Source organism: Medicago truncatula, chromosome 8 (assembly GCF_003473485.1).
Source record: "Medicago truncatula cultivar Jemalong A17 chromosome 8, MtrunA17r5.0-ANR, whole genome shotgun sequence".
Classification (NCBI taxonomy): Eukaryota; Viridiplantae; Streptophyta; class Magnoliopsida; order Fabales; family Fabaceae; genus Medicago; species Medicago truncatula.
The window spans coordinates 46,323,766-46,394,352 of record NC_053049.1 but is presented as its reverse complement, the minus strand read 5'-3'; the positions used below and the strand labels follow the sequence as shown (position 1 = coordinate 46,394,352).

Below are 70,587 nucleotides of genomic sequence, written 5' to 3'. Positions count from 1 at the left end.
AGCTAATATTTCAACCTCAATCAAATAAATACCACACTAAGACGGAAAATAAAAAACGTTCCGCACAAAGACGAAAAATCAAAATAAACAAAGTCGTGCTAGACGATGAAATCACCAAAACAAACGAAAGAAAATCAAAAATATGTGAAAATCACTTATTTTGCTAATAGAGAAATAAAAACAATCTCGAGGGGTAATTTTGGGTCAAAGTTTACCTAAATCACCAATTTTTGGTAGATCAAGAAGAAGAAAAGTTGTGACGACTCTAGTTTGGGAAAGAGGAAACTAAGAGAGGAAATATATTAATGTAGTGTTTTTATTAACTATTTTTTATTTTATATGTAAGTAAGTGAGATTAAGAGAGACTAGATAAACTTTCTTTCCTATATCTTTGACATAAGAGAAGAGAAAAATCTTTCCTATATCCACGACATAAAGAGAAACTGATTTCCTATATTTATGTCATAACAAACTGATTTTTTTTTTCTTTGCAAAATAATTATTAGGCATATAAAAATCAAGAAGATTATGAGTTCAACTAAGGTTAATTATAAAATTTTGTTGGAGATTGATTTTCTTAAAATAGTTGTAGTTTTGTGTAAAAAAAATATTAGTGTATTCACGGTGTATAATTTTTTTGTAGTAAAGTTAATTCATAGTATATTATAGATTTAATTGTACTTTTGACCCCTATCTTTTTAAAAGTTACGATTTTACCTCCATAATTAATTAAAATACAAAACAACCCCCTATGTATTGGATCTTTAACAGTTTTGGCCCCCAATGCCACTTTTGACTTAGTCTTCGCTGATGTGGCACCCACAATGGTCGACACGTGGTACCTCACTAGGTGCCAAGTCAGCGAAGACTAAGTCAAAAATGGTCTTGGGGGCCAAAACTGCCAAAGATCCAATACATAGGGAGCTGTTTTATATTTTAATTAGTTAGGAGGCAAAAATCGTAACTTTTAAAAAATAGGAGGGCAAAAATGCAATTAAACTATGTCATATCATATCATCTCCTTCTCCTTAAAAATAAAAAGCATATCTTGTCATATGACCATATATTTGCACCCCATTCATATGAATCCGCTGCTTGAAAAGCACGCGCAGAAAATGTGGCGTGCACTTTACAGAAGAGAGAAAAAACAACTGGGCTTAGGCCCTATTTAATTAAATTTAATGAAAAACAATTCAAAATGAAAATAAAGCCGTTGATGAGATAATCATAGGGCGGAGATTAACAATATTTGAATGAACGGTAGAGATTGATCCGTGTCGCTACGTGTGTTAGTGGTAGAAGCGAATATAAAAAAGGGGAAAAGAGAAACAAAAATTTAACATTGGCTTCTCTGCTTTTTCCCACACTCTCTCCCTTGCTAGGGTTTCAGAGTAGCCGCGCTTCACTCACTTTTCATTCCTTCAAAAACTCGTTCGTTCGCTCGTTCTATCGCCGATTCAACTCGCTTTCTCGCTGTAAGTTTCTATTCCTTTCGTTGATTTTCTCTTATCGCATGCTTTGATTTGCCTCTTTTTTTCTTCATTATTGCTTTGTTCCACCGTTGATCCGAGTTCGTTATTTATCTAGGGTTTGATATTTTTAGTTTCGTAGATTATTTTGATTTGTTTATTTCTGATTACAATTAGATTCAGTTCATTTCGTTAACTATCATTTTTAGGGTTTTTAATTAGTATTTTTTTATTGAATCGGTACTGTTTAGTATTGCTCATTATTGATGCTCGCCGTTTAGTATTTTTTGAGGAATGTTGTGCTCTATTTTGATTTTTTTTATGGGGTAAATATAAAGATTGTTTCGTTTCTGTTTTTTATCTGCAGTTTCTTTCATTTATTATATACTTACGGATCTGTTGTCTTTATATTGTGGTATCGGTTTTATGTCCAGTGTTGGTTAAATTAGGGTTTGAGTGGTTTTGGTCTAATTGGGGTTTATGATTGGTGTTGCTCAAATTGGGGTTTATGAGTGGTATATGTCAAATTATCATTCTTATTGAAATGGCTGTGTGTTTTTAATGTATTGTTGAGATATCATTGATTTTATATTCAAATTGGGGTTTATGATTGATGTTGGTCAAATTGGGGCTTATGAGTGATCTTGGTCAAATTGGGGTTTATGGGTGGTGTTGGTCGAATTGGGGATTTTGAGTGATGTTGGTAAATTTGGGGTTTACTTGTCTTAGTAAAATTATCATTCTTATTGAAATGTCTTTTTTTTTTTTTTTTTTTTTTTTTTTGTAATTATCGTTGAGATATGATTGAGTTTATATTCAAATCACGCAATTTATCTCTCACCTAGAAATCCCTTTGTATTAAACTTTTTGTACAGAATCCTTTGATGTTTTTATCTTGAATCATTTGTGGTTTTAACATTTTATTTTCTATATTTCCCCTGTTCCGTGTCCATGTATTACCCATTACTAGTGCGCGCGTGTATTTTCCCTTTTCCGTGTCCTTGTTTATGAATATGGTTGTTTATCTTCCCCCTTTTTGTTGATTTATTTTTATGTATTGTTATGCGGTTAAGTTGTTGTTTGGGAGTTTGCAGTAACTTTATTATGTACCTAACATGTTTATGTTGCTAGTTTATGACTGTTTTTTTTGTTTTGGGCCCTTTATTTATGCTATCTGTTCTGCATGTTTTAGGTTAAGATGGCCATGGAAGTTACACAGATCCTGTTAAATGCCCAAGCAGTGGATGGAGCTGTAAGGAAACAAGCTGAAGACAACTTGAAGCAGTTCCAGGAGCAGAATCTTCCCAGTTTCTTATTTTCTCTTGCTGGAGAATTGGCAAATGACGAGAAGCCTCCAGAGAGTAGGAGGCTAGCAGGATTAATTCTCAAGAATGCTCTGGATTCAAAAGAACAACACAAAAAGATAGAATTTGTTCAAAGATGGCTAGCTATGGATCAAGCTTATAAAGCGCAAATTAAAGCATTATTGTTGAGGACATTGTCTTCTCCATCTCCTGATGCTCGATCAACCGCATCTCAAGTTGTAGCAAAAGTAGCTGGCATTGAGTTACCACACAAGCAATGGCCTGAGTTGATAGGATCTCTCTTGTCAACCGTTCATCAGCTTCCTGCCCCTACCAGGCAAGCAACTCTCGAGACACTTGGATACATTTGTGAAGAAGTTTCCCCAGATGTGGTAGAACAGGATCATGTAAATAAGATACTCACTGCAGTTGTTCAGGGAATGAATTCTTCAGAAGAAAACAATGATGTTAGGCTTGCTGCCATACAGGCATTGTACAATGCACTGGGGTTTGCTCAGGCAAATTTTTCCAATGATATGGAGCGTGACTACATAATGAGAATTGTTTGTGAAGCCACTCTTTCTCCTGAACTGAAGATCCGTCGTGCAGCTTTTGAATGCTTGGTTGCTATTTCTTCTACATATTATGAAAAGTTGGCTCAATATATGCAAGATATTTTCACCATCACTGCCAAAGCTGTGAGGGAAGATGAAGAGCCTGTTGCACTTCAGGCAATTGAGTTTTGGAGTTCAATCTGTGATGAAGAAATTGATATAATAGAAGAATATGGTGGTGAGTTTAGCGGTGATTCAGATGTTCCGTGCTTTTATTTTATAAAGCAGGCACTTCCATTTCTTGTTCCCATGTTATTGGAGACACTGCTAAAACAAGAAGAAGATCAAGATCAGGACGAAGGGGCTTGGAACATTGCCATGGCTGGAGGTACTTGCCTGGGATTGGTTGCACGAACAGTTGGCGATGATATCGTGCCGCTGGTCATGCCATTTATTGAAGAGAATATAACTAAACAAGATTGGAGGCATAGGGAAGCTGCAACCTACGCATTTGGCTCCATTTTGGAAGGTCCATCCCCTGAGAAACTTGTGCCACTTGTGAATATGGCTTTGAGCTTCATGCTTAATGCACTGACGAAGGACCCAAACAATCATGTGAAGGACACCACTGCATGGACTCTTGGGCGAATGTTTGAGTTTTTGCACGGCTCAACTCTGGACAATCCCATCATCAATCAAGGAAACTGTCAACAGATCATTACTGTGCTCCTTCAGAGTATGAAAGATGTTCCAAATGTTGCTGAGAAGGCCTGTGGTGCTCTTTATTTCCTCGCCCAAGGTTATGAGGATGCTGGATCTGGGTCCTCTCCATTGACTCCCTTCTTTCAGGAAATTGTTCAGTCTCTTCTCACTGTAACTCACAGAGAGGACACCGGAGAGTCCCGCCTCAGAACAGCAGCATATGAAGCTCTGAATGAAGTAGTGAGGTGTTCTAATGATGATACTGCCCCAATGGTTGCTCAACTGGTTACTGTCATCATGATGGAGCTTCACCAGACTCTTGAGAATCAGAAGGTCTCATCTGATGATCGGCAGAATGAGTTACAGGGACTTCTATGCGGTTGCTTGCAAGTCATCATTCAGAAGTTAGGAGCCTCTGAACCAACGAAACATCATTTAATGCAGTATGCTGATCAAATTATGGGTTTGTTCTTGAGAGTATTTGCTTCTCGAAGTGCAACAGCTCATGAAGAGGCAATGCTTGCCATTGGTGCCTTGGCCTATGCGACTGGCACTGAGTTTGTTAAATACATGCAAGAATTTTACAGGTATATGGAGATGGGTCTCCAAAATTTTGAGGACTACCAGGTTTGTGCTATCACGGTGGGTGTTGTAGGTGATGTATGCAGGGCTTTGGAGGAGAAAGTACTGCCTTATTGTGATGGGATAATGACCCAACTCCTTAAGGATTTGTCCAGCAATCAGTTGCATAGGTCTGTAAAGCCCCCAATTTTTTCATGCTTTGGTGACATTGCCTTGGCAATTGGAGAGAACTTTGAAAAGTATTTGTTATATGCTATGCCTATGCTCCAGAGTGCTGCGGAGCTCTCTGCCCATACTAATGGGGCTGACGATGATATGATTGAGTACACAAACACTTTAAGAAATGGAATCCTCGAGGCATACTCAGGTATCTTCCAAGGTTTCAAAGGTTCCCCAAAGACACAGCTCCTGATGGCTTATGCTCCACATGTACTGCAATTCTTGGACAGTTTGTATAATGAGAAGGACATGTAAGTATATTTCTGTATATTCAAATCTTAGTAGCGAGTTTTTCTTCTATGAATTTTTAATTTTGATTTGTTTGCATCAATTGTTTTTTTAGGGATGATGTTGTGACCAAGACAGCGATTGGTGTGCTTGGAGATTTAGCTGATACATTGGGTAGTGCTGCTGGCCCCTTGATTCAGCAATCCATATCTAGCAAAGACTTCCTGAAAGAGTGCTTATCCTCTGATGATCCTTTGATCAAGGAATCTGCAGAATGGGCCAAGTTGACACTCAGTCGAGTACTTTGAGGCTGCCGCTGCCTTTTCATAGGTCCTAGTTCTTGCATACATCTGCATCGTTGCGTCGGGGTCTCAACTGCATACCATGAGTCAGGTCATCACCATTTTTGGGCACAGGTGTTCCGGTCGTTTGGCTGTCTGCATTTCTTGTCAGAAATATGGAGTCTTTTATTTTTCTTTTTTACATTTATTGTTATGCATTGCGATGGAGGAAGTTGGTCGGTGATGACCCATCTTTCTGCTAACTTGGCAGAAAAGATGCGGTTTCTTGCATACAGAAGAAGAAACCGGGTGGAATGGGGGAGAGCAGAAAATGAGATATCCCATGATGCCAATACCGTCAGTATTGAGCTTGCATGAGTTAATATTTGATATATTTGGAGTCTATGGTGGTCTAGAAATGAATGACATTGTCTTTTTTTTTTTTTTTTTTTTTTACTTTTACTATTGGTGTAGAGTGAAACAATCATCTTTAGTCCATCTGTGTGTTTTAAACACAGATAATGCAACATATTTTAGCCGTCTCTTGAAATTGGTCAAATAATTACGTTTCTGGTATAAAATATTTTGCTTTGAATTTTGTATCAAGTGTATGTTATGATAGGTTGGTTTCTGATAGTATATTTATTGGGCAAAAATTACAGGGTTAGCTTCAACGCCTCTTGTGGTGGGAGTTGAGATCCTCTATCATAACCCTAGTGGTGTTATGAGTTTTTACGTTGGTTGTCTATTTGGTCCGTTACATTATTTAAATTTCGTGGCCAAGACTGTAAGCTGAAGGTTCAAATCACGTTAATAACAATTTCAATACTGTTATCCATATATGTTGGGTACACAAGGCTACGTAACTCTTAGTTATTTGCTCTTGAACAACAAAGTAATGTTGGGTACACAAGGCTATGTAACCATTGCGACTCAATTTCTCGGTGGTTATCTATCCTTTTCATTTTTGATTGAAACTTGTAAAATTGAACAATTCAGCCGATCAGTTGTTGGAATCTTTAGGTTGGAGTAAATTTGAAAAGCAAAAAATTTCCAAATGGAGTTATTAATATTAATATAATTGAGACCCGTTATTACTAATGTATATTTTTAACCAAAAGTTATTGTCAAGTCATGTTTGGGTTCGGTTTGCAACATGTTTGACAAAACAGCGGCAAATCAGTATAATTTTGCAAAATCCATTTGTACAATATCCATTGTATATTTATATGTATATAAAAAAATGTAACTTCAAGTTCCACTAAGATATGTTTGGATGAAAGGTTTGGGAGAGTACTTACTTTTACTTTTATATCACGAGCACTCTAAAATGTTTAAAAAAAAATGAAATAACATTTCTCTCAAAAAAAAAAAAATGAAACCCTCTCATCTCTTTCCCTCAAAAATCCCAATACACAATTTAAAAGTAATCGATTCAGCTGATAAATCAATTGTTCTTTTTAAATGTAAATAAATTCAAACGAACATATTATAATTTTTTTTAGATTTTAAATGTAAATAACTTCAAACGAACATATTATATATTTTTTTAGATTTTTAAATGTAAATAACTTCGTTTGAACATATCATTTTTTTTTTTTTAGAAAACACAAATTAAATCATTAGATTATATAACTATAAGTATTTTTTGAAAAGAAAGTATAATTTCTTAAAAAAAGAATATAATTACGAATTTCAAATTTATACAAGATTTTGTGAGTGTGATCATAGGCAGGGTAACTAAACTCGAAATCACTCGATCAACTAAATCTAAGATCATAATATGTGTGGTGTGTTTTGAAATATAAAACGAGTCAATATTTTTATTATTATTTTTAAATTTTTTGGATACAAGCATTGACAAAAAGAAAAATTAGCAGCTAACACTTGTTTTTTATTTTATTTTATTTTTTATATATGTAATAAAGATTAGAAAACTTGGAGTATTTCTTACGGATTGTTTATGGATAAGAAGTCAAAAAGTAGTTTTTGTTTTCATTGAATAAGAAGTAAAAAAAAAGCTTATAATCTCTTCTCCACACACACCCTGTGAACGAGTGCAGTTCCTCACATAACTCTACTCTTCTAATGTAAATCAATTTCATTTCCTTTCCAGTACAAAACTCTCTAATGGCGATCTCATCACAATCCTTCTCACCTTCCTTCATTTCAACCCCCAACGATTTAACTCGTCTCCCTTCCACCTTCACTCACTTCCGCAAAACCCAAACCCGATTCGCAGTTTCTTCCCGTCTCAACTCTTCTAAATCCTCCGATGCCGGTGGTTCAATCTCGCCGGAAAACGGCGGAGAAGTTCCCTATGAGCTTCACCACGATCTTTCTCCACAGCGTCGTAGACTCGGATCGCCGGTATTTGTGACGCTTCCGGTTAAATCTGTTGGTTTAGAGGGGAAGATTTGGAGGCCGAAAGCGATGATGCTGTCGTTGAAAGCGCTTGCTGCTGCTGGTGTAGAAGGTGTTGTGGTGGAGATTTGGTGGGGTGTTGTTGAAAGGAATCAGCCTAGGGTTTATGATTGGCGAGGGTATCGTGAACTTGTTATGATGGCTTGCATGTGTGGACTTAAAGTTCGCGCCGTTCTTGCGTTTCATCAACATGGCACTGATGGTGATGATCCTAATGGGTATGTGCTAATTCAATCTTTTGTTTTGTTTAAGCTTTTAATGTGTTTGGTGATAGGTAGTGTACATTCAAGTGAAATTTTGATGACAGTTTAATTGTATTTTGAATGGAAACATTTTTCTTAATGTTTTTACCCTAAATTTATGAAGTTTAATGTAACATATGTCCAATATAAAAGCTAGGCGAAGTCAATTTTGTCTGAAGTGTATGTTTGGATTGATGATTGTTTGACAAACCACGGTGGCACACAATGATTATGTCAAACTCACCGGCAATCCTTACACTACAATCTCATTTGGCGGAAGCAAAATAAATAAACACACATTAGTTGAGATAGATATAATTAGCTTCTTGTCAATCAGTTGATTCAACCTATGCTGTGGCTTGAAGTTAAGTTTATTATGTCCCTTTGTTAAAAAAATTAAAGAAAATGTAATGCAAGTAGGTAGGTATCTAAGGCTTGTGGTTTTAAAAAGACAAGAGAAGGGTTGTTTACTTTTTGTCGGATGCCAACCAACTGTTCAGATATTGATATCGATTATGATAAGATTTGTTCGTATCTCTTAGGATCATGATACAATTACATTCCTATTTAGATTACATCTCATGTATATAAATATTTGTACTTACCTTTTTATTATTGAGTGAGAAGTATTCATATTTAAGCGTATAAAACACTTTAGCGTCTCTTAGCCCATTGCCATTGTTTGATCCTTGCAGTTCCTTTTACTTGGTGGGATAACGCATGCTTTTTGTTGTTGGTGAGATTGTAATTTAGATGTTTGATGGTTGCTTGTCTTTCACTTAGACAGATATACGGAACATATTTTTCAATAGCGTATGCTGATAGTGTGGAAAAGTGACAAATAGAGCCTTTTAAGTTTTTTTTTCCAACAATGTCTGAACATTCTACCTGGGTAGTCTTGTTCTGAGCATAGTCCATTTGGTTTATTTTGAATAATTACTATTTTTGTAGGTAGCTATTTTTTTTCTTGTCATAAGCCTCAGACTCTAGAAGGTTGTCCCTTCTTGTGTAGGATACCGCTTCCTCTATGGGTGCTTGATGAGATACAGAAAGATCCGGATTTAGCATTTTCTGACAGGTTTGGAAGAAGAAATATTGAATACATTTCCCTCGGGTGTGATATTCTTCCTGTGCTGCGTGGACGTTCTCCCATTCAAGCATATGCAGATTTTATGAGGGATTTTAGGGACACTTTTAGGCCATATCTAGGCTTTATCATCACAGTAAGGTTCTATGGCTTATGATGATTTAAGGATGCTCAGTCCAATGAATATTCAATTTTTGAGATTCTGTAATCAAATGTTTATAGTAGTTTGTGTAACTCTGTTCATTTTTCAGGGAGTGCAGATTGGCATGGGTCCTGGTGGTGAACTAAGATATCCTTCATTGTCTTCCCAAAAGCTAAATATGGCCTGGTCTCGTGAACTTGGAGAGTTTCAGTGCTATGATAAGGTTGGTTGAAAATTTATTGCCGTGTTCTAGGAAACTGGTGATAACCGATTTGCAATATTTATGTTGTTGTATTATTAGCAATAGTATCATATCGAACTTTCCTTTTCTCTTGTTTGGCCACTTCCAGTATATGCTTGCTTCTCTAAACGCCTCTGCAAGAAATATGGGAAAGCGTGAATGGGGAAATGGCGGTCCATTTGGCACTGGAAGTTTGACGAAAAATCCTGAGCGTTCTGAATTCTTTAGAAACGAGGGTGGCTCTTGGAACATGCCATATGGTAAATTTTTCCTTGAATGGTACTCGGATATGTTGCTTCTGCATGGAGAGAGAATTTGTAGAGAAGCTGAAACTATATTTAGGGGTACAGAAGTCCACATATCAGCAAAATTGGCTGCCATTCACTGGCACTATGTCACACAATCCCATCCATCAGAGTTAACAGCCGGCTACTATAATACTTTTAACAGGGATGGATACTTACCAATTCTACGCATCTTTAGTAAATACGGATTCTCGATGTGCTGCTCTTGTTTTGAAATGCAAGATGTAGTTATGAATAAGATCAACCCAGATTGCAGCCCTGAAGGTTTTCTTAGACAACTTTTGCTGGCTGCTAGGCTCTGTGACATATCACTTGAAGGTCAAAATTTTTCAACTGATTTGGATGATGATGGATTCACTCAAGTGCTGAAGATGTCAAAATTTTACTCAGATGGGATTGAGAGACGCCCATTCTCATTCAACTTTGTAAGAATGGACAAAAACATGTTTGAACCACGAAATTGGGACCGGTTTACTCGATTTGTGAGACGAATGTCTGCTGGAAACATGTTTCGAGCCAGATTAAATTCTGTAGGAAACCTACAATTGAAAACTACGGTGGCTGCAGAAGTGGGATTGTTATACCAGCTATACCAGTACTCTTGAGTCTTGAAACTAGTTTTTGCTTCTGTTCTAGAAAGCATATTTTAGTAATATCACCATCGTTTTAGTGTTGTGAAATGTGTAGCATCTGCTGATTCTTATTCTTTTATTGCTTTTGGGCAACTTTTACATCTTCGCAGAATCAATCACTTTACATGGCCTTCCAGAGTTTTTATATGGTTGGCATGTTATCCACTTGTACCTATATTTGAAATAGACTGAGATACACTCTTGGATCCAGATATTGTTGGAATCTTTAGTTCTTCAAGTTCGCCCCTTTTTTATTGTCTGTTCTGTGGAGATGGTGTCTTGACTTTCAGGCCCTGTGTAACTTAGTGATGGATATCTTTAGAGCAGATTGTATGTTTGGATTTCAAATGAGTGTAAATTGCCATCGGTCCATTTATATTCCGTTTTTTGTTTTGTAAGATTGTTTAAATAGAGCCTTTGGCATCTTTACCTTACAGTATGTTGTAAGTATGCTAAGAATTTGAAGAAACTTTCATAACCATTTGTCACACCCTTGATCCCAAGAAATTAGTACTTTTATTTGAAAGTATACGAAACTTCATTAAATAGTTTAGTCCCAGTTTTTGTCTTGAAAAATAGTTAACATCATTACTATTCTTTTAGTAAACTAAATGTATCTATGAGAAGCTTCCCTCCCCACCTTTTTTTTGAGGCAGTTTTCTCCAGTTTAAACACTACTTAGGGTGTCGTATGGAAGAGTAGTTTTGCTAGCGCTGATTAACATTGTTGTTTTCGGATATACTAATCCTCTCTTGTTGCTCAAAAACTTACGTACTATGATTTAATTAACCTTAACATCGTTTTGTCACAATGACTACGGAATGTGTAATGCTTTTTATTTATTGGATTTTTTTTTTGGACTCATTTAATTGTAATTAACTTAATGATTTTCATCAAAAATCACTTCAGCAATGCTTGGTTACAAGGCACAATCCTTTAGTTAGCTTATAATAACCATAACCATGTGGACTTATTGTCATCATAAACGTAACACCAAAGTTGAGTTTAGACTGCAGGATAGATAGCTTTATAATCGATAATGACCCCAAATTCCTATCCATCTGACTTCACCTTGGAGATAATTTGGTTCAAACTCAGCTCAGTGCCCCAGTTCAGTGCAGAAAGAGGACCCCAAGCTCACCTTAACAGACGAAATAGTCTCTCACCATACACAATCTGTTTTGGCTGGGAAAAAATGATCTTAGTTGTTTCTAAGGCAAAATTCATTTACAATCCTTTTATTGAGAAGAACATGAAGCATAAAAATTACATTTAATCAAATCCATTGGTGGTTTGTTCCAGAAGACACGATTAGTTGATGCTCTCTAAAGGAAACATTTCCAGAACAAACATCGTTCATGTTTTGCATTTCTTGCACGAGGACTTTGGCCATCCTCAACAACTGTGCGTTCTAAGACATGGAGAGGTGGTTTTCCGGATATAGGCACTGGATTAATGGCCAATTTCTTAGAAAATAAAATAAACGGTTAAATACGTTTTTGACTTTTATAAAATCTGACAATTTTTTATTTTCACACCCCAAAGTTATTTGGTTACATCCAAATTTAATTACAATTTAATAATAATACTGAAATTGCAATTGTTCATATAAATTTTTTAAAAGTCATTTTTGAGCTCACTCTAAAATCTTCACCTCCTCTTTCTCAAAAACATCCGTGGATTTGTGTCAAGCTGAATGACTAAATATTGAATCACAAAGTCTTTCATATACTAAATATTGCATAGGTTGGTGAATTTATACGTTTTTTCATATATGATTTTATGTGTTTTTGTTTTTTTATGTCTGTGAATCATACGTGAAATCATTTGTCCATTAAAGATCTATACCAACGTTATTGAATTTTACTTACCTTAAAAAATTAAAATTTTATGTAAACTGAGTTTGCGCAAGCTTACATTTTTTTTTGAAAGAAAGATTGAGTAAGCTTACATGATCAGTTTATGAATTGAAATAAAGTATGGTCTATGATATTAAAGTTTACGTATGTTTAAAAATTCAGATTTTATTTAAACCGAGGTTACAAAAGATTAAGTGAATTAAGTTTAGGTAAGATTAAGTGAATTAAGTTTGCATAAGCTTAAGTGAACCGAGGTAACATTCAGTGTGAAAAAAATCGAGAAAATCAAAATTTGCAGAGAAGGGGTAAATACCATTTTCTTACTCAAAATAGAACACATAATCAAATTAATAAAAAAAGAAAGTATAAACCAACCCCTAATATATGTGTGAGCATTATGTGGAACAATCTTGAGAATTTCACTTTCTAAACTTCAAACTTGAACATTTTTAATTATCTTCCTTAATGATAATATATGAATTGTTTCAAACTGTAATCAACTAACCAGTCTTGAACTTGCAGAAATTTAACATAAGCTTAGAAAGGGATTTACATAATTTCAATTTAAAGAGAAACACATCTTTAAAATAATATTTGAGCAAATCCGTGATAGACTAGCTAGCTGTCCTCACAACCCATCGATTTGTTAATCCATCAGTATTGATTTGGAAATATAGCCAACTTGTTTCAACACATTAATTATGATTTTTTTTTGAAGCTATAGGCCCATGATGTTGCATAGCTCTGCATGAAAAAGAAGCATTATCATTTCTGGTAAATTTTCGACCACAGGGAGAACTATCACATGTATAGTCAACTATATACTATTTCTTAGACGTATATATATATGTATCAATTGAATGGATCTAGTCTAGATATATATCTTGAATACACTGGCCAGTGGTTGGTGAAGGACACCGCATTCAATTTTGTATCATCAAATGATTTCTGATATTGACATTAGATCATGCCTACTCACTAAGACACATTTTATTAGTTGATCTAGCAAATAAACACGTCTCTTTACTAGCTTATTTATTTATTTCTTAACCCCTTGTAGTATTAATTTGATGTGAGACAATTCAAATCAAATTAATACCTCTATTATTGTAAGATATAAATATGGTGTGCCCAATTTTGAGAGTTGCTGCACAAATATCCCTGCATATAATTCTAAACATTTTTTGGTGAATTCTTAATTCTAAACTAACACCTAGAAGCCGTATATGTTTCTTGAACTCTTTGAATTCTATTTTGTTGTTCTGTTAAAAAAAAACCCTATAAATTGCCTTTCACGCATAAAATTGAACCGTACATATTATTCATTGAAAACTCTTTGTGGAAAAGCTTTTATCAGTAGCCATACAATGTGGCACTTCTGAAGTTAACACCCAAAAATCATGTGGTGAGTCATGAGTGGAACTTACAATGGTACGTACTATTCAATATAGTTCCATAAAACACTTGATCATTTCGTTGACTATCCTTAAATGGAATGATTTATCAATAACTAAACTACTTCTGATTGAACACCAGTTTAACTTATCCTGAATGTACAAAAAACCGAGAATAACCAAACAGAATAAACTAGCTAGCTAGTGTGAGTGTAACACACAAGTCAAGTGCTAATTTGTGAGTTGCTCTTTGTAAGATTGGTTTTGTTTTGTTTTTGGTTTCTATAGGTTCCAAACTAAAAATTAATTAGTAATATCTGTAGTAGAGTTGACTTTCCACGAGCCGATTACTAACTACCTCCGGTGTCCGGTCTGATATATAGGATTTTTTTTTTTTGAATCAACCAATATTATTCACGACGAGCTGTACAAAAATTGATTTAAAATTTAGATTAAATACATCAGCTTTTATTGATCCAACTTTTTCGAGCAAGTAATATCTAACATTATCTTTATTCACGTATCACAATCATCATTCCGCTTGAATACATCATGATAAGCTACATCCCACATGTTTTCTGAGATAACTTCATCACATTCATTTTTGGGATTTATATAAGTCCAATTTTTTCCCATTTTAAGCCACCTTCCATCACCTAAAAGGAAAAGTAGAAAGAAAAAAAAGGGCTCTTATTCTTAGTTCCATGTCTATATATATACTTACATATTTTAAAAAGCATAATATTATTCCCCTTGCCTCGTTCAAATTGGCTATATTTAACTTTATGGATCCTCAACTAAGAATATCTATTGTGATCTTCTTTTTGCTCTTTGTTGAACTGTATCCAGGTAAGCACGTTCTTGAGATGTATTTTCAATTTAGTTAAAGAAAGCTATCAGAATGACAACTAATTAACCCAATTTCGTTAATTTATGTGTATATCTTGTAGCTAGAGTCAACAGTTTGAGGATAATTAGTGCGGATATAGTAAAACCATCAACTGAGGTAAAGTATTTTCGTTCATTAATTAATTGAAAATGCTTAAATTTATCATGTGCAGCACGCATTTCAATTGATTTTTTATTTTATTTCTACTTTTTTTAAATAATCTTTTCTATATGAAAGTTATCAATTGTTTCTATTAATTAATAATAAATATCCTTAAAATACTTGTTAGCAAAACCCTAACATTAATTAAAATAAATTTGCCATTACTTTGAAGGTCTCTTTTGAGATGAAGGGAAGACTGCTTATGAAAGTTGATACGGATGACTACAAAGAATATGACTCTAACCACAAGAATGATCAAGGGAAAGGGAAGCCCCACGGTTGAACTTAACCTAATGCTAGTTGGGTTGCTAATAATATGTTATACTATATTTTAATGGAATAAATTATAATTCAAGCCAGCACTTACAACTATAAAATGCTGAAGAATCAGAAATATAAGAAAAGCTGGCGGCCAACGATTTCCTTCTGCTACTAGTTTTAATTTTATTTCTGCAATTTTTTATGTTACAACCAAGTGCTTAAGATTTGTCTAACAAGAGCATGAACAAATTTTGTGTTAATAGAATCTTATGAAATAATATATTTCTACTCACTATGTCTCATATTATTTGTTTTTTAATTATCAATGATGCATATTCATTATTTAAGTGAAACTAACATCTAAAAAGAAATGTCACTTGAATTCACCATTTTGCCCCTATAAGGGGTAATTTGATAATCTACTTATTGGTTGAGTTTTTTTTTTTTTAACAATGACCTATGAATTTTCATTTTTACCCCTACCCAATTTTTTTTAATTATTTTCTAATTTTTATATTTTTAATAACTTTTAATTATTTTCCAATTTTTATATTTTTAACTTTTTTAATTTTTTCTCCCAAATTCAGTTGCTTCTACATTGCCGTTGTGGAAGATTAAGGTATCGTTTGACCCGACATTTTTCAAACTTCTCTACATTTTTAAGGAGAAGTTAGGTCAAACTAAATATCAATTAAGTACTTACTAAAAAAAGTACTTTTAGAACAAATAGGTTAAATCTAGGGTTAATATTGCATCACCGCATTTAGAAATAAGAGATGACATTTTGCATAAATTAAATCTAGGGTTAATATAGTAAAGTCACATGAAAAAATTAGGTTAAATCTAGGGCTAATATTGCGTCACGGGCTAACATTTAGAAATAAGAGATGTCATTTTGCATAAATTAAATCTAGGGTTAATATAATTTGTTTAGTAAAATTAAAGAGAAAAATTAGGAGCGATTTGTTTATTTTGATTTCCCTAACAATTAACGTTAACATTTTGATCAAATTAAACAGGGTTAATTAAATAGGGTTAATACAGTAAAATTAAGCAAAGAAGTTAGGTTAATTCTAGGGCAAAATTTTGCGTATGAGTTAACATTAAAAAATAAAATAAAATAGGTTAAGTATAGCAAGACGGGTTAACATTTATAAGTAAGAGATTAAGTTAAGTATAGCGAGACGGGTTAACGGTTATTCCTTTCCAAAAAAACAATATATAATTGGGAAAATACTTTTCTTTTACTTTAGATAAACATTAAATGCAAAAGTGTGGAGGGAAAAATTAGGTTAAAATTAGAGATGACATTTTGCATAAATTAAATCTAGGGTTAATATAGTAAAGTCACCCGGAAAAATAGGTTAAATCTAGGGTTAATATTGCATCACGGGTTAACATTTAGAAATAAGAGATGACATTTTGCATAAATTAAATCTAGGGTTAATATAATTTTTTTAGTAAAATTAAGGAGAAAAATTAGAAGCGATTTGTTTATTTTGATTTCCCTAACAATTAACGTTGACATTTTGATTAAATTAAATAGGGTTAATACAGTAAAATTAAGCAAAGAAGTTAGGTTAAATCTTGGGTAAAATTTTACGTTCCGGTTAACTTTAAGGAATAAGATATTATAATAGTTGTTATGTTATTTTTTATGTAGTGTTTTAGACTCTGTGTTGCAAAATTTTGGTTTACGCAACTTTGATTTTCACATTTATAAAGGACAACAATTTTCCGTAATTTATAAGATTTCTCCTTCGAAACTAAATTTTAAAAAAATACGTTATTCAACCCGTGCGATTCGCACGGGTTTGTAACTAGTGACTATAAGGAAAACCATGCACATAAGTCATCAAGTGAATGCTATGCATAAGAGGGCTTATAATATGGACTCAAATATAAGCAAAAATAATCATTTGTTTGCTTAAAATCTGGGTGTTATATATAATAAGGATAAAAAATCTTTTCTTTTTTAGTAAATCAAACGTATCTTCTGTGCGTGACTATAAAGACTAATCATTTTAAGGTTATTGAGATTTATTTAAAAGGTTGATCTCTTACAACAAATGTTTTTTCATGCACTAACCAATGATCAAATCTTGGACCAAATAATTAAGAGATTCACTTAGCTTAGCACTTGTGCCACATTATATTGGTAATCATAGAGAATCTTAGTTTAGCAAGATAATACTTTGAAGATTTAATTTGCTCAATCAAAGTCTAAGAGATAAAATCAAACATCATTAGTTATATGTAAGTTGTTGAAAATCCCACATTAGATGAGATTAAGTTTGAACATGTATTCATATAAGTTGGAGTCGTTCTAACCTTAAAAAGCCAGTTTTTATAGATTTTGAGTTAGGCTATATAAGTTTTAAGACATAGATCAAAATCCAATTAAGCCTTAATAATTTTGATGCGTTGCAATCCAAAATGAAGCTTAGAATGTGTTGTGTTCGTTAGTTGCTTAAACATGTGAAATATTTGGTAATGAGAATGTGAGATATGGGTACTGTAGTTACTAGATATTTTTGTTGGCAATGGAAGCTAGTGTGGTTTAAGATGCTTATATGAGCAAAACTTGTGTAATCACAAACCACAAATAGAAGAGAAAAAAAAAGTTCGAAATGAATAGTCAAATTTTTTCACTATTGAACTAATTAAATAATGTGTAATTTTACATGTGTGTTTAAATGATTTGAATTTGTGGTTGTAACAGATACATATCAGTAGATCCAAACAGAAATATCAATTCCTGCCTTTTGCCAATTTTGTATGTAACATTAGTTGACAATCCAACCTAAATATTTCATCTGCCATGATATCATTAGTTGAATGACAATAATTGGAGTATAATATACCGTTGATTACTGTATAAGTATAAGGATTGATCGCACTAAATAAAGCAGGACACAAAGTCAAGGTAGATGCTTAACATGTCTGAAGTGAAATAGTACTCCATATGGCACCTACTCTTTGAAGGTGAAATATTCCAAAAAGCATTATATGATTATCAACACAATCCAGCGGTGGCATCTGGCAAGCAATAAATGGAACAATTAATAATTTCACCTCCTTTGCCAGACCATATACTTCTACCAGCTACCTCAATTACGAATGCTGATTCAATATACCAATTTTACCATTTCACCACATTCATATTCTAGGGCAAATTGATGTTCCAATAATTTTTAATTGTAACTGAGGTTTAAAACTTTTTTTTTTTGTGTGTTAACCCTGCTTCCTAGGGTTTTTAAGGGAAGGGGCACAGTACTCTAAAGTTTGATTGAGAGCAATTAAAATCTGAGCAAAATTTGTTCTACTCATAAACAAGTTTTAATATACGAGCCTTATGAGCCTGTATTTTTTTATAAAATCTAACATAAATAAATTTTTATTGGTAAGTTTAAAGTGAAGGTTTTAATAGCCTTACTTTTGGACGAATATGTGGTCATTATAAATATTGTGAAGTGAAAGAGTTAAATTGGACAAATGTGTATGTATGGATTATCTCAGTTAGAATCGGATGGCAAATAAACTCAAATCCACCATATTCATCGTGAATTGGAACTTCCTTCTGTTTTTTAAGTTAATAACTAATTTATAATGTAAATGAAATAGGCAAACCTTCCAATGTTCATCAAATATAAATATATTGCTAGTATTTAAACATCCATCATTTCTATTACAACATGTTCAATGGCAATAATTTGTTATTTGAGTGGGAAAAAAAAATCGAAGATGAGATTCTCTTGTAAAATAAAGCTCTAGACGTCTGCGATGCTTGAATCTGGCCTTTTATTTTTCCCATGGCGTGATTCTTTGTTCCTTTGCTCACATGCTATTCTCTTCTTTTTAAATCCCACAAAAAAAAAAAAAAAAGAATGAACAGGTAATATATCAAATATACTCCTATGAAACTATTATTTACGATAACATAAAATAATAACCCCTAATAACATATAACATATTTCAAAAACTATTTCTTCACCTCTATTTTTTTTTCCTAGACCACTAGCACTAGTTTTTTTTACTGTGATCAGAAGGGTAGCTAGGGTGATCAGAAATGGGCTCTCTACCCAATTCTGGCATGATCCGTGGTGTGGGAATACCCTGCTTAGTGTCAGGTTTAGTCGGCTCTTCCAGCTCTCTCTTCAGAGGGGGGTTTTGTGGGGGATTTAGGGGCGTGGGAGGGTGGTGTTTGGGTGTGGGACCTCAGGTGGAGGAGGCCTTAGTTCGTCTGGGAGACTGTCCTGCTTAATGAGTTACTTGTGCTGGTGTACAGGCATTCTCGTTCAGATAGGGAGGATGGTTGGTCTTGGACTCTTAGTCCGGATGGTCGGTATTCGGTGAAATCAGCTCACTCTCACCTGTTGGCTGGTTTGCAGGGTTCGGGTTCACTGGAAGGTGATACCTTGGTGGCGATGTCCCAGGTTTGGAAGTCTTGTGCTCCGTCGAAAGTGGTTATCTTCTCTTGGCAGCTTATTCTTGATAGGATTCCAACTAGGCTCAACCTTGTTAATCGTGGTGTTCCCCTTCCGGATGGGGGTTTGGGGTGCGCCTTCTGTGGTGCGCCGTTTGAGTCCTCGGTGCACCTATTCCTTACGTGCTCCTCCATCCTTCCTGTGTGGTGGTATCAGGTGTCTAGGTGGTTGGGGTGGGAGTTTGTGTCTCCTATGGGTCTAGCCCAGCAGTTTCCGTCCTTCACGGGATTAGGTGGGGGGAAGAGCGTTAGACTAGGTTTGCTCATTGTTTGACATGCTGTTATTTGAACCATCTGGACATCCAGAAACGACCTTATTTTTCTGGTGGCGCCCTCCGTGAGGAGCCTTTGGTGGATAAAGCGAAACTCTTAGCTTGGAAGTGGTTCCTGGCGAAGCGCTCTACTAGTTCCTGCACTTACCTTGAGTGGGAGGTGCAACCCGTCCTGTGCTGGCATCGATAGGGTTCAGTGGGGGTGGTAATCATGGGGTTGCTAGGGGGGTCGGTGGGGTTCGCATCCTCTTCCTTCTTGGTCTGGCTCCGTGGGCTCTCTTTACACCTTCTTTTTCCTTGCAGGTGTTTCTTTAGTGTGTGGCCTTCGTCATTGGATGGATGCTCCTGGTTGTTGTTTTTTCTATTTTGTTTGTCCTTTTCGGATGTTTGTTTCTTTGGTGTCTTTGGTTTGGTTCTCTTACCCCGGTTGTGGGGCTAGAGTTTCCTCCTTCGGATGTTGGTGTACCTTGTACTTTTCTTATATATATAGTTTGCCATTCAAAAAAAAAAATTAGGTTTTGGTTTCACGTGACACTTTAAAACATATATGTTTTTTCATCCTTTAGGTTGCAGTGAAACACGAAATTTCATCGTCCCTCCTATAGAAAACATTTTCTAAAAACCATGTTTGAAAACCAATCCGTACAACAATTTGATTAAAAAATAAAAATAAGACATTAGTTGATATTCATAATGTTGCAGAATTGGATCCTCGTATGTTTGATTCGAACATAAAAGAGTTATGTTGTTGAATATATCCTTAAAAAATTTCATGGATCTACTTACGTATTGAAGGTCTTGATTACAAATCTAAAACTCGTTAATTTTTTTTTTTTTTTACAAATAGAAAATTGAATACATTAACAACGGCGGTGCTTCCTCTTTGGCACAAGGTGTACTAAAGAGGCCACCCTAAGATACAATCAGTCACAGTAGTATTTATAATAATGAAAGTCAGTCGATACTCAAACAAAGTAACGGGTCCAACCACCATCTTTGAGAGTCATAAACAAAATATGCATGGTTAGCTATCAGCAACCAAAAAGAATTATATTTAACCTTGTCTAGTAGATCTATCATGGAAGTTTGGATGTTATTGAAGATCATGTTGTTACGTTCATTCCAAACTATCCAAACGCCCAAAAGCCAAATAAGTTGCATAAAAGAACGGCAAGTCTGTGACGTTCATACAGAGTTAGTAAACTGAATAAAATGGGCACGAATATTATAAGGATCAACTCCTGAAACAGCAATCCAAGTCCTTATATGCTGCCATAATGAACCAAATATGTCGCAATGTATAAACATATGAGGTGCTGATTCGTCAACCCCACACCCCGCCACACACCTTACGGGCGCGGGTTGTATTATGCCATGCCTTAAAAGATTAATTTTAGTTGGCAACCTATCTCACAACAACCTATCCCACACCCCGCCACACACCTTACTTGCTTGTGCTAAATGAGATCTCCCGTTACATCCACTAAAGGAGCATCCTGAATAGTTAGTTAGAATCTGATATGCGCCACGCACTGAGTAACCCCCCACAATATCATGAAGCCACCGCCACCTATCAGAAACATTCAATTAAATTTAAAATAGAAATTTTATATTAAGAAAAATATTTTTTAAACTATTAAAAAAATTGATTATACTGTTTTTTAATATAATTTTCTATACTTCCTTAAAAAAAAAAATATATACATATATAATTTTCTAACCTAAACACAAGTGCATTTATTTTCCTAAAAAAACAACGTAAGTGAATTCATTCTATAAACAAAAAAACATAAGAGCGTTGATTACCATTTTTGTTAGAAGTAAAATTATTAGAAAGAGGAAAGAAAAGACATTATTTGAGTTAACTAATCTGAAGCTTAACTGAAGAAGAAGAAGAAGAAGAGGAGGAGAAAGCAGTGTAATGACAAAAGTAACCTGAGTGACAGATAGACTCAGTGAGAGAGAGAGAGAGAGACGTTGAAGAAGAAGCAACCAACAACACAAAGTGACAGTGAAAACACCATAACAGCTTACACTTTCATATCAATAATCAATCACACAACTGACATCTTAACTCACAAACTCCATTACCACATTTCCATTTGTTTTGGTTGAGATCGTTCCTCAGTTCTTATCCCTCTTCTATCTTTCTCCTTTACATACAAATTTCCTCCACACAATCCTAATTCAATTCACCATGCCTGGTCTTGTATCCCCAGGTGGACCTCCGCCCCGAATCACCTTACCCGAAACCCCCACTCAAAGATCCGAATCCTCCAAAACACCAACCCAATCACCACTCCCTAACAAAAAACCACCCTCTCCCTCCCCTTCTTCACGCTCCAAGAAAAAAACATCCGAAACCCCCACCACCAACTCTCTCCTCTCCGAAGCCTCACTCGATAACCCAGATCTAGGCCCATTCCTTCTCAAAGTAGCCCGCGACACTATCGCTTCCGGCGATGGGCCCGCCAAAGCACTCGACTATGCCATCCGCGCTTCCAAATCCTTCGAACGCTGCGCCGTTGAAGGTGAACCGAGTCTCGACCTCGCTATGAGCCTCCATGTCCTCGCCGCTATTTACTGTAGCTTAAACCGTTTCGAAGAAGCTGTTCCTGTTCTCGAACGCGCGATCCATGTTCCTGATGTTGAACGTGGTGCCGATCATGCTCTTGCTGCTTTCTCCGGTTATATGCAGTTAGGTGACACTTTTTCCATGTTAGGTCAAGTTGATAAATCCATTTTAATGTATGATCAAGGACTTCAAATTCAGATCCAAACGTTAGGTGAAACCGATCCACGCGTCGGTGAAACCTGTCGCTATTTGGCGGAGGCGAATGTTCAGGCTATGCAGTTTGATAAAGCAGAGGAGCTTTGTAACAAAACCTTGGAGATTCATCGTGCACACAGTGAACCTGCTTCTCTTGAAGAAGCTGCAGATCGGAGACTTATGGCGTTGATTTGTGAGGCCAAAGGTGACTATGAATCGGCGTTGGAGCATCTTGTTCTTGCGAGTATGGCAATGATCGCTAACGGCCAAGATAATGAAGTTGCTTCCATTGATGTGAGTATTGGAAATATTTATATGTCTCTGTGTCGTTTTGATGAAGCTATATTTTCTTATCAGAAAGCACTTACAGTGTTTAAGTCGTCCAAAGGTGAAAATCATCCTTCTGTTGCATCGGTGTTTGTTCGATTAGCTGATTTGTATCATAGGACAGGGAAACTTCGTGAATCAAAATCTTATTGCGAAAATGCTCTTAGAATTTACTCGAAGCCAGTTCCTGGAACTACTGCAGAGGAGATTGCTGGTGGTTTGACTGAGGTTTCAGCGATATTTGAATCTGTTGATGATCCGGAGGAGGCGTTGAAGCTTTTGCAGAAAGCCATGAAATTGTTGGAAGATAAACCTGGACAGCAGAGTACAGTTGCGGGGATAGAAGCACGAATGGGAGTGATGTATTATATGATTGGGAAGTACGATGAGGCGAGAAGTGCTTTTGAGAGTGCTGTGTTGAAACTGAGAACTAGTGGGGAAAGAAAATCTGCTTTTTTTGGTGTTGTTTTGAATCAGATGGGATTGGCTTGTGTGCAATTGTTTAAGATAGATGAAGCTGCTGAATTGTTTGAGGAAGCTAGGGGAATTCTTGAACAAGAATGTGGACCTTGTCATCAAGATACTCTCGGTGTATATAGCAATCTTGCAGCAACTTATGATGCAATGGGAAGGTATAATTCAATTCCCTTCCTCTTTTTAACAATATTATGTTTGATTCAAGATTATGCCTGGTTTGGATAAACAACTTTGTTTGGAGCTTATAGTACAAGTGCCCTGAGATAAGCTCTTATTTGTAAGCTCTTTTTTATAACAAAAGATAAAATAAAGTTAAATTGTTTTCATATAAGCTATAATAAGTTTTCACAAGCTATCTTCGAGAGTTTATGAAATAAGCACTTGTGAATGACAAACTTACGAAAACAACTTATGAACTTGTTATAAATTGTTTAAATTAGTTCTCCCAGAGAGTTTAACTAGTGCTTATGTGAGGAGATAAGCTCAAATAAATCAATTTAAACAAGTCATATGTATTGTTTGATATTAAATTAAACTCTTGTGTTGCGTGATGATATGAATCAGAGTTGGAGATGCAATTGAAATCTTAGAATATGTGCTGAAGTTGAGGGAAGAGAAGCTTGGAATAGCAAATCCTGATTTTGAAGATGAGAAGCGTCGTTTAGCTGAGTTGCTGAAAGAAGCTGGCAAGACAAGAGACAGAAAAGCAAAATCTTTGGAAAATCTTATTGATCCAAATTCAAAGAGGACAAAGAAGGAGAGTAACAAGAGGTGGCCTGGTTTGGGGTTTAGAATTTAATTAACCACGTATTTTTTTTTCACATCTATTAATATTATATTGAATTGAATGCACATTCTGTAACATAGGATATCTTTGTATAGCTTTGGATATGTAATTTGGGAGCTTCCCTGATTTCCTGATATTTGTTTCTTGCTTCTGTTTTCTCCTTTTCCTCTTGTTCTTGAGTAATTGTTTTATTAATTGTGTTGTGACTTTTAGATGTACTGTTGTCTTTTTCTGGATAATATTGAAAGCAATTTTTTATTCGGAGTGGATAAATTTTGATGAGCCTGTTTATTTCATCTTCTTGTTACTGTTCTTGCAAGTTCTAATGTGTGCATGGTAAAAAGGATCAAGTTTACTTTTGCAACCGTTATTTGTTAATAACAACATATACAAACAACACCAAAATCGTTTTCCTTAAAATTAGGATCATAGCAGTTTTGGTAGTTTTAACATTTTTCAAGTATAAACCAATGTTTTAAAAACCTGATCAACCGGAACCAATGTAGCCTTTAAAACCTGCTGGTCAACCGAAACTGCTAAAATTTGAAGAAAAAAAAAACTGGGATAACCTGTCCCTAACCAGAGACCAGTTGCGGTTTTGAAACAAAATCTCGGAAACCCTTCATTGAAAGTCGTCGTGCCTTGATGATGGTGTGAAATAAACGCCTCAGCCCGGGATACCTGCTTCTGCTCTTCTTTACTTTGTGATTCTTCATCCTTGTTGAATCTGCATCAGGTGTGTTGTGACGCTTCTAATATGTGATTCATGATTCTGTTCCCCTTTCTGCCTCTTGATTCTTGCTCTAAATTTAATCTTGTTCTGTTTGATTGAATCTTTCTCTGTGAATTTAATCTTGCTCTATTGACCTTGAATCTGATGGGTTTTATTTGATTAAAATTGGTGGTGGTGATGAACTGGGTTTCAATCCCTTAAGTTTGTGATACTGTGTTAAAATGATCTTGCTATAAACTAAACTAAACCATAAATTTAGCACTATATTCGGTTCAAAATGCAGTTCAAACCGGTTAAACCATAACTCGGAGGTCACACTAGTTTGAACTCCGTTTCGGTTTTTAAAACATTGATATAGACGCTGCCTAGATTACTGTATCGAAGTTTTTTATTTGTTATATTCTCGTGCTTTGCCTCTTTATGTATATGTAGTTTCATCCTATTTGTTGCAAATACATAAATTTCTTATTATGTACTGTTGTTGGAAATATGCAATTGTAGCTTTCAACATCCTGGTTTGTCAATCTATTATAGATGTTTATTTTTTTACTATTTTTTCTTTCAAATTTTCTGTGGCTCCTGATACATATACGAATCATGTATGTGTGAACTTCTTTTTAATTAGATTAGATAAATGTAAAGGAATATATATCTACCGTACTACTTAGGAATTGCTAGATTATTGAAGTTCCAAACTGTTCTGTTCCAAAATTCAATATATACTAAGCCAATGAACGCTCTGGCCCGAACGCGCCGTCATACCAAGTCCAAAAACAACGGATCCTTCCCACCTCACCGAAGCCTCAACGACATATAACGGATGCCGAGCTCAACATTGTAATAGCCTTCCTTTAACCATTCAATGACTCCATGTCTACGCCTTTAATAAGTATCCTTCATCATAAATGCAAGGTACACAACTTCTATCATTTCAATGACTCTCACTCGTACTCTCTTACTCTTTCTAACTTGACCATCAGAGTGCTTGCAATGCAGATACCCCTTTGCATTTTGACGATCTGATGCTCGGCAAACCAATCTTTTTTATCATCCCAAATCACAAGCAAATCCAATGTGCACCATTTCGTCACCCTATCAAGGTGTGAGGTAAAGTATCTGGGCATATGCAACTCATAACACTCCACCTCTTTATATCATAATACGAGCACCAAACCTACGTTTATGATCCTTGACATGCTAAAATACAGTAATTTTTAAAGTTAAATCTTATTAACACTGTTTTAACACTACATTAAAAATAGGACGTGTTTTCATATGTGAGTATTTTACTATTTATTTTTTTACTATTTAATAATGGGGGAGCTCCATCAATTAATAATTGATGTCCACCAATGCTCCTTTTAAATTTTCTCAATGAGTTATCATGAATCGTGATTTCAAAACTCAAATTCATATCTCCGTAAATTAAACACGTGTCTTTTTATGAATAAACTTGTTAGTTTGTTTTAATTCAAGTTTAGTTTAGTGATAATCACAATCAGTGATTAATCACACTTTGTTTTAGTTTGTTATGAAGTTTGTTACAAGTTTGTTAGAGGTTAGCAAATAAGATCTAGAGTTTGTTACATTGCTTGTGCTTCAAGCAACTTAGCTAGACATTGTATATAAACTACCTTCTTTGTATATTTTCATAAGATTTCAATAATACAATTACATTCTTCAATTCTATAATCTTTCTCTTCTCTCATTCTCTCTATAATTCATAAATCTACAAACCCTAAAAACTACAAAATTGCTTCTGGTTTCATTGCTTGTTGAACAAGCTTTGTTGTGCTGCGCTAACAAAACTTTAAGTGAAGGACGTCATCACCATATTGACAATTATTAACAAATAAAAAGGAGTGAAATTGACATGTATGAACATTTGATATATTAGAACGTGGGTTCAAATCTGCAGTAACATTCTTCTCTAATCTCTACGACTGGCATGTGAATCTCAACGCTAAACTAAATGGGCAGAATAGTCTTGGAGGATATAGAAGTAAGGAACCAAATCCAAATTCTTTGTGATCAAATTATAGCTATTCTTCTACGTAAACATATATCCCTTGCATCTTGTACACATATTGTTATTCTAATATTTCATGCTTTCTTTTCTCGCTGTCAAAGACAAAATAAAAAGGTTGGAGATAGATTCTTAGTATATGTTGTGTTGTTAGCTCCTTGTTGGTCCGTAGTGGGTCGCAAGATCATGTAACCTTCCAAAGAACATATACTTCAATTCAACAGAAAACTCCTTCACGTCGTGGGCCCGTGTATTTGTTTTTTTTTTGTTGCCTTTTCTAGGGAATAATTGTTTTTCTGTTTCACCTATCCATCTATTGCCAACAAAAATTTAAATATGATATGAGCATATTCATGTGTTTATAAATAGATGTAGTCTTTACTTTGCAAGAGTGTGTCGTGTGCTCAACCCAAATTTGAAGATAAATATTAGAGCCTATGCTATGATATTATCGTTATTGAGAGTCATGCTTCATATGTTCAGTTTTTGACGTGAGAGGTGTCCTAAGAGGCTCACATTAAATTAAATGTAACATAAACATATGTTTATAAGTGAGAGTTTAGGTGGGGAGGGGAAGGGAAAACTTTAGATTAGATTACATGAAGAATAAAAGGAAAATGAAAGAAATATTCGCCCTCTAACTTGAATGTAAGAGTCTATTTTTCTTCATTGTACAAAATCACCACAAATGAAGAAACTAAAAAAAGGTATTGGAGAGAGATTTTGGAGGATTTTTTAGGCTCACATAAAATCTTCAAATCCAATTTATGTAATTGTATTGGAAGAAGATTTATGAAAGTTATAGAGAGCTTCAATAAAATTTCCAAATCCCATCTATATTCTTATATAATTCTATCGTTATAATTCTTCCAAAAATTTTGTAGAAAAAATATTTTAAAATTTAAAATATATTAATCATAAATATTCATTTATCGTTTTATAAAAAAACATTATTTTAAATAAAGTGTTAAATTTTTCTTTATCTTTCTCTCATCTATTCAAATTACTTCCCTCACCTTCGAACTCTCAAACAAAACTTACAAGTTGATTGAATTATTACCAATCCAAATTTTTAGATATAACATTAATTATCCATTCCCCTTCATAATAACTAGTTTACGGTATTTTTTCTGGTGTTGGCCGGGGTTTAAACTCCAGACCTTACATATATTATGCATTATCGCTACTGACCGAGCTAGTTTACTGTATAATTTATACACTGCTTTATCACACTATTTAGATCAGTAACTTCAAAAAAAAAAAAAAAAATCATTTCCTTCTTGATGATATTTTTTTGGTCTTGCATCACACACTTCATTTTTTCACTGGCTCATAAATCGCAATCACGGTCTTTAGACTTCAATTCATTCAATACGTGTCTTGTTTTTTTCCCGACAATCTTACCCAACGTTATCTTATCTTTCAGTTGTATATATGGTGCTAAATTAGGAATCATTTTCGATTATTACAATGTTTTGTAAATCATTAAATTTGGAAGAAAAAAACATAAATGTTAATATATTCCTCACGTAGTGAACCAAAATATTCTTTTCATAAAAAAAAAATATTGATTTGAACAATAATGTAAGTTGACATTTATAACTTTCGAATTTTCAAATTCAATTTGTTAAAATTAATAAATAAACGAGTCTTGCTAACAAGTTTTATAGGAGCATACTTTAAACATTCTACAAATTAAAAAAAATGTTCATTAAAAAAGACAAATACTATAATTTTTAATGCATTAAATAAGTTTTTTTTCTCTCTAAAAACTCACCTTTTAATGTTCTAAAACAAACATTTCACATCCAAGTTAATAAATTAAACTCCTTTTTTTCAAAAGTTAAAAAAAAGTTAAATAAATTAAGTCTCTTATAATTTTTGAGTCCGAATGCAAAAAACAAATTATGTTATGAATTTAAACTGGTAATAAAAAATCTACTAATAGTTAATCAAGTTCTTTTTTTTTTTTTGAGGGAATTACGTACTATTTTTTTAAAGTTTGTTTTATTTACATTTCTTTAAAACCTTATGCGATCCAAAAATATAGCAACTTCTTGCTACAATGTGTATTTTATTTTACTCGGATACCTATATTATAGATAAAAACAAATTACACGACCAAAAAGATAAAAACAAATTAAAGAGAACGTACTGTGTAGGTCCTAGTCAGTGGCGGAGCCAGATAATTTATGGAGTCTGGGCAAAAAATTTATCGTAAATTTATATGTAAGATAATATATAAACAATCATAAATCCAAATATTTATTTTCCCTAAAAAAAATCAAAATAAAATAGGTTTATCATTTTGTCAACAAAAGTACAATTTAAAATAGGATTATTAATTGAAATTGACCCTGTAATTAAATAACATGTATTTTGACCATGTAATTCGAGATTTTTATTATCTATAACCCTGTAATATACACGAAGTCCAAAAAAGCAACCGAGAGATTGAATTTTTTCATGATTTCTTAGAAGCGAGTTAAGAACGTTAAAATCTGGTTTTATACAAAAAAATTATAAATTTTCAACAAACGACAAATTAATTATGAATTTTTAAAGTGTCAAAAGCTCAAAAAACAAAACAACGGAAATCTCGACCTATAAATCGAATTTTGCGCTCATTATTTGCAGAGACATCTATAAAAATACATAAAAAGGATCTGTAAAGTTTTATAGCATTTCGAAGTCGTTTAAATTTATTTTGATTTTTCAACCAAAACGTGCAAAATTGAAATTTTGTTCCGCGTAAGCGTATACTCACAAGTCAAATTTAGTTCCCTAATTTTGTAGGCATGACTAGAACATGATAAGAACCTTCACGATGAAATTTTGTAATTTTTAAACGAGATACAAATTAATTATAAATTGTTTAAGAAATTCATAATTATGAGGGAATAAAAATTCATAATTAATTTATCCCTGTTTGAAGAAATTTAATTTTTTGTGTAAAGCTATATTTTAACGTGCTAAACATGTATGAAAAAAATAGTGAAAAAAGTCAACTTGTAGGTCACATTTTTATACCAGACGTATATTATAGGGTGGTCAAAAATAAGAAGAAATTCAAGTTACAATGCTAGAATATATGTTTTGTATTTTACAGTGTCATTTTTCAGACATAATGTATATTACATGGTCAATTTGAACAATTAATCCGTTAAAATAAAAGAGATGAATCCGTCAATAGTGTGCTAAATAAAATTCTGAGACCTATTTGCATATGAGAATTTTCAAATTGCCCAAATTTTTCTTTTTGTAAGTGTTAATGGACTTTTGAGTTGGATTTAATGTGCAAAAATTATTGAACGAGTCCAAGGTTGCCGAGCGGTGAAACCGCCCCTGATCCTAGGGAAAGAAATAAGATAATTAGAGACTTTTTTTTTTTAAATGTATGTCAATCATTTGAGCATGCACTTTTTTGTAAGAATTTGAGGATGCACTTGTATAGGGTCTGTGTTGGAGAATCGTATCATTGGTATAGATAATGCGGTAGGACTTGGACATGATGCAAAATTCATATACGCACACACGAATCGAGGTTAGGTTTTATTTGTCCGGATAAATAATCCTAATAATATAATAAGAGGTGTGTTATTTGAACAACCATTTGTGTGATAATTTTTGGAAGAACTATAGATTTATATATATAAAAAAGACATTGACATGAAGAACAAAATAATAGAGAAATAAAGTAAAATATAGCGTGAGTGTGTGAAAGAAAGTTGTCACAAAATGATAGAAATAAAGGAGTTTGGGCATGAAATGTTGTTCCTACTCCCTTTTCTCGTAAAATACATTATGCTCCTTGTCCTTGTGTTTGAATAGAGAGTGTAATTCACTTTAATGTTTGAAAATTATTTCGAATAGAATTGACAGTTATCCATATTGCATAAAGTGGTGGGGGAAAAAATCAAATATAGCTAAAATTCACATGCTTTAGATTTATTTGTACGACCATAACCATAATTTATTTTTCATCTTCTTGTTCTAAGTTGTTATTCATTTTCCAACCTAATAACTCACATATCTCTTATAGTAAATATTAAAAGATCGGTTATTCAATCAGCTTCAACATTACATATTTTGATGTATGAATATTCCGATGACTTTAATTTATCATATTATTTATAAATGTTTTGTCGTTTTATGTTATTAATTTGAATGAAGTGAGTTTGTTAATAAATTCATTATTTACATTTTTATCGATGTTGAATAACATTTCTTCAAAAAAACAATGTTGAATGATGTACTCTATCAATTTAAATGAATATCGTTTTGTGGTAGAAAAAATAATATTTCAACCTTTATATATATTTTTTTGACTTAACAAACTTTACATAAAGAAGAAAAATGTTTTTATAAAAAAAAAATATAAAAATAAAAATGTCAAAACGTTGTGGGGGCGGCCCAACTGGTAGAGTTATTGTCAAATGACTAAAACGTAATAAGTTTAAATCATAGAAACAACCTCTGTGTAAAAATAGTATAAGGTTGTGTACAATACATCAAATGATAAAATCACATCTCGGACTTTGCGTATGCAAAAACATTACTGCATCGGATTGTCCTTTATTGTGGGGGCGGCACAAGCACCCACACCCCGTCCTTGACTACCTCACTTTATAAAATTAATTGCAATCTAAATATGAATTGAGTGTATGTTTAGTATTGGTGAATTGTTGAGACCAAAGAGAAATAGACAATGACTTGCACTTACATAGAATCAAATCCCTTTGGTAGGTGGACCCAAAAGTCGTTTTCATTTCTAGTTTTAGGTAGGGTCGTCCAATGAAAATGCCCTTTCTACCGTCAAAATCTAATACTTGCTCTGATTGTAAATACATGTAAAAAATTTACAATGTGTATTATTTTAGATAATTTACTATCACATTTTTTTAGCTAATATACAGATATAAATGTTAACATATAAATTGTTGCTCGATTTGTCTGAATGAATTTTCAAAATATCAAATGGACTCTTAACATATATTTAGTAACAAGATAAAGACAAACAAACACAATGCATGGAATGGATACCTCTCACTACATTCTCTATACACGTTCGACCTGCTTCCCTACTTAATATATAAAAAAGTTTTGCTTTCAGTTAATGAAGCCTATCACATTCCTAAAAAGAACTGTTGATAGTGGTCTGTCACTACTTCCCTACAGCTTCGCATAATAATTTTCACTCTTCATGGCAATATTAACATTCGGAAGCAATATTAACATTAGATTTTACAAAAAGGTATATGGTAGACGTGTGAAATGGTTGAAGTTATCACTGATATTTTGTATAGGGTTGGCCCTTTTGAACTAAGACAATTTCGAGCTAAGTACGATAAGATTAACATTTGTTGAAATGTGGGGCTTAACTCATCCTTACAAAATTAAGTTGGGGTCTAACTCATCCTTACAAAATCGGCTTGTAAGGTGAGGATTGCCTCCTCTTTATAAACTCTTCTCAAGAGTCTTGTCTATCCGATGTGGGACTTAGATTTTTCCCAATGACATTAGTTGAAAATTGCTCTTTAGCACCTAAAATTTCAAACTTCTAAAAATATCTCTACCGAATATTAACAACGAACGGAAATTAAAAACCGTTTAGTGCAGAAAGCACGGTTGGCCCTTTGCTTACACAACACAACATTAAAATTGATTTTTCTTAACTTTATGAGGAACAAAAAGATGACGTATGCCATGAATTTAAATGTTACTACAAGCCTACCCTAACCCACTAGGCTAGTACCTTGTTGGTTTGCCATGTACAAAGATCATGTATCTTTGGTACATTAATTTCAACTTGTTTCCATGCAAAATTGCAAGCTAATGCCCAACCATGCTTTCTACATTAAACGGTTTTTAACTCTTATTCGGTAACGAACAATAGTTAACCATAAGTAGAGATATTTTCAAAAGTTTAAGGTGTTTTGAACAATCCTAAGTGCCTAAAGAGCGATTTTCACATTAGTTTACAATACTAAACTTCTAGTCCAACTAAGTCTTCTATTAACTTTCGAGTCAAACGGATTGACTCTTGGATAAACATATTTTTAATATTATTATTTTGTTTACATTTCATAATTTTTAATAAAAAAATGTTCTATTTAAATGCAACACTTCCATTTTAGTAGATTGCAAGAAGTAGACGACTAAGAGCACCTCCAACATAAAAATTTTCCTCAAAGTCTGTCAGCATATCACTCTATTATTCGACCATTTATCATTGGATTGAAAATTGAATAATTTGCTTTAAGATGATGTGGTTCAATGAATCCCAGAAAATAATCTTTGAATGAAGATCACATCATCTAAGAAAAATATGTTATTGAACTTCAAGTCTTGCAAGAAAAAGAGACTCATAAAGTGTATTGGTGGTTTGGGGGAGGACATTGAAGTTAGAGTGATAACATTGTAAGAAACATAATTTTCGTTGCATTTGCGACTGTGATGCGATGGGAAAGCGGCCTCCTAGCCGCGAGACGGAGAGGGAACAAGTGGATTGAGAAACAAAGGGAAGTTGTGACTGAGGGAGCTATACAAATATGAGTTATTTTCGATAAGCAAACTTTTTAATAAAGGGAGTACAAGAGATATTCGAACTCATACAACAAAATTAGTTTGGACCCAACATCATAGCAGGAAAATTGTACTCATCTTCTATAAAGGGTTGCCAAATCATATGCTCAAAAGTCATACACCAACTGACACAAAGTATGCCTCTTCATTTGTTTCTATATTGTTAAGCAAATGGGAATAATTCTTTCTCTTCACTCTTTTTATTCAATTATGTCATTTTTCTTTCCATTACATGCTCAAATAAAGAATACTCAACTCTTTGTTTCTGCGTTCTATGTCCCAAAGTTTTATTTCCCTTTTTTTTTTCTTTTCAATCACTACTCTCTCCTTTAATAATTATTCTACATGCTTGTGTACAACAGGGGGAATACCCAATACCGAGATTCTCCCTATATATATATATATATATATATATATATATATATATATATATATATATATATATATATTATACAACCATTCATTGCTGCAGAATTATTAAAAAAATATTGGTAAATAATTGTTAATTTATTTTTTTAATTCAAGTAAGAAAAAAACTACTTTGGTCGCAAGAGTGAATATTTTTCTGTCAAATGATTTGCATTGATGATTTCTACCATTAGCTTCCTCCCTGAACCTTCCGCCATATAGTATCTACATAAATTAATTAACATGAGTTTATAGTTTCGATCAAAACAAAGATTTTGTGTTAAGATTTCGCCACCTTTGATAAATTTGTCAGGTTATGTCTCTTGATCCTTGACTGATGTGTATGGACAAATATTTGTTCGAATACCTCTGTTATATGCGTGTGTATGGTGTTTATTTTTGACCAACTGTTGTGGTTTCTTAAAACCTATTTATCATTTGCGCAGTATTCATAGTAGACGGATTTGACTTGTATATACTTGCAAATTTTTACACATACATCAAATCAAATCATTCTATGATGTCTTTTTTGGATTAATTCATATTTTTTTTTTATAAATACCAATTTAACATATTTTAATTGGATGCATGTGTGAAATTTGTTTACATTATCAATGTATATCATTCTTTAATCACATGCTTGTGTTAAACCAAAAAGAGAGTAGTAAAACCATGAACAAGATTTTGTGGATATGAGGACAAAATCGATTGATAAATAACGTATACGTGTATTTTTTCCACATGTCATTAAAAAAACAAGAGAAACATAAAGTTAGATCTTAAACATCTAGACCGGACAAGGCTTAGAATTTATAAATTTATATCTAAGCCTACTTCTATCCGGACAAGATAGACAAATATTTTTTCGATTAAGATTCAAAATCGATTTTTCAAATAATTCGTCCTTATGTAAAACTTATTTATCCTAAAACCTAACTCGTAACCACTTTGATTGACTATGGGAGAAGAGGTTTCTTATAATAGAAACATTACTAAACAGCATAACATTAATTATTGTTTGTTTTATTTTTGTCAATGGAAAACAATGAGGAATTTAGTCGCTTTCAAATGACTGTAAAAGCTTGGTGAGTAGGGTCTCAGCATCTGATCACTAAGAGAGTGACAATTTAAATGAGGTAGTAGAATTTGCACTATTTAAGAAGCACTATATTCACAGATGTATGAACCAACCAGCATTAGCAATACAATACATGTCATGCATATGATCAACCTATTCATTTCGTATAGCTAGCTCTAGCTTCATTTTAATTTATATATATTCTTCACGATTCCTCTTTCTTGCATTATATTTCATTCATTTCATACCTCATCCCTTATAATCATTTTATTTTAGAGCTTGGAGATATCATGACCGCAGCAGCAGCACATATTGCTCGAACAATTATTGGTGTTATAGGTCGGTACTCAAGTCTCTTACTTGCTAGTTGTTACACTACTAATTTATGTGTATATATATATGTATACATATATAATTTCTTAATATTCTTAGTTCTTAGAATCTTATGGATCTTTTTCTTCACAATTTTCATAACTTCAGGAAATATCATCTCGGGCTTCTTGTTCTTGTCCCCAGTGTAAGCTTCATCTTTCTCTGTTCTTGATAAATTAATTGAATATTTTAAATCAAATGATCGTGATTTTTTTTCTTACCAGCAGTTTGTCTCTCTAAATTATAAGAATTAATTTTTTTTTATACAAATACTTAAATTCTGATGATTTACCGCTTTCAATCAATTATTCAATACTCTTTCTTCTTTTAATTCTTTAACTTTTATACAACTAATTAAGGATAGCTTTATAAAATAGTAACATATAATTTCACTTTTTTTATTTAAAATTAATTATATTTCTTAATATGTGAGTTAGTTGAGACTGAGAGAGTATTTGAAGACGGTGGGACTAATCAATATACTTAAATTGTGACATGCTATTTTAATGACTATAATTTGGTCAGGTAGATGTTTATTTATTGCCCGTTGTGGACATTCTTTGCATTATTAATTCAAGAGGACTATTATGATGCAAAATGGATATCCTCTATTTATGGAGTACTAGTGCAGTAGATAAACAATTTGTGTCTCTATGGATTTGGTTTATCTTATCTAGAGTGGCAATTTAGAAATGGAAAATAAAAAATAAATGTAAAATAAAACATTTCGATTGTTACACTTAGATGGAAAAAAGTGGCTAAGACATTGTATGTTAGTATATTTTGTTGACACAAAATTTGTAGTGTCCTATCATCACCTAATTGAAACGGAGGGAGTATTATTTTCTGATCACAATTCAACATGTTTTTAGCATTTCCTCAAAAACAAAAACATATTTTTAGCATGTGAAAATTGATAATATCCTATCATCGAAGTCCCACCGAAGTAAATACACCTTTCTATTAACCTCAAGTTTTCATTTTGATCTTTCCAATTTTCACTTATTTATTACAGTAACCTGACCCACCAATATATCTACCAATTAAATTTAGAAACCGAACCAACCAGACCCTAGCACTATAATTTTTGAACATTTGGGGGCAACTCACCCCCCTCTACCATCTCTAAATGCATTGTGATCAATTATTCTTATACGAGGACAATAAATGTTGAAGTTATGAAAAAATTAAGGAAGCACTAAATATTTTATCATATTTAAGATTTTTTTTATTGATTTGTGCCTGTAATGCCATGTTGGGGCAAGAATTTTCTCTCTTTTTTTTCTAGGTTAAAGAAGAATATGGCTCTTGTATGCTTTGTGTACATTTCCCTTGTTTAATTGAATAATTGTATTGAAAATAAAAATAAAAATCCAGGCCAACTTTTATTGCGATATGGAAGAAAGGATCTGTGGAGCAATTCTCACCAGCACCATACCTAGCAACACTTGTTAACTGCATGGTATGGACACTATACGGTCTGCCTATGGTGCACCCGGACAGCGTGCTCGTGGTAACCATCAACGGCTCAGGTTGTGTGATTGAGATCATATATGTCACGCTCTTCTTGATTTACTCTGATGGCAACAAAAGGCTCAAGGTCCTTATGTGGCTAGTTGTTGAACTCGTTTTCATCGCAGCTCTTACATTTGTCACGTTGAGCCTTGTTCACGACGTCGCGAAACGCTCTGCCATTGTTGGTACGACATGCATTGTCTTCAACATTATGATGTATGTTGCACCTTTAGCTGTGATGGTATGTAATCATCAAACAAACACTTAATCTTAATTTTTGGTTTGGATGCGTTTTTATTGAATTTGAAGTATTTGATAAAATTTACTATTGCTTTGCAGAAACTGGTGATCATGACTAAAAGCATTGAGTACATGCCGCTCTCCATATCTCTTGCTTCCTTTGGAAATGGTGTGGCTTGGACAACTTACTCTCTCCTCCCTTTCGACAAATTCATCACTGTAAACAAACTAAATCCTTTTGCTTTTTTTCCTTTTTCCTCGACATATTGATGAAATAGACGTAAAGCTAATGAATGACCATTGTTGTTGTTCTTTGTTAACTCTCAGATACCAAATGGAATTGGAACATTGTTTTCTGTGGCGCAGCTGATTCTATATGCAACCTATTACAAATCCACGAAGATGCAAATAGCTGCCAGAAAAGCCAACAAAATAGAGGTGGACCTGTCGCAGGTTGTGGTTGCTAATGGTAACAAACAGTCCAAGTAAAATTATTGATCATGATGGATTAATGTGGAAGGCCGACAGACTCGTCTAACCTCCCATTTCATCATTGCTACTATAAAATTATGGGAAATGCTAATTTATCCTTATCATTTTTCGTTTTCCATCCAATCTTGTTGGGATGTTTTGTTTTTAAAGATGCAATTTTATCATTGCCTAAAGCAATGCCTGAAGTTTATTAAGCAGCACACTTCTCTTACAGAGTTGCACTTGCATCTTTTGGGCTGAAATGTAATCAGATCACATCCACCCACCAGAATTTTAATTTATAAATATCTTCTTAGTCAATTTCATTTCACCATATTAATTGTTATTTACCAAGTAACAGTCTTCAGGAGCACATTATGTTATAGAATACGTTATTCACGACTTTGATGTTGAGATGGGTGGGAAAAAATTTACATTCCAAAAAGCCCCTTACACAGAGAATAATAACCAACAAATTGAATATCAAGTGAAAAGAATGGAAAGGAAAATGGAAACATTTCAAGTCAGAGTAAGGTTCAGAAGAATAGAATTGATACGCCCATTGTAAAACATCCAACGGCCACCCAAGGGCTTAAACGTTCACCTGCGCAATAACATGTAAACTAAAGTAGTCAATAAATCTCGAATAGAGGAAAAGCCAAACTAGAAGACCACAATGCAACTCCCTTCGCCAAAAAGAAGACCACTCCAAAGTACGAGCGAAAGATAAAGTCATAAAACCAAACTAGAATTTTGCTTTCTAATTAGAGTTACAAAGGCTAGAATCCACATGCCACAGTGTGACTGAGATACAAGTCTCCTAACGAGGAGTCAATGAATAATAAAATTAAGCAAACCTTTTCATTAAGTGAACGGATTAATCACCTGAACTTTTGCTCCTACCCAATACAAGTAAAAACTCAGAAGGAAAAACATAAAAGCACAATGAAGTTATATAACAACGTGGCATTTAGTAGGGGGGAAACCAGTGGAGGCAATTAAATATTAATAGTCTTTAATGGTTTTGGCTTGGTTTTCTGTATTTACTGTATTCTCCCCAAAACAATTTAATAGTAATCATTTGCACCATGTTTTCCATTCACTCTAATCAAAACGTTGCAGTTTATGTTTGCTATTTGCAACGGGCTTAGAAGAGGCGAACTGTGGTATTTCTTAGCACATATTTGCAGTTGAATGTTTTGCGATCAAGATTTTGCACTATATTGCTAGCTCACGCTGTAGGTTGTGATAGGTGTTATCCAGGTCGTGGTAGCAACAGACACAGTGGTCTTATGGTGGTAGGGGGATGTTGGTTCAATTTGAGAGAAGGTTTAGAAAAAACAAGTAAATACCAACCCGGTTTGATTCTTTACAACCAACGTTTGATTCAAATTCTATACAGATGAGATTAATTGGCGTTGCATTATTGCATGGGCTGACGCACCCCACCAATTCAAGTTTCTAATTTTTTTTTTCTTCATGTGAAGACAAATGGTTTTGCAGTCAATTTATTTTATACAAGCACTCAAACTATTAAGAGAAGCACGATTTATAGGCCAATTCTATTGTAATTATTAATCTTATATAATTTTTTCTGTCAAAAAAACCTCTTCTATTTTGCATCACCTTTTAGATAAACTTTCAATTTTAGGCAACGTGTCGTTCAATTTGATTCTTACTAATATTTTTCTCTTATATTTAACTTGTAGACATCTTCACCTCTAAGAAAGTATGAAACAAAGTTGTGGTTTCATGATAGCTAATGCTGGTATTTATTCTGATTATTATGTGTATGAGTGAAGATATTTGTCAGCATAACATTCAATTTTTCCGAGCATCATTGTTAAACAAAATGGTTTCTAGCAGTATTTGTGGCTGATCTTGGAGAAGTGTATGTATGATTTCAATTAGGAAAATGTTATATAAACATCCTTTATTTACATACACCCTTGTACACCCTATATATTTGGAAGAGAGAAGATGAGATGAAAGAGAAAGTGTGCTTGTATGGGGTCCATATGATTACGTGTCAGATTTTTGTGTGGGTGTCCAGGAATGTATTGTCACCTAAGGATGTATATGTATCATTACTCTTCCAATTAAGCTACTTTAGTTTTAGAGCTGATATTTAATTCCAAAAGTGATATTACACTTCATGAGGCACTTGTTTGAGCGGCGTCAACAAATCTTTCATTCATATTAAAAGTTCTTGATTTCATGGAAATGAAACTGAGCAGAAGATTGTATTGATAACAGGACTTGCAGCAAGCGTCGTTCACATGGATAATCTACTCAAGTTGATTACAATGAATTTTGAATTAGAAGAAAAAGAGGGAGAAGAAAGACTCAAACTCAATTCACGCAACTGTAGCCATCATTTTTATTTCCTTTCCATTCATTTTCCTTCATCCAGGGATTAAAAATATTCATTGGAGAGCTTCTCAAAATCTGTAAAACGTATTGTTGGCATGAGATTTGTCCTTGTTGGAAGCTCAAATCATATATCCTTTGTTTGGAAATTGGTCTTTGTTGGCCATGTCATGCCATACAAGAACAAGCTAGTCCCAAGCTATTGCAAATAGTCCCACATCGCTAGTTCTAGAAAGTAAGTGGTGGATATGAGATATAAAAGCAGAGGCGAGCATAGCTTTCAACTCATACATTTTTCGGTCTTTTGGCTAAGATCAAGTGTAGTATCTTTCTTATTAGTTTAATATCTGATATGTGGCTTAATAAGTCATATGATATTGCATTATTGCATAGGTTGACGCACTCTATCAATACAAGTTTTAATTTTTATTATGTAATTTAATTTAATTGTTTTGAAGGTAGAGAAGCCATCTACTTCTTGATTGTTGGCTATATGTTGCGGTGTCTCAAGGAATTCTGCTTTTCACCCAACTCTTTTTGTTTGCTTTCAATTGAAAAGACGAAATTGCCCCTGTTGTATGTAATGTTTTTACAATTTTATCCTTAAGAGAGAGTTTATATTTTCCATATCTATTTATTGTTGTTGAAGAAAAATATGTATAATAAATAGAAGTATGTATATAAAGAAATAATTAATGTAATTGGAAATAGCAAAGAAGTTTATAAAAGGGGATAATTTTTTTTTAAAAGGATCTTATAATTGGGGACGGACGTAGTAGTTAAAAAATTTGTTGATTTGTATTTTGGGTTTTGGAGGTTTTAAAAGTTCACAATTTTACCATATTAAGATCAATCTAAGTTGACTTTTAAGATTTCATAATTTATTTGTCTTTTGTCGAAAAAAAAATTATTTTATGTGAAAAGACATTATAATATCCTAAACATGCTTCTAAAAAATTACGAAAAAAATTCAACATCTAAATATCTTTTCAACTGAACTTTATGTTTATGAAAAAAAATGGAAAAATAGGAAGAGTTTTAAATTACAGATGTCATTCTTTTTACATCGTCATTTCTTTAAAACATCACATATAATACAAGGTTAATTTAATCCATTTACCTTTTAAATAAATATAAAAATTACATCATTTAATACTAAGAGATCAAAATTGTAGAATCAAATATATTATATGGAATAAATCAAAAAATAAGTATACCTCAAAATTGTGTTGATCTTGAGATTCAATTGGTGTATGATGATTGATATCAAGAGAGGTGATCATTTATTTTCGAAGAAGGTTAGGACTAATGAATGATATTAGTATTTTGGCCTTTTTTTTTCTTAACTAACTTATTGTTCATATTTTATAATTTACGGGTGGACGACGATTCCATTTTCATTCAACTTAAGTGCGAAATGAATATAAAATCATATTTTACAATGTGTATAGATTAAATATTGCATTTGAACGTGTTGATTTGAAAATCAAAGGTTCACGTTTATCATCATCGAACCTTTAATTAAAAATAACAATTACTGTTCCAGTCAAAAAATAAAGGGTTAATTAAGTTTTTGGTCCCAATAAATATCTGCAGTTTTGTTTTTAGTCTCTATAAAAATAAATCACACTTTTTAGTCCTACAAAATTTTCCGTTAGTGCTTTTAGTCCCTGTTAAATTAAAATTTGTTTAATTATGCTTAAAATTTTAAATTTTTTAATGATTTTTTACATACTTGTTTAAAACATAATAAAAGGTTCGTTAGTTTTGGGGAGAAAAAGATGTATAATAAATAGGGGCTTGTAAAAAAATTAGCTCAAAATTTTATTTTTATGTCCAAATTTTCGTTAGTTTTATCTTGAATTTTTGACGTTTTAAAAAAATTATATTTAATTCATTACATGTTAAAAAATTTTAATTTTTTATAAAAGAGATTATTATAATGCTCTTAACATGTCTGTTAAAAATCATTTAAAAATATAAAAGTTTAAGTATAATTAAACAAATTTCAATTTAAGAGGGACCAACACATACTTTTAGTCCTTGTAAAATTAAAATTTGCTTAATTGTGCTTAAACTTTTAAATTTGTAACATATTTTTCACATACTTACTTATAATATTATACAAAGTTCCTCCGCAAAAAAGTAACTTAAAATTTTATTATTGGGTCCAAATTTTCATTAATATAATCTTGAAAATTTGGATTTTAGAAAAATTCATATTTAATTCATTACATGTTAAAAAACTAAAAAAAAATTACAAAAGGGTGTCATATTTAATTCATTACATGTTAAAAAACTAAAAAAATTTACAAAAGAGTGACTTACGATGTTATGAACATGTATGTAAAAAATCTTTCAAAAATTTAGAAGTTTAAGCATAATTAAACAAATTTTAATTTAACAGAGACTAAAAACACTAATAGAAAATTTTGTAGGAACTAAAAAGTGATTTATTTTTATAGGGACTAAAAACAAAACTGCAAATATTTATAGGGACAAAAAACTTAATTAACCCAAAAATAAATAACAGCTTATCATTTGATAGTTTTGAACTTCTAATGTTATAAAGATATTAGACACCTAAACTTGAAATAAATATAATATGCGTGTTAAGAACTCATACTTTTTTCTTCAAAAAAAAAAAAAAAGAACTCATACTTTTCAATATTGTAATTTTAACTTAATAGCAGTTTTAACCCTTTAAGTTTTAAGAAGTTGCGATTTTGACACTATAAGAAAAAAACTACAAAACCGTCCCCTAAGTTTTGCCCCAGTGGCAGTTTTGACCCCCTAGGTCAATTTTGACTTGGTCAACGCACACGTGTATATTTTTTATTTTATTTTTTACTACCTATGTGGCTCTGTCCCTAATTGTAAGACCCTTTTTAGAATTATTTTTGTCCTTTTTTATAAGATCCCTTTGTTATTTTCAACTACATTAATTATTTTTTTACATACAAGCCCCTATTTATTATACATCTTTTTCTTCAATCAGCAATAAATATAATGTTGAAGACATAAACTAACTCTCTCTAAAAGATAAAATTGTAAAAACAATAGTGATTGCAAACATCTTTAATACAAATATCCACTATCTTAATTCCCGTGATTTTGACAAAAGAGTCTTATATATAAAGACGGATGTAGTAATTAATTAAAAAATAAATTTTTTATTTTTGTAACTAAAAAAATAATTTTTTATTAATAAAATAAAAAAAGATATTTTTTAATTAAATTAATTTTTTTAAAAAATAAATACACACATGGGGTTCACGTGTCCGTTGACCGAGTCAAAATTGGCCTAGGAAGCCAAAATTGTCATAGGGTTAAAACTTAGGGGGCAACTTTGTAATTTTTTTTTCTTATGAGGCCAAAATCGCAACTTCTTAAAACTTAAAGAGCTAAAACTGCTATTAAACCTATAATTTTTATTACTTAAAATTTGCATCGGATCCACCAAATTATATTGATTTAGTGTAATCAATATGTATATTTAAATCAAAGAAAGGAGTCTATGTTCGCTGAAGGATAAGTCTCAAAAGCTGAAGAGAGACCCCGACAAAAAATGTCTATGTTGCAACACAAATAAAAAGGTGACATTTTGACAGACCGACGTTAGACAAGTTAAAAGAGCAATTTGATATTTCATAAATTTGAAATCCTAAATGCAATGCATTTATAGTTTTAGGATCCAAAATTATATGGTTTATTCTTAAAAGGACATTTCAACCTACAATGTTTTTTCCCTAAAAAAAAGAAAAAAAAGCCTACAATTTTTTTAAATGGCGGAATATAATATATATGGTTAATTAAGTTTTTAGTCCCTATAAATATTTAGAATTTTGTTTTTAGTCTCTACAAAATAAAATCATACTTTTTAATCCCTATAAAATTTTTCATCAATATTTTTAGTCCTTATAAAATTTTTCATAAGCATTTTTAATCCATATAAAATTTTTCCATCAGCATTTTTAGTCCCTAAAATGCTTAAGGAAAATGTCACAGTGACTAAAAATCCATATTTTATTTTATAAGGACTAAAACCAAAACTGTAAATATTTATAACAACTAAAAACTTAATTAACCCTAATATATAAATAAAACAATGGCATCAAGCCAAGAGTATAAAAGGATACCAGGGATCAAAAGAACCATTTTACCCTGCAATTGAATACATTATTTGTTATGAATTATAAGTTAGTTTTGGGAAGAATCATTCCAAATTACAAATCGCTTTATTATAATTTCTTTTAATTATTTAATTTATCTTTCCTACGATATTTATTAAGAATAATTTTACAAAATAACTCATAACATTTCTTTCTTATACATTCTATAAAGATTTATATGATCAATAATCGTTAATTGTTTGCCTTAATATGTTTTAAGTAAAAAGGATAAGAAAGAAAATATAAATTTTCAAGTTTAGGGACCATTAAGTGCAGAATTTAAGGGGATATTTAATCATAACCGTAAACAGTAGATGTCAATAACAGAAAAATTTGACAGATGAGGTAAATTGATTAACGTTATGCAATTTCAGGGGGTAATTGAAATTTTGTTAAGGTTTAAATGTGTCATTGGTCCCTGCACTTTCATCGGATTTTGGCATTGGTCCCTGCACTTTTTTTAGTTTGGCATTGGTCTCTGCACTTTGTAAAAATATTGGTATTGGTCACTCTATTAACTTTCTGTTAAAAAAAAAAACACAAAACCAACGGAGTGCCACGTGGCCCAATCATTTCATGCCACGTGGCACCAATATCAATATTTTTACAAAGTGCAGGGACCAATACCAATATTTTTACAAAATGCAGGGACCAATATCAATAGTTTTGTGTTTTTTTTTAACAGAAAGTTAATAGAGGGACCAATACCAATATTTTTACAAAGTGCGAGGACCAATTCTAAACAAAAAAAAGTGTAGGAACCAATGCCAAAATATGATAAAAGTGCAAGGATTAAAGACATATTTAAACCTTTTTGTTAATTTCAAAGGGGTAATTGACAAAATTTATTTAGTTTTAGTTTTTTAAAAGCAAAAACAAATCCGTTCATCTTACTGCGAAGAACAACCCTTTCCCGCGTTATCACCTTCCAAATTTTGGTCACGAAAGATTCAAAAGGCAAAGTAAACAAAAATCGCGAATCAGTTTCAGTTTCCGTGCGTATGAGTTCAAACTCACACTATCAATGGCGGGTGACTCGAAGAAGCGATGGATGGTAACCTACACCAAACACGTCAAACAGAAACGCAAAGTCTACCAAGACGGATTCCTAGTTCTCAACGTTTCCACTCGCAAGGTTCATTTTCTCTCTATCTACCCCTTTCACACTCTTCAATTTTCTAAATCAACCGTTTATTCGTATCCGAAATCAAAATCGATATTACTCAATTTCAAAAGCTCACCAAGTTCTTCGCTCAATTGCTATGTAGTTGTCGCTGTATGATGAATGCGAGAAACTTTTGGAGTGTAGGTTGTTGAAGAGCGATGAAAATTGTTCTTCTGGTGAGAGTTTGACATTTAATAGTCACCTTGTTGATATCGGTAATCTTGAGGGAGAAAACAAGCCTCTGCCTGATTTGAATGTTGATAAGAAACAAAAGAATGTTTCCAGATTCAGAACTCCTGGTATGAATTCTTTCATAATCTCTTCTATGTATCGATATGTGTTAGAATTAGTTCGATTGGAATTTGTTAAAGGTAGATGCAACTTGCAAGTTGATTTCAATAAGGATCTGTTTGGATAAACAGCTTATTTTACAGCTTATAGAATAAGCAATTATTATATGCGCTTATGGATGAACTATTTCTACAACATGAGATAAAATAAAGTCAAACTGTTTTTGTATAATCTATAACCTATTTTCATATGCTATCCTGGAGAGCTTATGTAAATAAGCTGAAAACAGCTTATGAACAAGTCATAAGCTGTTTTCATTAGTTCTCCCAAACAGTGTCACTGTCGTAAGTGCTTATGCCAGTAAATAAGCTCAAATAAGTTAATCTAAACAGGCTCCGAGTGTAGGATACACTTTACTAGCATAAGCTAAAATAAAGTCAAATTGTTTTCGTATCATCTATAAATATTTTCATAAGCTATCTTGGAGAGCTTATGTAAATAAGCTGAAAACAACTTATGAACATGTGTTTTCATAAGTTCTCCCAAACAGTGTCACAAGTGCTTATGCTAGTAAAGAAGTCAATCCAAACAGGCTCTTAGCGTAGGATACACTATTTTAGTGATCTTAATTAAGCTAGCTAATCTTAATTAACTTGAAATTATTTCTGACCAGCTTGCAATTGCCTTTTTTTTGGTAGTGTGCTTGCAATTGCCTTTAATAGACTCCAACTAATTTTAACTATTTGCGAACTTATTCTTTTACTCGAATTCCAGAGATTTCATTTCGAATCCTTAATCATAATTTACTGCTTATGTATTTCTGGTTTGTGTTTTGATGCAAAAGATGTCAAAATCAACGCAAAGGAGACTATTACACGGACACAGAAACCTCTCAGTCCGTCACAAAAAATTATCAAAGGTTGACATTAGCATCATTATTTTTAAATTTTGGCTCCTAAGCTTTGTGAAAATATGTTTGCACTCATGGAATATTCTTTTTGAGTGTTTAAGGGTTCAAACGGCCATAATGTGTATCTCCACAGTACAAAAAGAAGATACATATGTCCGTAGTTTTCTTTGAAATGTTTGTGTATTTTTGCTGCCATTGGTTGTATATATATTTTTCTTATCAACTTATTCCTTATGCGGTTTTGCATCATTGCTCTATATTGCTACAAGTGATAATGATAGTTGATTAGCTGTAGCCTGTAGTTACTTGTATGATTTGCATTGCAGTATTATTGTATAATTATTATTGTTGTAAGCATTGCAGAATTTAAGAAGAGAGAGATTCTGAAGTATCAGTCACCAAAGATCAGTCAGGAAACACCAAAACCTAGTACAACAGGTTAGTGTCGTGCTGGGTTCACCCTGCTATGCATATCTTCTATTTTTTCTTTCATTCTGGTGAAAAGAAATGCAATGCAGCATTGGCTCTGCTTAGTTACTCTCTTAAATTCAAAGTTGAGATGCAATGTGAACCTGACAGTTTGTTGTAGGACATAATGTGTAAGAAACTTGCTATTTTTTTTATATTTATCTTCTAACTATCCAAAAATTTTCTATATCCAATTAGAGTGGCAAGTTCTATACACCAGTCAAATGACTCAGAAGGCAAAGAAGTACCATGATGGTTTTTTAGGACTTGTTACTGGATCTCAGGGAGCACAGGTTAAGTTTCAAACGTCTATTTCTTTTATCAAAAAGTCAATATACACACAGATTTCAGGATATGGTTGGCGAGGTCTTTTTTTTTTTGTTATCCTTCCTGTATTGTGATTAATAGCATGCTTGGATTAACATAAATATTATGAAAAAAAAAATCAAACTAGTATTTTGACTTCAAGCTATTTGGACAAAAAACCTGGTAATACAGACCAACGCTAAATGTCCTTACAAGTATTTAGATATTAGTTGCAATCAGGATTAGACGAAGTGCTCAATAAATGGTCTATTCTCCCTTTTTCTGTCAATGTATCAGGTAATGCTGTTTGATGCATGCTGGAAACCTTTAGAATAGATAACAGTGATATTTTGATTGCAAGCTATTTTGAATATAAAATATGCACCAAACACTTTATATCATTTCAACTTGTTTTGATAATTGTTCGTATTTTTTTTATCCAAACCGGCTCTAAATGCTAAATGTCCTAGTTGTTGTCAGGATTGTATGAGGGGCTTAATAGATGGTTATTCATTCCACTTCTTTCCATATTTCAGGTTAGGCTGTTTGATGCAAACAGGAATCTCTTAGATAGCAGGTTCCTTAAGAAAGATGACTTAATAAAACCTGGTGAATCAATTAGATTTGATACATATTTGGTTGACATTAGTGAGGATCAAGAAAGTCATCCACCAAATTCCATTGTTAAGGGAGGCAATTGCACTAATTTACAACGAATACAAAAGATAGACAGACAGAAGACTTCTCTTGACACTGATACCCCTGTAATCGTTGGAAAACATGGTTAGTTGACAGTTCTTATGTTTTGAGAATATGTTGGATTTGACTAGTTGTTTTTAGTGGCATCAGTTCTTTTTCCATTTGTATTTTTATTTAATAGGATGATTATAGATTTCATCAGCATTTTCTATTTCCAATAAATTCTATTTACACAAACTTAAACTTTCTTTCTTGTTACTCAGTTCTATTATTTATAGCTGTTTTAAAATTGAAGGAAGAATATTGATGCAGAGGAAAAAAGTGCAGAGTATTCGTGTGCAAGTCACTAATATTTATTTATATGATGCATGTAGCTATTCTATTTCATGACAGCGTTTGGATCTAAAATACAGAGTTTGCACTCTCAATTGAAAGAGTACTTTGCCTTTTCAAAAAAATAATAAAAAGCGCACTTTCTTTTATATCATAAAAGAGTACTTATTTTATTACACCAGATCTTATATTTGAATGGTGATTATCTTCCCAATGAATGTTTTTGGAGATGCAAGCCATGTTAGCTGAGTTTCAAACAATTAATTTACAAAGTTTTAAAATTAAAACTGATATACAGCATTCCATCAAGATATATATGTTATTTATAGTTTTATCATCAATCAACTGAAACGAGTAAGTGAATCAATTAATGGGCTTTGTTCTTTCATTTTAATGGATTCCTTCCTGCTTGTATATGGTCAGTTTCTTTTGAAGTCCATTACTGGTTGCATTTGTTTTCTGCTTTGATTGTCTTCAGTTTTTTCATCTTCATTAACTGTTTAACATTCACCTGTTTATCTCTTTCCTTTCCAATGTAGAATGGCAAGTCCTATACACAACACAATTAACTCAAAAAGCAAAGAAGTACCACGATGGATTTTTACAACTAGAATGTTGTGGATCCCTTGGGCGGCAGGTTTGTTTTTTCACTTGTTATATTTTTCTTTTTCCTGTCTGTATCACCACATGTTTCTTTATCTGTCATCAATTTGTTTCAGTTTCTGTTTATTTTGAAACTGGTTCCATGGAAATGAATTATTCAATTTTTTTTAACAACACTAGAGCTTATTTAAACATAGACGCATGTTATCTTGGCATAGTGTTTAATTTATTAGATATTTTCCTTTTAATGTTCTCTTTCCAGGTCATACTGTATGATTTGAGCAAAAGACCTTTAGAACGTAGGTTTCTAAAGAAAGACGAAGTTATAAAAGCTGGTTCCTTAGTATATTTTGCTGGACATTTAGTTGATGTTGGAGAACCTGAGGGAAGTCATCAATCTCCAGTGAAGTTGAGTGAACTAGGGAGTGGTGGTGAAAATGTTGTTAAGACACAACAAAGACATGTACAAAAGGTTTGCCGCGAGCTCCATCCGTCTACTGCTAAAGGTTAGTCCTTGGTTATTCAGAAGTTTCTCTAAGTCATTGTATTGTTGTGCGATTCTGTACTTCTTTGCATGTCTTTTGATTGTTTTGAACTTACATATTCCCGTTGTATTATAACCACCCAAAAAAAAAGAAGCTCAGAAATTTCCGTTGACCTCACATAGTCCTTTTGCTCATTTAGTTTTCATGTGTTTTTTATAAGCTTCTGTCTTGTCTTTTCATTGTTACCCATTAATGACACCCATCTATCTCAGAAATTGAATGCAAAAGAATAAATATTAAATAATAATCATTTAGAAATAGAGAAAAAAACCTCCTTAAAATCAGTGAAATCGCAAGAGACAAAGAAGCTAAGATAAAAAGCACCTAATCTGTCTCTAGAAATAAAAGACTATTTGAATAGCATGATTTGATAAGAGGTAGCAATTTACTTATTGGTTTCATGTGATGAATCACAAACAACTTCAAATGTGCTATACATGCATGAATCAATGTGATTAATAATTTATTATCACTGCCATGAAAAATAAAATTATCAACAATTTGAATCACATGATTCAAGTTTCAACAATTTTTTTCTTGCATGTTCCAACCAATTCTCATCAAAATATTGGATAGTCAAGTGAAATTAACTTGTTACATGAAAAGAAACTAAAGGCGTCGTGCTATTGGTATTGGGTGCACCCTGATAAGTAGTGATAACCATGAGCAGGAAGCTTGTCTCAAATGAGATGTGGATAGGTTTTGATTTTTCACTCTCGCCTGTTTATGGTTAATACCATGCAGGACAACCTTCAAGCAGGCCCTGTCTTCGGCAAGGTGCAGGCTTAAACTCTCATTTTGCAGTGATAGAAGAGTTAAAAGCAAACAAGACAGTCCCAGTAGTCAAGCCTTTACATGATGGTTCGTACTTCGTACCTGCAGGCCTACATCATGGTGTACTCTTATATCCATGAGCAGGAAGCATGTCAATGAGATGTCGACAGGTTTTGATTTTTCACTCTCATGTGTTTATTGGTTATATATTGCAGGACAACCTTCGAGCAGGCCTTGTCTTCGTCAAGGTGCAGGCTTGATCTCTCATTTTGCAGTGATAGAAGAAATAAAAGCAAACAATACAGTCCCCGTAGTCAAGCCTTTACATGATGGTTCGTACTTTGTACCTCTGGCCTCGATTCTAATCTCCCTCGTTTACTTCTTTCTCCCCTCTTTAGTAGGAAGCACGAGTGAGCTTTGGACAGGTTTTGATTTTTTAGTACTCTCATCTGCTTATGGCTTATATCATGCAGAACAACCTCTGAGCCGGCCTTGTCTTCGGCGAGAAACAGGCTTGAACTCTCCATTTGCCAAGATAGATGTAATAAAATCAAACAAGACAGTCGAAGCAGTCAAGCCTATACGTGACGGTCCGTACCTCTGGCCTTGATTGAGTTCCATACTCATGCCGGCAGGCATCTCTAATTTTACATATTGAGGGAAAATATCAAAATATAACTTGGCAATACTATACTTTTACCCTCTAACATAAGATAAATTACGAGCTTACTAAAGTAAAATTGGATCACACCGATCATTCTGCGACAAAAAAACACAGGCATGTAATGCCTCTGATATAACATGGGGCTCTTCATCAACATTGCTGATCTCAATATGTCAATTCACTATTTGTTTGTTACTTCATGAACATTGACTGATTTCTGGTTTTTGTGCAGCCAATCAAATATTGTCCTTTTTACAAGACCCTAAGCCTCATGAATGTTATGTCGCAGGTTAGACACATAACCTAGTTAGATATCGAGCTCTCTTTAGGTCATAATTTCGTGACTATGTTGGATTTCTATAGGTAGCCGGTCTCCCAGTAGATCATATCAAAATATTATGGATAGGGAATCAACAGAGACTATGAAACCCCCTGATATTAGCACTACATCTACCAAAGGCAAGTCATGACGGATTTATTTGATTTCTTGGTCTTTTATTTTTATTTTGGGAAAATCTTATTAGCTATTCTTGTTGATTTTTGTGATGTTAGTAGCCCCGTTAACATTACTTAATTTGGGTTCTGCAGCAACATGTGTAGATGGTAATTTCCAGTTCACGGGGAATGTCAAAATGTCCCACCAGGTCTACTCTCTATCTGTTTGCATTTACTCAAGATGCCATTTCATATCATTGCTTTCTGTTGTGGATTAGACGTCATAAGGCAAATATTAATTCTTTCTTAGAGGATTGATTGAGATTTTTTTAAAAGTATTAAACAAAAAGTTAAGACCTATTAAGTGACTTTCTAGAATGGTGCTAGCAACACACTCTTTGATTGGTTAAAATTCACATGGTTCCCACCATATCATGTGGGTTCCATATGAATATTGACCAATCAAATTGTGTTGGAAAATGTGTTGCTAGCATTATTCTACTTTCTATTTCTTAATTTTTTTAACAAGTGGCCAAGAGTACAATTAGTCGGATTGTAATGATAATAGTGGCAGCTAGAATGCAGAATGTTCATGTGATTTCTATGGCATTAGTTTCATGCTTTCCATATAGCTGAGAACTTCTCTAAGGCGCGTTGTTTGGCAACGGGAGAAAAAGACTTTTGCTCTATGAATTTTGTTTGTTTTCTATATACTGAAAAATCATCAGCTGTCTCAAATTTATATACTTGGTTTTGAAATTGTATATGTAGCCTTACTCAGAAAAGGAAGCTCAGGAAAATATCAGTGATGCAAATTTTGACTTATTATTATCAAGTCCGGGTGGCGATTCTTCTTGCCCTATTTCCAATGAAGGACAGAGTGCCGAGGATATCTCGAGTGAAAGAGAAGCGTTCCCAAGCTTTGACCTTGGATTTTGACCGGTAATGCATTTATTTTTTCCTCATCACTTAAGGCAGGATGCCATCCTAGATGTTTTTATGTTCCTACTGCAACCTTTTGGCATTTGGCATATACCTTATACAACATAATCATATAAGATTGAAATGGCAGAAGAAACATTTCCCATCAATTTCCAAATACATGAGCTGATGTGTGTTGTTCTCTGTTGTTTCGCGCAGGCCAGCGTCTAGACAGTCAGCTAAATTTGATTACTATTTGTCTATATTAGAAATGAAAAAAGGATGGAGAGCTATGATGGTTCAGTGGCCAAGCAACACTCCTTTGCATCTTGCCATTCACTTTTATTTTTATTTGGCATAATTGCATGTTTGATCCCTTATGTTTATTTATAAAGTATTAAATTAAATTTAGAGAATCCCCGTGAATTTAGCTCAGTTGGTAAGGACAATGCATAATATATGCAAGGTCCGAGGTTCAAACCTCGGACCCCACAAAAAAAAAAATTAAATTTAGAGAATTTCAAATGTCCAAAAGCAAGGAAATTTCAAATTTCTTCCTTCTTATATTTTATTTTTCAAATTTTGCAAGTTGATCCCCATATTTTTCAAAATTTTGAAATTATCCCCTGAAAAATTTCAAAAAAAGTTGCAAATTGGGCTGATTTTTTTTTAAAACGACAATTGACCCCTCAAAATTTTTCAAAATTATAGTTTGACCCCCTTACAAATTTTGAAATCTGTTAATTGGCCCAAAAAAATAGAATTCATAAAGGTAGCCCAACAATGATACTTTTTGGATGAATTAAAATCATTTTGGTAAACTATATTGTTTGAATGATAATTTGGAGAATTGTTATATATAAAATTCATGATAATATTCTCAATATAATAAAAATATAAATTAGCAGAAAATATCTAAATAGAAATTATTTTAACTTCAACTCAATTTTTTCCTAAAAAAAAAACTTCAACTCAATTTTAATTAGGGATGATAAAATGGGTTGAACCTGTTTAACCCACATTTTTTAGCGAGCTGAGTTGGGATTTTGAACCAGCTACGTGGGGTGTTCGCTCCGCCTAATCAACTAAAAAATGGGGCGGTGATGAGGTGGGGTGGGTTGGCCCGTTAGATTAACATTTAAAAACAAACTCTCTTTTTTACTTCTTTTTATTTATATAAAAGTCACAACTCATAATTAATTTTTCAATTTTCTCCTCCTATATTGGGGAAAAAAGTTCAATTTATTTATCACTTTTGTTTCATGATTTTAGCCTCATATTTTTAACGGTTAGTCAATTGATTACTAAATTGTTTCATGATTTTAGCCTCATATTTTTTACGATTAATCAATTGATAACTCATGAAATTTTTATTTTGAATGTCTTATTGATTTATTATTGATTTTTATTTAGATGATGCAATTTATATGTTTGAATTATTTTCATATTTATAGAGGAGTCATTATACATTTAGATTTCCTTAAATTGACTTAAGTTTATATATTTTTACACTATTTATGTGAAATTTTTAATTAATATTTTTTAAAAAAACATTGACAGCTCAACATGTCAATCTTGTAAAACAGGGTATGGTAAGATTTTGAACCCTACATCTCTTGTGGCCTATTCCTTTTAGACGAGTTATTGACAAAACAAATCAAAATCAAATTTACAGAATCAATTTATTTAAAATTAATTTTTCTTTCTTTCATAAAAAAAATTAATTAATTTTTCTTATACCGAGTGAATTCTACACTGCGCTGTGTGCACGCACTGAGTTGGCCTTATCTGACTCTATCTTTTTTTTATCCGTTCTTTCGCTAACAGTTCATCTTCTTCTTCTCCTAAGCAGAAGCATCAATGGCATCCTCTTTACTCAATTCAATTCCACTCTCATCTTCTTCTTATCTCTGCACTCCTCACACATGTTCACCATTTCGTGCATTTCCTGAATCAATTTCCCACTTTCACCAAAACAGGAACAACTTTTCCATTAAATCACAAACCCTAGACTTCTCTGGTTCTTTCTTTGAAGGTGGATTTGGTTCGGGTGATGACCCGGTTACTCCCGGAACCGGGTTCACTGCTGTGGAAGAGAAAGAAGAACCGCAATGTCCACCTGGACTCAGACAGTACGAAACCATGGTTGTTTTGAGGCCTGACATGTCTGAGGATGAGCGTCTTGCACTCACCCAGAAGTACGAGGAGGTCAAATTCTTAACCTTTTTACTTCTTTCTCTTACCTTTTGTTTCTTAAGTTAATCCATTTGAAGCTTGATGATGAGTAGGTTTTATATATGTGTGTGATACTATACTAGAGGCGACCGTATTTGTTAGAATTGCAATCAATCCGCAAACTGAGAATTCGTATCAACAAACATACAATTGCTAAGGGCTGTCTGTACATGAATCAGTATAATTCTGTATCACACCAATACTAACTACATGATTCAGTGATTATTTTATTTGCATTCACTATGTTTGTTTGATTTGTTACCTTGTTTCCATTCTTTCAAAACAAACACTTTACACAGTCATTTCATTTCATTTCTCTGCTTTGTTCTTCTGAAAACATAGGCAGATAGGCTTTGTTCTTTTCTAATTGGAATAAAACACTAATCCTAACGATTTTCCTTCGTGCAGCTTCTTGTTGCTGGAGGTGGCATGTATGTAGAGGTTTTTAACAGAGGTGTTATTCCACTAGCATATAACATCCAGAAGAAAAACAAGGAAGGAGAAACCAACACGTATATGGATGGCATCTACCTCCTATTCACCTACTTCACGAAGCCTGAGTCCATAACCGCCCTTGAGCAAACATTATTGAGGGATGATAATGTTATCCGATCAACAAGCTTCAAAATCAGAAAAAGGAAATGTTAGTTTATTTTGGCATCTCCAGTAGCTCTGAAAAAAAGAATGTAACAATCATCATTTGTTGTTGTGGTATGTTTTCTTTCATTTTCATATGGATTCAAGTATTTTTGTAACAAGGTTGGATTAAACTAAAAGAGAGATGTAGGTGCTATTACTGGCAGTCTGCAGAGTTATAACACCTAGTACAAAGTGCTATATATTAGCCAATTTGCCATTCGGTTGTTCACATATCAAGTCTAAATTTTCATATTTAGAGGTAGAAGTTCATTTTGTTATCTTAAATCATATTAGGAAGAAAGTTTACAATGACTAGTGATGAATTGGAGAATAATATTGCTTAATTTCATAAATTGAGAAGGTGAAATGCATTTCTACAAAAAGTTATTAGAAAAAGAAATTACAAGAGAATGGATCAAATGGCCTGTAAATTTACCTTACAAGCGACTGGAGTTCCTTGGTTTTCAACCGGATGATAAAGTCATAGCAGTAGCAGGAGGGAACTGCTACATAGCAAATGGAAATAATTTATATTTATTTTTGCCGTAGTATAGATGTGCACTTTACCACTAGCATGTTGATTGTGACGCCGAAAATGCATGCATCTTCGTTACTTGAATATCAAAATATAAAATCGTTTATGACACCGTTTGTATTTATCTCTATCTGTCATTTACTTTAAATCTTCTACTTCTACAACTTACACACATTTAAAAAATACACAAAAATAAAAAATACAATTTACCATCAACATAATTGCACAACACACAATGCTAAATTCTGTAGAGAGATTTAGATTTTAGCTAGCTTAGGTTGCTGGCTTGCAATTTTTTTTTGCACTACACCATTTATTATCTGTGAATGAATAAACTAACATTACCTCTCTGATACTATTAATACCACAACCTTGCCGTTTAGAACTAAGGATTTTCTTTGTTATTTCTAAGCTCGGTCTTTTAGTTTGTTTATTACCAAACTTTTATTTTTTGAATGGATTGGTTATTACCAAGCTGTGTAGTTGTTTATTAGTTTTTCATCTCTATCTATTGCACAAGGTGCATTGTGCATCAAGTTGAAAATGAAGTTGATGCTTCCTCAAATACTAACTTTTCAAGGGAATGGAGATGAATTGATAATAATGCCTTTAGAATTGAAGTGAGGGACTCAATTCACCTTAATGAGACAGTAAGCCTCAAGTGTATACTGGTATTGGACAAACAACCAGTAATTAATTTATTATTTTTGTTGAATATTTAAGTCTTCGACTTCTTGTTCACTTAACATCACATTAAGCAAAAGAAATGTCTTGGAAACCAAAACTTAAATAAAATCAGGTTTCTAATTCCTTACATAATCCCTATGCACTAGTTTTTCATTATCACTATATGTAATGTGAAAAAATATAAAATGGATATTATCTGCTTGAGCTGGACTTATACTTAGGGCATGAATGGGGCAAAGACTACGACTGAATTGTGTCCACCGAACCCAAATGAGTTGGAGATAGCTGCAGAAATGACAATAAAGATCATAAACATATGTTTCTTTTAAACATTTATAACAATATTCACTCCAAGACAAAATGATTACACACCAACATTAACTTCATGTTTCTTCTTAACATTGGGGACGGTATCAATTGTAACATCATCCTCCAAGTTCTATGGAAAAGAAAAAAAAAAACAGACATAATAATATTCATTAGGATTTTGTGAGTCAACATAGCAAAACATATTTTATTGATAAAATGAATTCCAAGAACGAAATAGTACATCTTGGTTAATGGTTGGATGCAACCAGCCAGTTGTTATTGCTTTGATGGTTGTTATAGCTTCCAAAGCACCAGCAGCACCAATACAATGACCAATAATTGACTGAAAAAAAGAAAGAATAAACTATAATGATAAGCTTCAAGATCAATAAGATGTTGTTGGGATTCTGAAATATTTTGAAGCAAATAAATTTCTTACCTTAGTCCCGTTCATTTTCAATTCCGATGTGTCCTTAAAAACTTGTTTGATTGCATTAACCTCAGCTAAGTCACCGATCAGTGATGATGTGGCGTGAGCATTTACATAGTTCACCTTTACAATTTGAAAAGTAGACAATTAGGATTCATCGATTTTACATGAACATGAGAATCAAAACTGGTTTAAGATGAATATTTGTCTGTTTTGATATTAACAGTTACTTGTCATTGCTCTCTTACCTCTTGAGGGGAAACCCCAGCATCTTGTAAACTCTTGCTTATGCAAGAGGACTGTCCAAGTCCATCAGGCATTGGATTAGTCATATGATGAGCATCACATGTTATGGCACCACCCAAATATTCTGCCAGTATTCTTGCTCCTCTCTTCACTGCACTCTCTAAGCTCTCCATTATCTTATCTCAATGATCCAAAATAAAGTTGACAGTGTTTGAATTGCATAGGGTGAACACAAGTTAATTGAAAGAAAAACTTATAAATACACAATGCTAGTAAAAGATTTGGTATAAGCTAAGATGAGCAATTCAGTATAGAGACTAAGGGTCCGTTTCATAACACCCAAAAAAGAGCTTTTAGCTTATAAGCTCGTTTGACAAAAAAAGCTCTGTTTGGTAACACTTTTTCACCACGAGCTTATAAGCTATTTTTCAGAAGCTATTCTAAGTAGCGTTTGAGCTTATAGCTTCTCACATTTTCTTCCAATTTTACCCTTATTATTTCATTTAAATTCCATTTTTATCCATTACAATTTTTATAATAAGCTACGTAATAAAGACTACTATCCATTTATTCCAATTTTTGTATATATATCAGCTGGCCTTTTTTTTTTTTGTTTTGAAAAAATATATACCTTCGTTTTTTTTTTACGAAACAAAATACTATTACTCTATTAGTGTTACTTTTATTTTTTTGAGGTAAGTATTTTTTTAAAGAAAAATTAGTTTACAAAATTACAAATACTTAAATATTAATTGATATAATTTTTATTATGAATTAAAAATACCCTTTATGTCATTTTACATTTATCAGCTAGTTGAACCGCTATTTTTACCAAACACTTCAGTTAGCTTATCAACTAAAAACTATCAACTATCTTATCAGCTGTCCGCTATTTTTACCAAACAAATCCTAAAGAGTTTTTTTTTTTGAAATAGCTTATATTATTAACACCAGAAAATACAAGAAGTACAATACAAGGTGGCAGCGAAAACGCAGAAACAGAAAAAACAGCTATAGTTGTAATACTGCTGAAAAGGCCAAAAGCACATCAGGCACCTGCGAGCTCTAGAACCATAAGTCCCAGACACCTCTAAAACTGCCCCATCTATCTCAATAAGCATTCGATAGGGTTCCAACACCACTCGTAATAGAGGCAAGGAGGACTCTTAAGTCTAGAATTCACCCAATTCCACAAAATCACCTTAATTTCCTCAACTATTTCACCATAATCCTTCATTAAATTATTGAAAATCCTATCATTCCGGGCTTTCCAAATCGACCATAAAACCGCATGCCATATCAACCAATAACCTTTACGAAGTTTCCTCCTCCCAATTTCCCCATTCCAACATTCAAAATGTTGAAAAAGAGATTGCGGTGTAATGAAATTTATTCCCAACCACCTACCAACCTTCGACCATACATTAAAAGTCCAGTCACAATGGAGAAAAAGGTGATTTGCCGTTTAAGCCGCTTGTTCAAAAAACTCACACCTCCCCAAGGACACCGGTGCTAGTATACACCTACTCAAAAGATTGTCTTTGGTCGGGATACGGTTGAATAGTAATTGCCAAGAAAACACAACCACTTTTGAGGGCGCCGGGCTTTTCCACAATAAATCAAACACCACTTCCTCCGTCCTCTCCAATGGTTCTTGAGGCAACACCAACCTTTGAAGAGAAGCATAAGATGAGGACACCGAAAATTTTCCTTCCTCCTCGAACTTCCACCACCAAGAATCTACCTCCTCCGCCTTCTCCCATCCATCTAACAACTTCAAAACCCCTCTTCCCACACAAAAAGGTTTCTCCTTCCTCACTACCTCCCTATTGATCCAATTATCCCCCACCAGAGAGTAATATCAACAAGTGATAAACAAATTAATTTTAAATATATAACAAATCACAGGTGCTTGAGTAGTTAAAATATCAACCGTTAAATTTTTTTCACTTTACTAACTACTCACTTTTAGATGAATCAAATTTTTGAAACAAAATAATAAGTTAAGATTCTACCAATGACATAACCATCGCGATGTTTGTCCCATGGTCTTGAAGCCTTTTTAGGCTCTTCATTCCTTTGAGACAAAGCCCTGCAAGCAATCAATCCTCCAACACCCATAGGTATAATTGAAGCTTCGGTACCACCAACCACCATAATATCTACTTCACCCCTTCTAATGTGGTTAGAAGCAGCACAAAAGCAATAATTTGCTGTTGAACAAGCAGTAGAAATGGAATAATTTGGTCCCATTAGGCCAGTTTCTATAGCCAGCAAAGCACCACCCATGTTGGTGATGGTATATGGAATGGCCAATGGAGAAACTTTCTTAACTCCCTTTTGAACATGATTCTGAATATTAGTGGTTAAATTGGTTAAACCTCCAATTGCTGATCCCTATAGTATTCCTATTCTTCCTTTGTCCATCTGTTAGATAAAACAAAGTGTATGTTGTTTGTGGTATCAATCCTCTGTTAGGCAATTTCAAAAAATACTTTTGACTTACCTTGTTAAGGACTTCATATCCAAGATTAACATCTTCAAGTGCCCTCTTACCTGCAACTAAAGAATACCTCCAGCAATTATCGAGGCGCTGGTCATTCTTGGAATCAATATAACCTTCTGAGGAGAAATCACGTATCTGACCACCAAAACGGCCGGACAGGGAAGCTTGAGGCATCAAACCTATCTATTAGGCTTATCCCACTTTCTCCCTCTAGAAGCTTGTTGTAAAATGTATCTATGTCACTTCCAAAGACTGACACAAGACCCATTCCTGTTATCACTACTCTCTTTTTTGGATCTTTCTCTCTTTTAGGAGCTGAAACAGTTGGAGAAGCCATAGCCTTGATTGTTTTGCATTTCCTGGCTGCAATACAAGTGGGGACGTAGTTTTTTTGCATGCATGCAGCTGCATTCTTTGGGCCAATTTAAGTCCTTCATGCTGAACCTTAAATATCCCATTGTTCTCCGAGACTTTGTCTCTGAGCAATGCTCCTAATGGACATATATATATATATATATACCAGCAATTCTAATGAAAGCCATGTTGGTTCTCTCTCTCAAAAAGGAGGGATTTGATCCTATTTTTAAAGCAAAGGGGTCGACCATTTCTTTGTCATTTCAAAGAAGTGATTAACTGTCCTCGTGAGCTTAGCTCAGTTGATAGGGACAATGTATAATATATGCATGGTCTGAGGTTCAAACCTTGGTCACCACAAAAAAAAAAAAAAAGTTTTTAATTTTTTTTTTTAAGAATTTTTGACTATTTTGTTTCTTCTAAAAAAAAAAAATTGTGGAATAAACAAGAGATGTATATGGCATGGTCCAAGAGTTTGGGGTATACTATGTATGCACACCTATGTATAAGTTGGACCAGAGATGTATGGTGAATAATAATAATACATTCTTTTTGGTGTATTCTAAAATTCAAATATGCATTTTATGATGGACCATTCTAAATTGTGTTGTCCATTTTGAAGGTAGATTGCGTTGTGCAGTCCGTAAGGAAGCAAATATAGAAAGTAGGTGAATTGGAGGTCGATGGCGTACATACAAGTTTGTATTTTTCATCTTGATGCCATATGCTAGTGGAATGACTCCTCTATTAAAAACCTCTGGACATAATACATGTCACCTACATCAACAAGAGGGGTATTCAAATAAAAAAAAAAAATCAAAAACTGCAAAAGACCGAATATTTTTAGATGTGTTTGGATGTTGTTTTATAAAAACCGTTATGATCGGATCGAATTTCGGATCACTTTCTCAATACCAGATCAAACCGAACCGAACCGCAAAAGTAAATATTAATACTTATTATTAGTATTATATATTGCATTATTATGTTGCTTGTTGGTTTTTAATCTTATATATTGCACTAATTTAATCTATATATTATTACTTCATATGTTTAAAATATAATCGATAATTTTCATACTGTAATTATGTTGCATCAAACTTGTTATTTTACCGTGTTTGTGTAATAAAAAAAAATCATATTCAAGAAAAAGTATATATATATATATATATATTGCAATTTAGATATCCAAAAACCGATCCAAATTAAACCGCATGTGATTTTTATTTTGGACCGGATGCAGCTGCATGAAAGAAAATAATATGAATAGTGTGCTTATTGCAATAAGGATAGAATGATGAAAGTGAAAGAAAGAGGTATTGCATTTTCCTTTTCGCAAGCACATGTTTCACATAGATTATTTACACAACTTACCACTTGCCTTGGAGTGACGAGAAGCATAGGGAGTGCTACTTACTTAGGTCTCCCTTCCATGGTCGGACGAAGTAAGAAAGTTGTTTTTAACTATCTCAAAGACCGTATATGGAAAAGTGTCAATCTTGGAGCGTTAGGTCTTTGTCGGAAGCAGGTAAAGAGGTGCTCATCAAATATGTTGCACAAGCAATTCCTTTGTATTGTATGGGAGCTTTTCTTATTCACACCTCTTTATGTGAAGAAATTGAAAGAACCATGAATTCTTTTTACTGGGGTTCTAAAAAGAATGGCAGCCGGGGTATAAATTGGAGGAGATGGAACAAACTGTCTCTCCATAAAAATTGTGGTGGACTCGCATTTTAGGATATGGAAGCCTTTAATCTATCCATGCTCGGTAAGTAAGGTTGGAAACTCCTTATAGAACCTAGCTCCTTACTCACTCACATTCTCAAAGCCAAATATTTGACTCAACGGGGCTTCTTGGATGCTAATATTGGTCACAATCCAAGTTATACATGGAGGAGCATCTGGAGTTCCCGAGACCTTATAAAATTGGGCTATCGATGGAAGATCGGTGACGTTTCCCACATCAATGTTTGGAACGCTCCTTGGATACGTTCCCTTCCTACACTTAAACCTTCCACTATTCCTTCTCCTAGTATGGCTGAGCTATTTGTCAATAATTTGCTTAATCCGGATTTCTCCTCTTGAAATAATGATCTCATTCACTCTATTTTTAACTATTAAGATGCTACAACAATACTTGCTATCCCTCTTAGGAATAGCGCTCTGGTGGATACTTATGTTTGGCAGCACACGGTCGATGGTTTCTACTCTGTTAAATCGGCTTACACTCATTGTATAACTCTTGCAACCAATATGTCGGACACCGCTAATCCGAAACAGAACTGGAACATTATTTGGAAGCCAAAAGCCCCCCCTAAAGTTCGCTCTTTTATGTGACGTGCGGCACATAACGTCAATGGTTTTATGGAGCTTGTGGAAAAACCGTAACTCTTAAGTTATGGGAGAATACATATTTAGGGGAGGGGAGGGGAGTGTAATTCAAGCTTCTTTTAAGGGAGGAGAGTGTAATTTACTCTAATTTTTTTGACTAAAAGAATAGCCTTCATAATTAATGACTCTTTTTTAAGTAGTTAAATGAGATGAAGAAAATAGTTTAGGAAATGAACTTGAAGTTTTAGATGAGATCAACAAGAGAAAATCTCGTTTACACAATATTTATTTATCAAGTTGAGAGTAGAGTCATATTGGATAAACAATATTTAACTTGACCCACTTCTTTTTTCGGGTGTGATCTAAGTTTAGGAAAGTAATTTGTAGGACGTCGTTATTCACTTTAGATTTTTTTTTTTTTTTTTTTTTACATATTTATGTTTTGTTTGAAAGTTTGAAAGAATACTAGTACTTTAATGATAAGTGAATGAGTAAAGGGAAAAAGAAGAGTAAATAGTTTTCCTCACCTTAAATGAAATTTTGTTTTTCTTCATTGGACTAAAATGCTCCAATATGGGAAACTCAGAAAATGCATTGGAGAAAATTTGAAAGAATTTTGAATAAATATTCAAATTCTTGTCCTCTCTTAAAATAAATGTTTTCATCATCTCATTCTCTTAAAAAACATTCTCTAAGAAAAAAAAGAGATTCGTTTATGTTTCCTAACTCCTTTTTCTCCGATTTCCAAAGCACTTCTCTACATTTTTCATTGAACTCTCAAACAATGTCTTAACTCGTCTTAAAAGACCACATTCAGAAAAAGGAGATTCTTAAAAACTATTAATTCTTGAAAAATAACATGTTTCTAATTGCTTACATAATCCATATGAAATTATGTCCCAAAATATCTAGTAATGTGGAAAAATACAAATACAAAATCAACTTGAACTTGAACTCCACTTAGGGCGTGAATGGGGCGAAGACAACTACAGAATTGTGTCCACCAAACCCAAATGAATTTGAGATAACTGCAGAAAGCAAAACAAAGATTAGAAACGTACAATTTTTTTTCTTTCTAAACTCTTTGTCAATATTCAAACCAAGGTAACCTACATACCAACATTAACTTCATGCTTCTTTTTAGGAAAATGTTACATGAACACCATTTATTCCTACACCCCATTGCACACACTATGTATTAGGGATATTTTGGTAAGTTCATCTCACAACCACACTTTATCTTCTATTTGTGTGGGGTCCAGATTGCCACGTGTCAAAATTTTGTGTGGGTGTAAAGGGTGTATTGCCACATGGGGTGGTACATGTATCATCACTTTCTTTTTAACATTAGGGACTGTGTCAATTGTAACATCCTCCTCCAAGTTCTGTGGAAAAAAGGTTGTATGAGAGTCAAATAGATTAAACATATTTGATATTTGTTTAGATTTGCTTATTTGAACTTATTGCGAGACTATTTTCAACTTATTTCCATAAACTCTTGAGTATAACTTATGAAAACAACTTAAAACTCATAAAAACAGTTTGATTTTATCTTTCTGTTTTAAAAATAACTTATACATAAATGCTTGATTAAGTTGTAGTTAGTTTCATGGTCAAGACAGTACATCTTGGTTAATGGTTGGATGCAACCATCCAGATGTTATTGCTTTGATAGTTGCTATAGCTTCCAAACCACCAGCAGCACCAAGAGAATGACCAATCATTGACTGAAAAAAGAAAGAAACTATATTAATAAGCTTCAAGATCCATAAAAGGATGTTGCTGGGGTTTTGATATATTTATTTTTAAAAGTAAAGAAGCTTTATACCTTAGTTCCGTTCATTTTCAATTCTGATGTATCCTTGAAAACCTGTTTGATTGCATAAACCTCAGCCAAATCACCAGCTACCGTGGATGTGGCATGAGCATTCACATAGTTCACCTTTACAATTTAGAAATTAACCAATTAGGATTCATCAACTTTACTTGAATCTGACATATTTGAATCAGATTAAGTACATGTTTGAAATAACAGTGAATTTGAAGCAATCGCAATCACAGTGACATTGATTTCATTTCATTGAAGATCCAAAATGCAGTTTTTGCCAAAATCTCATGGTTACACTGTGATTCTGTCCAACTCACCGCAATCTAAACATGTACCAAGATGATTTTTATTTTTTTTCGATATTAATAATTACTTGTTTGTTACCTCTTCAGGGGAAACCCCGGCATTTTCTAAACTCTTGTTTATGCAAGATGAAACACCAAGTCCATCAGACCTTGGATCAGTCATGTGATGAGCATCACATCACATGTTATGGCACCACCCAAATATTCAGCAATTATTTTTGCTCCCCTCTTTGTTGCACTCTCTAAGCTCTCCATTATCTTATCTCAATGATATAGAATCAAGTTCACAGTGTTTGAATTGCATCAGGTGAACATAATTTATTTGAAAGAAAAATGAATAACAATAGGCTATGAGCAGTTGGTAAACAAATTAATTGTTGATATTATATTCACATGCATAACAAATCATGGGTGCTGAGTAGTTAAAATTCAACTTTACTATTTACTAACTACTCATTTTAGATTAATCAAATTTCTGAAACAAGATGGTAAGTTTAAACTTCTACCAGTACACCAGAGCCTTCCCCAAGAACAAAGCCATCGCGATGTTTGTCCCATGGTCTTGACGCCCTCTGAGGCTCTTCATTCCTTTGAGACAAAGCCCTGCAAGCAAGGAATCCTGATACACCAGAAGGTATAAGTGAAGCTTCGGAACCACCAACCACCATAATATCTACTTCACCCCCTTCTAATGTGATTAGAAGCAGCATAAAAGCAGTAATTTGCTGTTGCACAAGCAGTAGAAATGGAATAATTTGGTCCCATTAGACCAGTTTCTATAGCCAATAAAGCAGAACCCATATTAGGAATGGTGTGGGGAACAAAAAATGGAGAAATTTTCCTATGTCCCTTTTCGATGTAACCAGAAACAGCATCGCTAATAGTGGTTAAACTACCCATTCCTGATCCAACTAGTACTCCTATTCTTGTTTTGTCCATCTGTTAGAACAACAACAATTTCGGTTCAAAAGAATAAAGATACGAAAAACTCAATCAACTTACCCCTTATTGCAGTTCCTTTCTATTATTTCCAACTTAAGATTTAATGTATACAACATGTTCTTAAATACTAATCGTAATTAGTAACTATATATGAGTCATACTCATTGGTACCTTTAAAAAAATACCTTTGACTTACATTGTTAAGGACTTCATTTCCAAGATTAGCATCTTCAAGGGCCCTCTTGCCTGCAACTAAACAATATTTCAAGCAATCATCGAGGCGCCGATCATTCTTACCATCAATGTAACCTTTTGAAGAGAAATCGCGTATCTGACCACCAAAATGGACAGGGAAGCTTGAGGCATCAAACCTATCTATTAGACTTATACCACTTTCTCCCTCTAGAAGCTTGTTGTAAAATGTATCTATGTTGCTTCCAAAGACTGACACAAGACCCATTCCTGTTATTACTACTCTCTTTTTTGGATCTTTCTCTCTTTTAGGAGCTGCAACAGTTGGAGAAGCCATGGCCTTGATTGTTTTGCATTTCCTGGCTGCAATACAAGTGGGGACGTAGTTTTTTTGCATGCATGCAGCTGAAGGCATTTGCATTCTTTGGGCCAATCTAAGTCCTTTATACTGAACCTTAAATATCCCATTGTTCTCTGAGACTTTGTCTGTGAGCAATGCTCCTAATGGACATATACCAAAGAATATTGATAAATTATAACAAAGAATATTGATTATTTTTTATAAGAAATGTTAAAAATTTAATATTATTTTTATAAACAATGGAACGATGTTTCTTATTATGAGATGATGTTTTCTAAAATATAAACATTGATAAATAGCTTTTTATTTCATGAAATAATCGTTAATTAATCAATTTATGAAGTAAGAATACCGGTACACCTCATTTTGTTAGATGTACCGTAGAAGTTCCCCTATTAAAAACGTCTCTAGATGCTTTAACACCTTTAATTAAAACTCAATCTTTCGCTAATTCAATTATTCACCACAATTCACAATTCAAGTGTACAGTGACACCAAGTCTAATATATCTGTTGAGGTTTTAGTAAGAAGCTTAAAATAAACAATTTGACAAAATCAACATGTCTAATTTTATGCATTTCCACAAAATCCGGAAATAAATAATTAAAGGTTTAAATTTGTTCTTGATCCATAACTATTTAATTGGTATCGCTTTGGTCCCTTAACTAAAAAAAAGATTGTTTGAGGATTTTAAATTCTTTTTTAGTCTCGTTTTGGTCCCTTCTGTTAGGTTTCCGTTAGAGTTTAAAAAAAGGTTAACTCCTGGACACGTGTCACCTTGTCATTGGCTCTGAGTTTTTTTTTTAACAAAAAAAAATTATTATTATTTTTAAAATATATATTTTTTTAAAAATCCCAAAGCCAATGACAAAGTGACACGTGTCCTAGAGTTAACACGTGTCACCTTGTCATTGGTTCTGGGAATTTTTTACAAAAAAATTAAATTTATATATATTTAAAAAAAATTAAATTTTTTTTTTTATAAAAAAAAAAAAATCTCAGAGCCAATGTCAAGGTGACACGTGTCCACACTTAACGTTTTTTATTAAAACTAACAGAAACCTAACAGAAGGGACCAAAACGAGACTAAAAAAAAACTTAAAATCCTCAAACAATCTTTTTTTTAGTTAAGGGACCAAAGCGATACCAATTAAATAGTTAAGGGACCAAAAGAGCATTTAAGCCATAATTAAATTTCTTAAAATTTAATTTAGAGACAATGAAACTCACCAAAAAGAAGGAAAGGATGTGAAATGGTCGCAATCACGTTTTTCGGCACGAAGGATACGATTCTCGACGCGGTGGAGGTTAGCTCCAGCACGGTGGTCGCAGGTGAAAATGTTTCGATCAAGAATTAAGTTTAGGGATTTTTTTTCGAACATCACAAGGAAAAATACGGTGCGTCTAGTTTTTCAGATGGTGGTCCATGGTGGCTGGAAAGTAAGAGAGAAGGTGGTGGTTGGGGTTTTTGAAACCTCACCGATATAGAAATAATAGGGTGTTTTTGAAGAGGAAGGAGAGAGGATTTCAATGGTGGTGGTAGTGTGATCATACAACGTCGGACGGTGGAGTAATGGTGGCTGGAAGTTTTTGGTGGTGGTGGTGATTGGGAAGAGAAGAAGAAGCGTAGCTATTGGTGGAAAACAAAAACACGTGGAGTACACAATAAAATAAAAGGGAATTGAAAGTAAAGAAATAATAATAATAATAATAATAATAATAATAATAATAATAATAACAACAGTAATAATAGTAATAGTAATAATAAACTAGCGTCCAAACATTTTCGTTTATCCATTTTTTTCTACTACCATAACGTATGTATATACTTAACTATATTACTTTGTATAAATTAATACATAGTATTTCATATTCAAATATAATTTATTTAACACCATGTATAAGAATAAGAATCTTGTTAACAAATGTCCTAAAGATATTATTTAAAGAAATAATAAATATAAATATTTTCTTGAAAATATAAGTCAAATATATGAAAAAGTAATAATCACTCATATTTTTATGCAAAAGTTACTACTATTGATTGATTAAACAATTTCCCAAACGTATTGGTTAATATTTCCCTAAGAATAATATATAGAGCTTAGGGAAATATTAACCAATACGTTTGGGAAATTGTTTAATCAAAATATTTCCCTAAGAATAATATATAGAGCTTATGTCTAGAAGTCCTAGCTCAACTGGCAAATGCCGAAATTGCAAGGCCGGACGTCATGACCCGAGTTCGAACCCGGGATCTCACAGTTGTGTGTGAGTTTATTTTCAGTGGATTACCACTTCATCTAAGACCAAAAAAAAAAAATATATATATAGAGCTTATAACATATGAAATAAATACATGATAAATAGAGATTTATGAAACTTCAATCATTCCTAGACATATAATAATAAATTAATCATACTTTTAAGATTCTTTTTATACTTCCTCCGTCCCAAATTGTATATCACTTTAGAAAAAAATATTTGTCCTAAATTGTATGTCACTTTAGAATACCAATGAAACATTAATGTTACTTTTCCTATTATATCCTTAACTATTTATTACTCTTTATTTTTTTCAATTCTTTCATTTATCTTTCTCATATCATTTATTAAGGATAATTTTGTAAAACAACTCATAATATCTCTTTCCGACACAATATTAATTACATTTCTTAATATGTATGAAATGCCCAAAACGTCATACAATTTGGGACGGAGGGAGTATGAAACTAAACCCCTAAAGCATCAACACCATTGGAAATGGTTAGTTTGATTTAATACTTACATACATTTAATTTATATCAAGAATATCACTATATTAATTATATCAATCACCGCTTAAAATTGTGATGGTGCTCTTTTCAATACATGTCTACCATGGACGAAATACACATTGATTGCAAATAAAATTAACAATAAATAAACTTCAAAATTGACACCATATTCAGACTTTTGAAGGGATTTGTCCTCTTTCTTGGCTCCGTCTATAGTGGGAGATTAAATAGGTCTCCTACGGTAGGAGACATGGTTGTGTTTTTTTTTTATTTGGTAAAATAAATAGACTATCACTTTTCCCACTCTATGTCTTTTCTCGTGCGCCCTATTTTTTTTCAATTTTACCTCTAGTTCGGATTTCGTTTTTCGGATTGCATTGATAGAATTTTGCATATGTTTCCGGATTTGAAAATTCGGACCAATGTTTTACTAGAAGTTTTGTAATTTTAAGCTTTACAATTCGTAAAATAAAATGCGAATAAAATAAAAAAACAGAAATAAAAAGACACAAACATAAAAACAACTCATTTTATTAATATATGAACGATACATTACAATAATTTTCAAGCTTTTTAAGCTTATTACATAAGATCCTAAATCTATTTCTACTCTTAACTTATTACATAAGCAATACCGGTGGAGAGGAAAGAGGGAGGGGGGAAGAAGATGGCGGGGAAGAAGAAACCAATGCTGCCTGATGGACATACCAGTAGTTTTGGTGTTAATGGGAAGACATAGGGGGAACAGGGGCCTCTAGGGAACAAGAGACCATGATGGTCAACATGACAGGCAAACCAACCTTACACCCAGACTGACCCCTTCCCTATTGACCGATCATATGACCCCTGATGGATTTCCAAAGAGGCCTCTTTCTATGAAAGGCCAACGATGAAAACACATCGTTGTAGAAGGAAGAAGAGGAGAAAGAAGATGGTGTGAGAAATTGTGAGAAAATGTTGTTCTATTTATAGGGAGGATGGTTAAAAAAGTAGGTGGAAAAGCCATTATTACAGTAAAAAAAACGTGTAAAAAACCCGTTTTTCAACTTGACCACCGCCCAAAACGTTTCTTTGTGGCGCAGACCACCGGCCAAAAGTTTCTGTTGTAATCCGGAATATATAATCCAGAACAGACATATATTCCGGATTTTGTATTCTGGAAAAATACGATCATGGCGTGAACCAAAGGGAAACTTGGGACTTTGTGTATGGTGATGGTTGGTTCGGATTTTAGAATCCGAATTTATTCAGCATTGGATTCTTTTGTTTATTTGTCTTATGTTGATTCTATTTATGTTATGTACCTTTGTTCTATTTTTTCCAAGGCATTCGCAACGAAAACGATCTAAAAAAAAGGTCTTATGCGGTTTAGACTTTATAATCCGGACCACCTTCATGCATTCTGGATTATAAACTCCAGAAACCGTCAGTAACATTTTGGCCGGTGACGTTCCACCAAAGGTTAGGCCGGTTAGTGAAGTTTTAATACGTTTTTTGGACGGTTTTGAATGAAAGAAAACGTTTTACTTGACTTCCAAATTATCTATGACTTGTTTTAGGCTATAAAAAGGCTTATATCGTCAACATTTTCCTTCATTCTTCTTCACCCTCCTTTCTTACATTTTCTTCAATTCTTTTTAGTTTTTTAGGTAGCTTTTAGGAGTGTTTGTGGTGTCATGGTCATTGTTGACCGCTCATACGACCCCTGCAATTGCATTGCAACTTATGCG

General features: G+C 33.2%; 7 protein-coding genes and 3 pseudogenes across 12 annotated transcripts; 8 read left to right on the top strand and 2 right to left on the bottom strand.

Moving 5' to 3' along the window:
* The first annotated feature begins 1,322 nt into the window (after window positions 1-1,322).
* LOC25502229 (importin subunit beta-1) lies at window positions 1,323-6,177 on the top strand. Its single transcript, XM_013591792.3, has 3 exons — window positions 1,323-1,475; window positions 2,662-5,081; window positions 5,174-6,177. The coding sequence occupies exons 2-3, from the start codon at window positions 2,668-2,670 to the stop codon at window positions 5,364-5,366; spliced, it is 2,607 nt and encodes an 868-aa protein (XP_013447246.1). The 5' UTR covers window positions 1,323-1,475; window positions 2,662-2,667; the 3' UTR covers window positions 5,367-6,177.
* Window positions 6,178-7,336: 1,159 nt separating this feature from the next.
* Window positions 7,337-10,902, top strand: LOC25502228 (beta-amylase 3, chloroplastic). Of its 2 annotated transcripts, none has more exons than XM_024773271.2 (4): window positions 7,337-7,981; window positions 8,961-9,228; window positions 9,344-9,457; window positions 9,585-10,902. In XM_024773271.2, exons 1-4 carry the CDS (start codon window positions 7,470-7,472, stop codon window positions 10,383-10,385), a joined length of 1,695 nt encoding a protein of 564 aa, XP_024629039.1. In that variant the 5' UTR covers window positions 7,337-7,469; the 3' UTR covers window positions 10,386-10,902. The 2 variants fall into 2 exon arrangements, with proteins under 2 accessions (XP_024629039.1, XP_013447245.1); XM_013591791.3 differs by having other exon boundaries at window positions 7,338-7,981; window positions 9,018-9,228.
* Window positions 10,903-14,248: 3,346 nt separating this feature from the next.
* On the top strand, window positions 14,249-15,269 carry LOC25502227 (uncharacterized). Its single transcript, XM_013591790.3, has 3 exons — window positions 14,249-14,514; window positions 14,616-14,671; window positions 14,889-15,269. The coding sequence occupies exons 1-3, from the start codon at window positions 14,370-14,372 to the stop codon at window positions 14,997-14,999; spliced, it is 312 nt and encodes a 103-aa protein (XP_013447244.2). The 5' UTR covers window positions 14,249-14,369; the 3' UTR covers window positions 15,000-15,269.
* Window positions 15,270-21,594: 6,325 nt separating this feature from the next.
* On the top strand, window positions 21,595-24,369 carry LOC25502226 (protein KINESIN LIGHT CHAIN-RELATED 1). Its single transcript, XM_013591789.3, has 2 exons — window positions 21,595-23,464; window positions 23,874-24,369. Exons 1-2 carry the CDS (start codon window positions 21,933-21,935, stop codon window positions 24,106-24,108), a joined length of 1,767 nt encoding a protein of 588 aa, XP_013447243.1. The 5' UTR covers window positions 21,595-21,932; the 3' UTR covers window positions 24,109-24,369.
* Window positions 24,370-34,902: 10,533 nt separating this feature from the next.
* Window positions 34,903-37,855, top strand: LOC25502225 (bidirectional sugar transporter SWEET4). 2 transcript variants are annotated; one of them, XM_039828620.1, is made up of 6 exons: window positions 34,903-34,984; window positions 35,203-35,265; window positions 35,407-35,443; window positions 36,676-37,054; window positions 37,153-37,272; window positions 37,381-37,855. In XM_039828620.1, the coding sequence occupies exons 2-6, from the start codon at window positions 35,217-35,219 to the stop codon at window positions 37,540-37,542; spliced, it is 747 nt and encodes a 248-aa protein (XP_039684554.1). In that variant the 5' UTR covers window positions 34,903-34,984; window positions 35,203-35,216; the 3' UTR covers window positions 37,543-37,855. The 2 variants fall into 2 exon arrangements, with proteins under 2 accessions (XP_039684554.1, XP_024627403.1); XM_024771635.2 differs by lacking the exon at window positions 34,903-34,984 and having other exon boundaries at window positions 35,027-35,265.
* Window positions 37,856-40,181: 2,326 nt separating this feature from the next.
* LOC112417642 (uncharacterized) lies at window positions 40,182-40,302 on the top strand (annotated as a pseudogene).
* A 4,654-nt stretch (window positions 40,303-44,956) lies between these two features.
* On the top strand, window positions 44,957-52,590 carry LOC25502224 (uncharacterized). 4 transcript variants are annotated; one of them, XM_013591784.3, is made up of 16 exons: window positions 44,958-45,201; window positions 45,335-45,530; window positions 46,367-46,441; window positions 46,796-46,870; window positions 47,099-47,193; window positions 47,743-47,989; window positions 48,778-48,875; window positions 49,104-49,347; window positions 50,131-50,247; window positions 50,376-50,492; window positions 50,634-50,750; window positions 51,057-51,113; window positions 51,188-51,283; window positions 51,413-51,468; window positions 52,031-52,201; window positions 52,400-52,590. In XM_013591784.3, the coding sequence occupies exons 1-15, from the start codon at window positions 45,091-45,093 to the stop codon at window positions 52,196-52,198; spliced, it is 1,869 nt and encodes a 622-aa protein (XP_013447238.1). In that variant the 5' UTR covers window positions 44,958-45,090; the 3' UTR covers window positions 52,199-52,201; window positions 52,400-52,590. The 4 variants fall into 4 exon arrangements, with proteins under 4 accessions (XP_024628104.1, XP_013447239.1, XP_013447238.1 ...); XM_024772336.2 differs by lacking the exon at window positions 50,131-50,247 and having other exon boundaries at window positions 44,957-45,201; XM_013591785.3 differs by lacking the exon at window positions 50,376-50,492 and having other exon boundaries at window positions 44,957-45,201.
* Window positions 52,591-53,933: 1,343 nt separating this feature from the next.
* Window positions 53,934-55,283, top strand: LOC25502223 (30S ribosomal protein S6 alpha, chloroplastic). Its single transcript, XM_013591783.3, has 2 exons — window positions 53,934-54,388; window positions 54,824-55,283. The coding sequence occupies exons 1-2, from the start codon at window positions 54,041-54,043 to the stop codon at window positions 55,061-55,063; spliced, it is 588 nt and encodes a 195-aa protein (XP_013447237.1). The 5' UTR covers window positions 53,934-54,040; the 3' UTR covers window positions 55,064-55,283.
* A 579-nt stretch (window positions 55,284-55,862) lies between these two features.
* Window positions 55,863-60,266, bottom strand: LOC25502222 (3-oxoacyl-[acyl-carrier-protein] synthase I, chloroplastic-like; annotated as a pseudogene).
* A 3,211-nt stretch (window positions 60,267-63,477) lies between these two features.
* Window positions 63,478-66,231, bottom strand: LOC25502221 (3-oxoacyl-[acyl-carrier-protein] synthase I, chloroplastic-like; annotated as a pseudogene).
* Window positions 66,232-70,587: the final 4,356 nt, after the last annotated feature.

Excerpts from the sequence above, each read along its gene's own strand:
- LOC25502229 (XM_013591792.3), top strand. The coding sequence starts at position 2,668 with ATGGCCATGGAAGTTACACAGATCCTGTTAAATGCCCAAGCAGTGGAT. Across the intron at positions 5,082-5,173 it reads TTGTATAATGAGAAGGACAT|GGATGATGTTGTGACCAAGA; the intron begins GTAAGTATATTT and ends TTGTTTTTTTAG.
- LOC25502228 (XM_024773271.2), top strand. The coding sequence starts at position 7,470 with ATGGCGATCTCATCACAATCCTTCTCACCTTCCTTCATTTCAACCCCC. Across the intron at positions 7,982-8,960 it reads GATGGTGATGATCCTAATGG|CTATTTTTTTTCTTGTCATA; the intron begins GTATGTGCTAAT and ends TTTTGTAGGTAG. Across the intron at positions 9,458-9,584 it reads AGTTTCAGTGCTATGATAAG|TATATGCTTGCTTCTCTAAA; the intron begins GTTGGTTGAAAA and ends GGCCACTTCCAG.
- LOC25502227 (XM_013591790.3), top strand. The coding sequence starts at position 14,370 with ATGTCTATATATATACTTACATATTTTAAAAAGCATAATATTATTCCC. Across the intron at positions 14,515-14,615 it reads CTTTGTTGAACTGTATCCAG|CTAGAGTCAACAGTTTGAGG; the intron begins GTAAGCACGTTC and ends TATATCTTGTAG. Across the intron at positions 14,672-14,888 it reads TAGTAAAACCATCAACTGAG|GTCTCTTTTGAGATGAAGGG; the intron begins GTAAAGTATTTT and ends ATTACTTTGAAG.
- LOC25502226 (XM_013591789.3), top strand. The coding sequence starts at position 21,933 with ATGCCTGGTCTTGTATCCCCAGGTGGACCTCCGCCCCGAATCACCTTA. Across the intron at positions 23,465-23,873 it reads ACTTATGATGCAATGGGAAG|AGTTGGAGATGCAATTGAAA; the intron begins GTATAATTCAAT and ends GATATGAATCAG.
- LOC25502225 (XM_039828620.1), top strand. The coding sequence starts at position 35,217 with ATGACCGCAGCAGCAGCACATATTGCTCGAACAATTATTGGTGTTATA. Across the intron at positions 35,266-35,406 it reads AACAATTATTGGTGTTATAG|GAAATATCATCTCGGGCTTC; the intron begins GTCGGTACTCAA and ends TCATAACTTCAG. Across the intron at positions 35,444-36,675 it reads TTCTTGTTCTTGTCCCCAGT|GCCAACTTTTATTGCGATAT; the intron begins GTAAGCTTCATC and ends ATAAAAATCCAG.
- LOC25502224 (XM_013591784.3), top strand. The coding sequence starts at position 45,091 with ATGGCGGGTGACTCGAAGAAGCGATGGATGGTAACCTACACCAAACAC. Across the intron at positions 46,442-46,795 it reads GTCACAAAAAATTATCAAAG|AATTTAAGAAGAGAGAGATT; the intron begins GTTGACATTAGC and ends TAAGCATTGCAG. Across the intron at positions 47,194-47,742 it reads CTGGATCTCAGGGAGCACAG|GTTAGGCTGTTTGATGCAAA; the intron begins GTTAAGTTTCAA and ends TCCATATTTCAG.
- LOC25502223 (XM_013591783.3), top strand. The coding sequence starts at position 54,041 with ATGGCATCCTCTTTACTCAATTCAATTCCACTCTCATCTTCTTCTTAT. Across the intron at positions 54,389-54,823 it reads TCACCCAGAAGTACGAGGAG|CTTCTTGTTGCTGGAGGTGG; the intron begins GTCAAATTCTTA and ends TCCTTCGTGCAG.